Source organism: Myodes glareolus, chromosome 3 (genome assembly GCF_982192425.1).
Source record: "Myodes glareolus chromosome 3, mMyoGla1.1, whole genome shotgun sequence".
In the NCBI taxonomy this organism is placed as follows: Eukaryota; Metazoa; Chordata; class Mammalia; order Rodentia; family Cricetidae; genus Myodes; species Myodes glareolus.
The window spans coordinates 34404562-34475716 of record NC_142028.1 but is presented as its reverse complement, the minus strand read 5'-3'; the positions used below and the strand labels follow the sequence as shown (position 1 = coordinate 34475716).

General features: G+C 45.7%; 1 protein-coding gene across 1 annotated transcript; it reads right to left on the bottom strand.

Annotated features, from left to right (window-relative positions):
• Positions 1–10762: 10762 nt before the first annotated feature.
• Tmem72 (transmembrane protein 72) lies at positions 10763–38374 on the bottom strand. The gene is made up of 5 exons (XM_048444440.3): positions 38042–38374; positions 22120–22186; positions 18925–18996; positions 17364–17503; positions 10763–16128 (listed from the first exon to the last, which is right to left on the bottom strand). Exons 1-5 carry the CDS (start codon positions 38109–38111, stop codon positions 15647–15649), a joined length of 831 nt encoding a protein of 276 aa, XP_048300397.2. The 5' UTR covers positions 38112–38374; the 3' UTR covers positions 10763–15646.
• Between the last annotated feature and the right edge of the window lie 32781 nt (positions 38375–71155).

Genomic DNA, 71155 nt, shown 5'->3' with positions numbered 1-71155 from the left:
CTGACCACTGCCTGTATTTCACCCAGAGTAGGAGGGGCTGCCCTGCTGCCCAGTGTTGACTGCCTCTCACTTCTGAGGATGATCACTGTGGTTCCTGACAGCTGCCTTACTAAACACCCACTGTCTTGTTTGAAAAAGGGAGGGAAGAAGGGAAAGAGAGAGGGGGAGGGAAGAAGGGAAAGAGAGAGGGGGAGGGAAGAAGGGAAAGAGAGAGGGGGAGGGGAGGAGAGGCAGTAGAGAGAAGCCTGCTTATTAGGACCGGCTCGACCCTAATGGCTGATCATGGCTGTCTGTATTTTCCATGCTATGCTCACAACTCACAAGAGGATGGTATGCCTAGAATTTAAACAGGTAACTGATAGATTATCAGTGTACAGTACACATTGTAAACCGTATTTTGTAGAACTTTTGCTTTGCTATTTATGCTTCAGCCGTGTGTATTAGACTGTGATATAAAATGGATAAAAGTGGGAAAAAATGAAAACAGCAAGTCTCTATCCGTCTTGACAATCCTTGACATGGCTTTCTTATGGCTTTTTGAGAAGTGGCCCTCACACTCACTTCTGGGCATAGAGAGGAGAAGGAATTCATGGAAGAAGGAATTAGAGGGGAGGGATTAGAAAACTTTAGTTTTCTTAGTAGAAAGAAGAGCTGTCTCCCTCCTTGTCTCATGTGTATGTAGTATGCAATGTCTGGAACCCTGGCAGCCAATTTGAGATCTTGACACAATATGTCCACATGCTAAAGTTAGTGGATTATAAAGGAAAAAGGAGCCTTGGTCTTTATTAAACTTGGCCTTGGAGTTTCTGTACTGTCTTCAATAAGGCTTCACAGCAATGATGGTGCAGCATGTGTGACACAGGGGCCAGTGTGACAATTCTTTCCCACTCCATCTTGCTTCCTTAGTCTCCTCCTGTCCTTCCTCTGTCTGGTCAGGTCACACTGAACGTGCCTCTCAGTCTTTGCACTTGGTGTTCCTAAGTCTCTTCTCCAGACACTGCCAGGCTGACTCCTCACCGTGTCCTTTGGGTTTGAACTCAGCTCATTGTCTTTTCCAGAGCTTTCCTGCCCCTAATAAGACCCTCCCAACCCATTCATTACCCCCTCTTTGTGTTTCATGTCTTCATCTTGTGCCCCTTAACTGAGGGACACTCCTCCCTCAGCTGGTGAACACTGGGCTGTCATGCTTTGGGTTTCTCTCCCTTAGCCAGATTCAGGAAAGATACAGACTCTCAGAGGCCCTAGCCTCATTTCTAGGTGAGACATGAATAATATGGGATTGGGGTTCAATTTCTGGTGGCCCTATATTGAGGGGTGCCTTTGTGCCTCCAGGAGTGAGGCTAGAAGGACCTCTTCCAGTCTCAGGGGCTGAGGCCTCACAGAAATCTTCAGCACCACAACCAAGGGGCCTTTGAGGAGTTCCTGTAGGGAACTGAGCCCTGTTCATAATGAAAGGTCTATTCTTAGAGCATGTGGCCATCAGGATATCTTTAGGAAGTGTGAAGATTTTCTTAACAATCCAGGATGATTTGTAGGGCCTGTGAAAAGGCAAATGGCCCAGTTTTTTCACACAGGAGCCAGGAAGAAAGAACTTGATTTGCAAGTGGCACATTTAAGCCACCAGGGAAGGGTTAAAACCCACAGCATGGTATAAGGTGAGGCTGTCCCCCTCCAGGGCCTCCCCTGCTCTAGGCTGGCTGGAGACATCTTGGCAGCAGGCTCTGGGCTAAAGTCACTGGGGAATTACCTTTATCCTTTGTGCAGGAGGAGCTCATGTGCTGAGATAAAGTTTAGATAGACACATGGATTCTAAAACAGACTAATAAATCTTTCATATAATAATATTTAGATGAAAATCACTTTATCTTTTATTTTAAGCACTTAATTCTACATTAATGGTGTGTGGGGGTGTGGGTAACACCCATGGAGGTCAGAGGACAACAGAAGAGAGTTGGTTCTCTCCATCACATGGGTCTCAGAATGTAGGTCATGAGGCTTAGTGGCAGGCCCCTTCCCTTCTGAACCCTCTTGCCCACACATTCTTTGGTGAGACAAGGTCACATGTAGCCCAGGCTGGCCTGGAACTCATTTTGACCGTGTAGCATAGTACAGTCCTCTTACCTCCACCTTCCACTCTGCTTGGCTCTGAGAAGCGTTTTCAAGGCCATTCCCTTAGAAAAATAAGGTGGATTTTTGAATTAAAATTAGTGACAAATTTCCTAGGGCCCTGGGCATGGCTTTGTGTGACCCTCACCGTTTCATCATCTCCAACACGAGATCCCGAACAAAGCCTTTTCTGAGCAATTGCTCAAGCGCTCAGTGTGATTCCGAAGGGACTTCTGTGGCTGGTGACGGCGCCTGATCTGCTGGAGAACCAGTCACACGCCATTGGTGCTCTCTGCTCGGGAGTGGCCCCTCAGTAATGAGGGCATCGTAAGCTCTGAATATGCGCGCAGGAGGCTTCGTGAAGGCTTGCCCTTCGGGTTCAGGTAGTGCTCCAAAATTCTGCACACCACCTATCCACCCTTTCTGTGTCACATGGTTCTCACCAGCTCCATTTGTTAAAGTGCAAATAACAACTCTGGGCTAATATAAGAGACTCTCACCCCATATCAGAACCAGGCTGGAAATGATCATTTCTTCCCCCAATGAACATAAATTTTAATGGCATCTGCTGCACAACTGTCGTCTCGTTAAACGCCCATGTGCTTGACTTGATGATGTTTTTTTCCTTACCATAATGCTTTGGGAATGCCTTTGTACCCCAAGCTGCGTAACCCCTAAGTGCTAGCACAGGGTTTCCCAGGAGCCTTTACTAGGGCACGTGACCGGAAACGCTGCTGAGACTTGCTTTAGAGCAGAAAGAACTGTGTGGCTTGAGCCCTTCCACCATGGGGGAAGGGAGCAAGTCTGGAACTAACGGACTGGCTGGCCCGAAGTCACCTTCAGATGCCACCGTATTATCTGCTCACCTTTCTCGCCTTCTGATCTTCCTGACACTGGAAATGTAGCACATCCAGGGAGAGAGTGACTTCATGCAAGAGTACAAATTAGAAGGTTGAGGAAGGACACCATAGTTTTCTGAGGCTTCCCTGCCTTAGAAGCCCTTGCCCCAAACCATCTGAGACCTCCCCTCCTGACCCCCTCCTCACACTTGGGTTACTTCACCAGGCATCCACCCTTCCGCCCCTTCAACTCCCTGTCTGGGCTCCTGGATGGCTCAGGCAATGGGAACGACTGAGTACTATTATCTACACTGCTATTGCTGTGAACTGCTGTATCATAAAAAGAAAAGGCAATAACGCAGCCCTGCATGGCTCCCCAGCATGCTGCATTTCAGCTGAACTATCATTTGAGTGGCTGCAGAAAGAGACTTCATGTTGTTCTTTTATTCCTCCTACAAACCACAGGGCTCAGGGAGAGGCAGGAAACGGTTCGAGGGCAGGAAGGTTTATAGGAGAATGCTGCTCTTCACAGACATCTTCAGAGAGGCTTGACCAGCGCCCCACAAAGAGCCTGGGGTTGCCTGGGAACCCTAGTTCCTGAGAACAGTGAGCTGCTGCCAGGGAGACACAGGTCTTCTCTCAAATCAGGATGTGAAGCCGCCAGAGGAAGCAGAGACCTCCCAGAGGGAGAGACCCAGAGCCTCAGGGAGCACTCACACACACAAGGGCCATCTGTCCAGCTCTGAGTGTCTCTAACACAGAGCATCCTGGGGAATTCACTAAAATTGAGAGTCATCTGAGGAATGCAAAACATTCCTGGGGCCAGGGTCAGGCTGGCCTCTAGTCTGTGGCCTTGACACAAGAGCCTCGCGACTAAAGAAAGAAAAGATGCTTCAGTTGTGGCGAGCTCCCCTCGCTGGTGCTGAAGCCCACCCCACAAGTTGCCTTTTGAGTCTTAGGATTCCAAAGACGCGCGTGTTGGGAGAAGATGGGAGTCATAGACTTGCTGGACTTCTAATGCTTTATCTCTGCTTTGGAATGGGCACTGGCTTTTCATCCCAGAAGTAAAGGATAACCCTTGGCATTACAGTTGTGAGAGCAGAAACAGTACCGGTAAGACATGTATACAGCCAGGGGCCGGTGGGTGTCTGTGTCCTCCACATCTGACCATCTGGAGTTCAAACCTAACAGGAGATGCATTGCAACTGTGTGTGTTGAACTCTATAGGATTTCCTCTGTTATTAGTCCCTGTGCTTTACAGTGTGAGAATTACTCAGATCGTGTTCACACTGTTCTAGGGAATGAGACCATTCAAAGTATGTGGAAGCATGCATGTGACTTACACCGCGCCATTTCATTACGGGTCTTGAGTATCCGCATATTTGGGCATTCACAGTGGACTGGAACCAATTGCCCAAGAAGTGGCTCAGGAGATTATGAGTTGATGTGAGGCAGGACCCACAGGCTGGAGATTAAGATAAGGGTGGATGATGCAGTCTGAAGTCTGCCCTCCAGTGAGCTGAGAATTTAGCAGACTGCAGAGCAAAATGGTTGGTGGATATGTGTTTGTGCCATAACACCTCAGTCAGACTTTCCTTTGAAGGCTGCAAACTGATCAAGTGAGGCCCCACCCACGTCACAGAGGCCAGTCTCCCTATCCAAGGGTCTATTAAGTTATATGTTAATATCACTTAAAATACCTTTACTATAGCAACTAGATTGGCATTTGATCCAACAGGTGGGCCTCTAGGCCCACAGGCTAGCCAAGCTGCTACTTGAAATTCGCCATTAGCCAACATAGGCAGTGATGATCAATGCTGGCATGTGATCAATAGTCCACACTGCCTCGCCTCCTCATGAGAACAGTCTCCATGTACAGTGTGAGCTCATAACAGGCCTTCCAGGGCTCCAGGATGGAGTCAACCTCTTTTCCTTGTATGTTGGCTAGAGTCTCACTATGTAGCTCAGGCTGTCCTTGAACTCACAATCAGGTAACCACATGCAGTTGGGATTTCATGCTTTAATGTACCTGTGTTGCCTGTGACAGGCAATTCAGAAGACTTTTATTCCTCCTCGGCCTCATGAGTCTACACTAGGGGTTGCTAAATGTTTCCTGGGAAGGGGCAAGAGAACTGTGTTCACATTTTCAAGGCACCACATATTTAGTGCAACCACTCAAGCAAAGTAACCATAGATCACAAGGCAATGAATGGGTATTGCTTTGACAATAAAACTTTATAAAATAAGCAGAAAGACCGATTCCATTTTTCTTTCTGCCAACCCTTTGAAGGGATGGATAAACTGCACTGTGGCTTAAGATTCTTTAGGCATAAAGAAACAAAACAAAGAAGACTTCATTATCTCAAGTAATGAAAGGCCCAGATATTGACAATCTGGTATCTCAAAGTCATCTTAGGAGACCATAGTCTGTTGTCCGCCATCTTCAGTGTTTTGGTTCTGCGACTCCTGCTGCTTGCCAAAGGCTTCTGAACTTCTGGAAGCCGCATTCGCATTTTGTGGGGCGGGGAGACAACCAGGGGAATGCCACAGCAGTGTTCCTGTTAGTGCTCAGGACATCCTTCCAGAAAATTTCTCTCCTTGCCATTGGCCAGAGCTATGGATGATTGCTCGCCAAGGCTGGGTGAAGGCCATATCTGTCCAAGGGGCAGATAGGTGCATGGTGAAACTTGAGACTCCACAGGTAGCAAAAGCAGTTCAAGGGAAGAAGCCCAGCTGGAGACAAGGCTAGGAATCATGTTGTGCTGAGCAAGGAGGTGGTGAGGAGAGAAAGGAACTGGCCGGATGGACAGAAGTCTCGAAAGGTACTCCCTTTGCAGATCACCAGGCCAAGGGACCATGGCTCTAGAGAACCGAGAGACTCCTCACTAGAGAAAGGCAGTACGACCATGGGGCACTGAGAGCCACCCACAACCACAGCATTAGGAACTGAAAATGCCTACTGGGGAATGAGGAACAGTTACTGGGAGTAAGGGGAGGTTGTTGGAGTGGGGGTGGGGCTAGCCTGCAAGCTTTGAGGCAGGAGCATGGTGTCTTGGAGACAGTTGTTTGGGCTGGTGTGTCTGTCACTTCTGCTAGAGATCCTAGGTCTGGGAGGTTGCTTCTCATGGGCCTGGGGTTGAGAAAACCTTGCCGAGGCTAGGATCTTCTCCCAGGCTTGGAGATGGCAGGAACAAGGTTTGGGGTAGTTGGCACCACACTTTCTGCCCATCAGAGATGGGGGAAGGACACCCCAAGCATGTGAGCACAAGGAGGCTCACGATGACAGCGGGTGGAGGTCTGGTCTGCTTCTGCTCGTCTGGGTGTGGGCTCACAGGTCCTGAGCGTGGCAGAAACACAAAGGGCTGTGAACCAAGTTCTCTAAAATGCCACACCTATGATGAAGGTTCTACAGACTGACTAGACAGAACTCTAGGATTGCAGAGTGGCATTTGGATGTGGCATTACCAGAGCCAAAGTTATCCTGGGTTCCAGTTCATAGTTCATAGTCTCCAGTTCATCTCCTACCTGGCTTACCGTCATTTACTGCCTCCCTGTGAGAACTGCTTGTGTCTATAGCCCACAGAAGTGAAAATGAGATTGAAGTTAAGACCTGTTCTGAGAGCTTTTGGCATGCCTAGTTCCACCCAAGCTGGCCACCCTAACTTCTCCCTTCTCTTGTCCTCCTTATTAACCATTTCCTGTTCTCTTCTCTTTCTAGTCCTTGAGAAAAATGGGGCCACGGGCAACTTAAGTAGAAGTGAAAGTGTCTACTCTGGACTGAATATCTGTATTTTCACCCCCCAAAATTCATCTACTGAAGTCCTGGTCCCTAGGGTAATGGTGTTGTGGGGGGCATTGGAAAGTGACTGGGTTAGTTGAATGGAGTCCGCATGTATGGAAAGAGTGGTGTCACAAAGGAGAGACACAAAGAGATGGTTTCTACCTTGGAAGCTGCAGGAATTAGGAAACAGACCCTCCCCAGCTCCTTCCCTTGCTGGAGTCCTGAGCAGTCAGAACAGCAAGACACGAGTGTGTGCTGCTTAAGCCTGGTCCATACTGTTGGTTTGTCTCTGCTGCCCAAGCCAAGACAGGACATTAGATCAAACTCTCCTCTCTTGGAAACGAAGGGAAATGAGAACAAATGTCTCTCCACCCAGGTAGGATACCAATGGCGGACCACAGAAACGATTCTGCCAAGTTTGACCTAGTGAACCAGCAAATTTGTAGGGGTGACTTAATGGGGTGTGGGCTCAAAGGCAACCCCAAAGCCCGGGCCAGCACTGGTGATGACTCACAGAAGTTGCATCCCTGGGCTCATTGCACAACTTTGAGGCTGAATCTCCCACTGACCACCACTGCTTCCTCGGCACTGGGGAGGGTTCTGAGGTCCTGTAACTCAGGCTTTTTGGGTCTTCTACTTTTCCTCAGCCTCTGGGCCTTAGGAGCCCCTAGCCTCCCAGCTAGAAGTGGGTGTTTCAACTCTGAGGAGACACCATCACAGCAGAAGGGATTTCTGAGCAGGCTCTGGAGTCACTGGCAGGTGGAATCTATGGCCAGCCTTAGCCTTTGATCTCCTGCTGGTGTTAGTGCCCAGGGCCCAGAGGGGATGACACTGTGCTGTTTTCAGTGGCAGACCAATGTGCGGGTGACTAAGTTCATGCTTTGTTTTTCTGTCCACATGATGGGACTGTCACAACCCAGGACTTCTAGGGTAAGGGGACTGAAGGAGATGAAATCTTCCAAGTGGAGCACACACTGTCCGTGGTGATAGTCCTTGTGATTTGTCTTATGTTTGGCCCACTGCACAAGAAACCGTCTTTGATTTCTGTGGAAGATTAATCTGATTGCTTCAGAGTATTGCCTCTGGCCACACGTTCTGCACCTCAAGACTGGTGTATCTGACCAGAATCTCCCTCTCTTACATTGGAGGGAGGCCAAGGAAATGCATGAAGGGAACAAACCTTTACCAGGTCCAGGGAAGCTAGAGTTCAGGAGATTCTTAGGGCACCACTGCAAGGTTACAGAAGCAATTACCAGTCCCTGGGGAGCAAACAAGCCTGGCAAGCCAAACTGCCTGCATCTGTGATCGGGACCCCCCGGAGATGCAGCTTTTGCATCCATGCTAGCGTGGCTTTGGAGTGATGCAGCTCACTTCTGAATCATCGGTTCTCCTGCAAGCAACTCTCTCCTGCCCCCGTAACTAAACCCAATAAACTCACGGACTCACGAGGCTAGACCTGTGTGGGATTGCTTTGTTTGTGTTGGTGCCTTAACTGGAGCAAAGGGGCGCGAGGCACTAGTTCATGTCTCCCCCTGGCAGTCACGACGTAGGTTCAGCCCAGCTCTCCTTGTCCATTTCCAAACTCTGCCCAAACTGATCAATCAACCCCGCACCTGGGACTCATTGGGAGGCCCTATCGGCCTCCTGTTAGCCACACTTAGCATGTGTCTATGGGATCTGGCAGAGTGTTGTTAGACTTAACTCTTTTGTCTCAGTGCCTCATGGGATACCCAGTCCACACAGTAAATACTTAATGAGTCTTGCCGAGCTAAACTGACTCCTCTCTTTAACACTGTTCTCGGAGCTCACACCGACATTGGTGGAATAAAATAAGGGAACATACTTGTTCCACTCTGGAAAGAGGAACCAGCGCTTGGGGCCTGAAAATATCTTGCCCAGTTTCCCGGAAGCCGGACACTCAAGTGATAGGGCCTGGAGGTGGAGTGTAGCCTCAAACAGCAGCTGCTCAGGGACAAATGAGTCACCTTTCACTTCTCTGCTCTTTGAAGGACAGTTGGACCTGAGACTCCCAGGGGCTTCCATCTCTGCGAACTGGTGAACATTTCCTACCAAAGACTTCAGAGTCAGCCTTAGGACAGACTCTGCTCACACAGGATGTCTTAGGAGATTATCCAAGTCCCAGGAGTTCTTACTATTGAAAACAAAAATCACAGCTTATTCTAGACTCTGGATGCCACCTGGGCTTGCTCTGTTGCCCTGTCACAAGCCCCTTATTAACACCCATAGGTGGTCGCCTCAAGCATTGGAGAGGCAGGACCCTTAGGGAGGGTCTCATATGAAAAATGACCTAAGGCCTCAAATCTTGGCAGGTCTGTGCTACTCTTAGCCTTTTGCCTTTGGGTGCCCCAATCTCCCCACAGCTGTTTCTCACTTGTCAAACCTTGGAACCCAGACTATAACATCTACTTAACTGAAATTCCACTTAACTGAAACTCCGCTTCTTGTGTCCATGGGTGGCTTAGTAATCTTCCCTCTTTTCTACAATGAGAAGACATTTGGCCACTTAGGTAGCCATGAGAAACCTCATTCCAGCCATCACGGCAATCCTTTACCCTTACGATTTCACCCTTTCTTCCACTTCCAGCCAATAAAATCCCCGGCTGTCTAACAGCAGGCTAGCAGCTGGCCCAAGGCTTAGAGTGATAAGTGAAGCTGTCTACTCCGACGGCTTGCGATTCTCTGTACACAGGGTATGGGATGGAAGGTTTTTCTTCCTTTGAGAATTCAGCGATGTGCAGGGTGGGAGAGAACTCAGGAAGAGAGGCCCAGCTACTCTCAGACAAACACGCCCATGGCTGGTATAAAAGCAGTACTTGGAATTTGATAGACCTTGGAGCCTAGAGAGGGTAGCTATGGGCCAGAGAGTTGACCAACCAGCTGACCAGAAGGGAGCATATTGTTTCTGAGTAGCTGCAGGCTACATCCCAGGACAGTGACAGTCGAGGACAGAGGGATCCTGTAAAGACGTTACTGATGTCATTGCATCTAAGCCTCTGCCAGTCTCAGGGGGAGATGCTACAATTGACCCCCTCTTTACAAACAGGGAAGTGGAGGCTTAGAGAAGCCCCACAGGCTCTGGCTATGTCCCTGGGGAAGAACAGACATAGAGCTCACGTGTAGGACCTGTGCACATGGTGGGGAAATCCTCATCAACACTTTCCATGTTCTCACAGTCACAGAAGTGAGTGAGTGACTGAATGGAGCAGCTCTCCTGGACACAGAGTAGCTCAGAGCACCCTCTTCCCTGCAAAAATAACTGCTTAATATAATGTGCTTTGCTCTTGGAGAAAACCCAAAATATCAGTCATTTAAATCTCTGAGAAAGGGAAGGGTCACTGCGAATGGAGAAGTAGTCATCAAAGGTCAATGGCTGCTGAACCCTGACTCTCTCACAGTTGGAGGGGCTTCTATTGCCCCCTCCTCTTCTTTTCTGAGACAAGGTCTCATGTATCCCATATCCAGCTAGACTGGAAATCGTATACAGACAAGGATGACTTTGAACTCCCGGTTTCCTGCCTCTCTACTGCTGTATTATAAGCATGAAGCAAAGGTCCTGATTTTATGAGGCACTGGGGATAGAACCCAGAACTTCATGCATGCTAAGCAAGTAGTCTATCAATTGAACTACACCCTCAACTCCCCTGCCCCTCTCTGAGCCGTGATCCCACTCTAAGGAGAACAAGATACTGTGTCCCCCATGTTTCTTGTTTCTGTGCTTCTGAAGTTCCATTCCAGGAGGCCTAACAGGATGGGAGAACTTCCCTCATAACCCAGTGTAAGGGGCTCACATATTGGTGAGTATAAAGCCAGACAAACAGAGCCAAGACACAGAGCAGAGAAAGATTTGCTACATTCAGCAGTAAGGAGAGCATCTGAGAATTTCAAAATCAATTTCCGTCTTAAACTGAGGGAGTGCAGGACCTCACCCAGGAAACATATATCCATTTACATAGTGGTGGATTCATTCCTGAGTGTGCTCACTTAAGGTCGTGATTTAAGAAGGAAAAATAGTAGATCTATTTTTAGGGCATATTTATTTCAAGGCCATGGTAAGGTGGGATAGAAAGATAGGAAAAATCTCGGGTAACATCGGAAGGGAAAGATGGCTCTCACCTGGAGACCTAGTTGATGTTTAAAGAAACTCCAAAACAATTGATAACACTTTTAGCTTTCAGAAATGCTGGTTTCCTAAAAGTCATCCCAGACAAGAATACTATAAAGGAACAAATAAAGCATGCTTGCTTAGGGTCAAGACATTTGTGACCTTGAGTTTGGCCCCATTAGCATCCCTCTCTCATCCCTAAACCTGAATGATACACCCCATAAGTTCGCCTTGTAACTTCATCTACATAAGGAAATTCTTTAACATAAGATAAATAAGTCAACAACTTCATATGCTTTTATTTAAAATTTGAACTGCTTAATTTCTAAACTCTGCTTAACCATTAAGTGTTGCTGTAAATGATACCCTTTGAGGAATGTGTCTTCGAGAGTACGGAGTCCTGGATCCAGCCATTGCCAAGACACTCAAATGGGGAGAGCAGCTCATCCTTACCAGTTACATAATGTCCTTCTCCTAAGTCTCTCCCCCTCCCCTCCCCCTTCTCCATCAGCACTTATGTATCCATGAAGTGCGAGTGTGTGCTGTCCTTGTCTTTATATTTAATGATCTTGGTTACTTTGCTCCACTCTGATTTACCCTGAGATTCTTTACTGCAGTGGAGTCAGTGTTCTGGGTTTACCTGAATGGAAGCCCCCAAGGGAGGGAGCTATTAGGCCACCAACTAAAGCTCTGAACTGCAGCCTCCCCGCCTGCCACTGGAGCACCCACTGAAAGGGTTTAAATGATAGGAACAGAAGTACTTCAGGGTAAACTCAACTTGTATCATAAAGTTTTAGTTGGGAATAAGGAAAAAGACCTTTCTGTGCAGAGCATATATTAATATAGGAATTTTCCTCTAATGCTGCGTGTGTCAGGTCTTCTGAGCCCCCAGCCATCTCCAGGAAACTCTATTGCAAGCACAACAGGCTTACAATATGACAGCCTTGATGGCTCCACCTCATCTGACTCCACATTGGGAAGGACAAACCAAGACTATTGGGGTCTGCTTCCTCCTATGCTTACCCATCCAGGAAAGGTATCTCCCAGGGAAACAGGCAGTCAGCCATCATTCCTCTGCAGGACTGTGGAGGGGTTGCCCAGGAAGAAAGAATGAAAAGCTCAGAGCGCTGCCTGGGGGAATGACCTCATTCAGAACAGGATGTGAAGAATTCCATTCACATGGAGTTCTCAGAAACACTGTAAACACATCCTGGGGAGTATAAATACAAGGGTGTTCAGAACTCCATGGTTCCAGTAGCGATAAACAAAATGCTGAACCCTTACTTAATAGAGACCTGAAGACAAAGAGCCAAGGGCAACCCTCTTGGGTTCAGCCTGTCTTGGGAGTTGGGGACACTGCTGTTAATATGGAAGTCTGTGCCCATTCTGGAGCTGTCAGGTCAAGGATGTGTGTAGGCATCCATTTGCTTTATTATAAAATTATTCCACCTGTATGCAGATCCTTTAACAAAGGGTCCATGATCCCTGAGCTCTGGCCAAATACTGATTAGGAACAACTCCTAAAAATACAAACCTTAAACCTAAACCGAGCACTGTCTAACAGTTCAGCACACAAGGTCATGTCCTCTTAGGAGCCAGACAGAGGCTACGGAGTTATCTGTCCCTGACTAAAGGCAGGGAACCATAAACCTAATTTATTAGCTGCCTCCAAGCCCCCCTTCCCTCCCCGTTTTCAGTGACAAAGTGTATCTAATTGGTTCAAGGATTAACCATAACTATTGACCAACAAATGACTGTTGCAGACCCAGGAGAAATGCCTAGGTAGCCATGCTAAAAAAAGGGGGGGGGAATCCAAGTAGGGACACCAAAGGATGAACACTGTGGGAAAAAAATAGATTGACTTCACAGAACTAGTCCAGTCAAGTTAGTAAACAAACGGATAAAGAAACCAGAGTCCAGGTCAGGAGGGAGGCAGAACCAGACCTGAGAGCAGCAGTGTGCGTGTGTGCGTGTGTGCATGCGTGCCTGTGGTAGCCAAGAGGTCCCGGTGCTAAAAAAGAATTTCCAAGGACACAAAGAAACAAGAAAATGTGATGCAGAATCAAAAGAAGAGGGCAAGAAACACAGCTTCCAAGAAGCCCCAGATGTTGGCTATAGTTGACTAAGACTCCAAAACTACCGTTATACATTTGTCCAAGGAACCAAAATAATCATATTTAAAGACTAAACATAAAGGATGGTGCAGAGTGAGACACTGGGAAAGCAAAGTACAGTGCTGGAGGGTGTTATGTGATGTAAATTAGGAGGGTTTAGAAAGGTCAAAGTCACAAAGATACAGGCAGATTAGTGGTCTCAGAGGGCAAATTGGGAGGCGAGGAGTGGGACTCAGTGGTTTCTTGACCGAACTTCATTGCGGGGAGGGGGGGACGGGTGATGAGGATACTATGAACTAAAATAGTTTAGTAGTGCGTGTAATGAACTCAGTTTATAAATATGCTAAAACCCATTTAAGTTAAGTTGGTCAATTTAATGAGCGTGAATTACATTTTAATAAAGATGTTTTAAAAGAGTAAAACCAGCTAACCAAGCAAGTATCAAGAATTTTTAAAACTATGTAAGAGCTGATGAAATGTCACTCATAGGCTTATGTGTTTGAACACCTGTTCTTCGGTTAGTGGTGCTGTTTGGGGGGAGTTATGGAATGTTTAGGAGGTGCATCCTTGCTGGAGGAAGGACATCACTGGGGTGGGTTTTGAGGGTTCTTAGCCTCATGTGACTTCTTGTCACACACACACACACACACACACACACACACACATTTCCTGTGTGTGGATGAAGTATCACCAGTTGGCTTCTAGCTCCGACTACTTGCCAGACCTTTTCTGTTATCATGAACTCTGGCTCTCTGGAACCATAGGCCACATCCACTATTTCTTCCTTAAGTTGCTTTTGGCCGTGGTATTCTACTGCAGCAATAGAACGTAACTAAAACAGAGGCACAGAAAGAGGGCACCAAGACCCGTCTCCTCCGGGTTATGGGGTTTGTTGTTTCTGGCCTCTGTCGTGTGTCAGCTGGATGATCTGTTCCTGGGGCTCTAGCCCTGAAATCCAGAGTTGAGGATGTCTTTTGGATCTGTACTGGCCTTGCCTTAGACTAATTTAGGGTGTCATGGTGTTTCCTGGTTCTTCCCTCACCATGAGGTCTCTGTAGTAAAGGGACACACCCACCCACACCTACAGTCTGTGTATTTTATTCTTCCCTGACTGCACTAACATCCCTCATTGGTGAAAGTCGAAATAGCTTTAATGCCCTTGCAGTCAGAGCTTATAGTCCTCCATTATGTTTCCAGGTTTTGACTTGAGCAATGGGTTGAGTAGATCTCGCCTGCCTACTGCAGCCCTCCTAGCTTGCTTTCCACCTTCACTACGACAGTCCAAGCAGACACATCCTCTATTGCAAGCAAGGTCTGGAACCTCGACCATGCTAAGCACCAGGCTGATACCTCCTCATTTACACACACCCCCTCCCCGAAAGAATACTTCATAAGCGGGAAAAATTATACAATGAACATATTGCTTATCTAGACTCTAGCATGTGTGCTTCGAGGCCCATCCCTCAGAGAACCCTGGTGTGAGCCCCTTCTCTAGTCACAAACTATAGGGCTCTTCCTTCCTGTTGCTTGTACACTGTGGTCATCTATAAGGAATAACGTGTCTATTCCTCCTGGCAATCGTCCCGCAGACCAAACATACTGTTTAGAACTAAGAGATGTGTTGCAAATCTTTTTACTGAGAAATATCTAACTCAAATTCCCTGTCACCTCTGTAGCCCCTGGATGGAGAGCATGCCTGCTCGCTCTTCTCCCCCCACGTGCCCTTCTTCCCTCTTCTTCCTCCCTTCCTCCCTATTTTGAGCAAACATTTGTTAATCATTCATCCTACTCCCAGGTGCCTAAGCATGGCAGACATACTTCCCTGTACTCGGCAACTCTCTGAGAGCAGCGCCCCAGAGTCCTGGCCTGCAGTGAATACTCTATGCTACGTCCTGCTTATTCCTGTTACAGGCTCGCAGACTCTTTGTAGCCTACACCATCTTCTTGGAATCGGAACACTGCCCATAGAGTGGGGGTGGGGTGGGGTGGGGTGGCAGGAAGCCCTTAGCTATCCTTCTGGAATGAGAGATGCTCTTCTTGCCAGTTTTCCCGGCAGTCAGCACAGAGTGGCATTGTTTCCCTGGGGATTCTGAAATGTCTGATGCCCAGCCCAGGCCCAGAGAATATGCAGAGAATGCAGCCCATTGCCAGGCTAGTCTCACTTGAGATCTGAAGCGTCCCTCCAATATCTATCCTGAGCAATCTTCTCAGGATTCATGGCCACTTCATCTAATACCTTTTGCTGAGACACTCACACTGCTGATGTAACCTTGGGCCTTCAGCACTAGTAGGCTGCATCATGTGCAAAATGCAACATCGGGTCCTTGCTGAAGGCTGAACCCTTTGCTGGGTGCAAGGGAAACTGAGTTGGTATCTTTCGTTCCTTTGGGACTTAGCAAGTTGGGTCTTCAGCCTTGTGGAAAATGGAACCATGATCTATTTCCCCTCTCCTGGTCAAGAAGGAGGAGGCTGTGTTGATTCCACATGGGAAAGCCCCATTTGTGCCACCCTGGAGATCTCCACAGATCTGGCATGGTACGTTCTCTCATAGTTCCGAAACCCCAGCCACCATTGAGAAGTGTAGAACAGCTGACCAACGGATACCCTGAGTTCTCGACAGGGACCATGGCTATCAGGAGTCCTCTGGCAGGTCCATCCATCTGTAGACCTTTAGCTGAGAAGCTCAGAACAGGTCAGTGGCCATGAGAGGAGGCATAAAGTGTGGGGTCTGGGAGGGAGGGATGATGGGGGTGGTGTCAGAGGCAGTTTCCTCTGGCCCACTGTCACTGTCATCACCCAAGCCTTCAGTGAGGGACGGGATGATTCTGACCACACTGTCTTCAAAGTGAACCTGCTTCTTCTTGGCCAAGGAGTCAGTTGGCTCCAGCGCCAGTTCCATTAGGGCACCTTGGGGTTGCAGGACATGGGGCTTCTTGGTGCCCTTCAGGATGCTCTTCATGTGAATGAAGAACGAGCCAGGCCCCTCCTTGAGAGCCCCATGGAAAGTGTAAGTTTGCTCGGTGTCCCCAGAGCCTGTGGTGCTCACGGTGCTGCTGGAGGGGTCTGTGTACTGCTCTGTGGGGGCCGGCGCCTCTGGGGAAGCCTTTCTTTTCTTCCGTTTGCTCAGCAGGAAGTAGGCCAGGCCAGTGATGATTAGCATGGAGCCTGGAAGAGAACTGGGAGGTCAAGAGACTGTACAGACATGCCAGGGAGGAAAACTATATAGGCCAGGAAGCCTTTCTCTCCACAGTGCCACTGTGGTCCTGTGTTGTACAGCCATGATCAGTACCCCAGTAGGTCCAGCCTTCACACACCCACATCAGACTCGGGCTGGCATGATGGCATGGCAAGGTTAAAAGGTTAAAATAGGTCCAGGGCTTTGGGGCCAGGGTACCAAAAAGGGCTCCGTTGGCCTCTTGAGGGATCCTTCTGATCTCTGTGCCCCAAGTTCCCTTCCTATGGAGAGGTGGTCTTGATACTAACTGCCTGAATAACATCACTGCTCTCAGCTTCCCACTTGGGAATTCACTGGACAAGGCATGCAAAGACTTTGCTAGATACATATCCAGATGCTGGTGTGGATACTGAATCTGTTGGTTTTCTTCTAACTCCCAGGGATGTGGAGATTCCCCAGTTCCCACCCAGCAATCTTGGAGAGATGTGAATCTCTCATCTGCACTAGCACAGAGAATACTGGCCATGGCTCACCCGTGCTACCCTGAGGACTCTCTGCAGTAGGTCTCCTGCAAGGAGCACACCAGCCCACCTATGGGGATCCAGGAATCTGACTGCCAGCGCCCACGAGTCCCCGGAACTCCTAGAACTCCTAAGTCTGCCTCTTCAGGGAGCAGGGCTTGGGGCTCTCTCAGTGACCTCCAACGACTTTCTTCAGGGGTCATAGCACACATACTTAAGGAGAAGACAGTTCAATCTCTTCTGGTTTAGTCTAGGGAGTTTTTTGATATTTCAGATGGGCTTTGGGAGGGGGCACAGTGCTCATATAAATAAGGAGGGATGAAGAGGAGGGTTGTAGAAAAGAGGGCAAGAGACAGGTGCAGAGGTGAGGATGCCAGGTCTGGGGTAAGAAACTGAGTCACCATGCAAGGCATTAGGAGGAGGAACAGGAGATAAGGCTGACATGCTGTTTGAAAGTGGTCAGTGAGAAGAGAACCCAGGGTTCCATCGAGTATCCAACCTCAGAAGGCTGTGTATAGGAGGGCTGAACCTCAGGATGTCCCTTCTGCTTGGTCAGCACAGGGGACATCCAACAGTCGTTCTCACATCTTAGGTCAGAGAGGGCAGAGGGCCTGGTGGGGGCTCTGGGAGACAGGACCCGCTCCTCCTGCTTAGATCACCTCTGTTCAGGGCCCACCTACCTCCATTACCCTTGGAGGTCCTACCTGGAATGGTCACATGCCAGACCAGAACAGGGTGGAGGAAGCAGGCCACAGACAACAGCGTGTAGGCTAGGAACTTCTGGAAGCAGCCCAGCCAATGGGCCTTCTCCCTTGCTCTGTGTGCCAGAGACCCCGGCTGACACCTGGGGGAGGGGATCAGGGTTAGCAGTTTAGTAGAAATTATTCTAGGAAAGTCCCAGTTCCACAGAAGGCTGTGGAAGCCTGGGGTGGAGATGAGGGGGCAGGGATGCAGTCCAAACCCTGTAGAATCCAGCCCCATAGAAGGCTGTAGAAGCCTGGGACTGAGCCCTGCAGTGCCCAACCCCACAGAAGGCTGTAGAAGCCTGGGGCCGAGCCCTGCAGTGTCTACAACCTCTATGTGGCTCTTGCCTGAGTATCCAAGGGGTTGGAGTCACAGAAGCCCAGGGTCCTCACTGTGGGGTCTGTGGTTAGAGAGCTTCAGTCACTCTAGAGGGTCCATGGGGTTTCTCAAAGGCTTCCCTGGCCCTTGCTTTTAGCTGTGGTTTTGGTCAAGAGGAAAGTAAAGTTGATGGAAGTCTCAGGGCTTTTTTGAAAGTCTTCAGTGGACAGGAATGGTGTGCAGTACAAGAACTACACTCCCGGAACCACTGTGGGGATGGAACACTACACAAACAACAGGCAGGCTGGGGTTCAGCTGCACCATGCTTGCTGAACCTTGCCAGGCCCGGGACAGAACTGGCCTGGAAAAGCTTCATTTTTTTTTCTGACACCCAGGAACCACCCAGGGTGAAAGCAGAGCCCTGATAGACCGGGCAGATGTTTCAGGGGTCCTGTTCTCAGGTTTCAAAGACAATTCCTGTCTTCTCACGTGGACCATGCCTAGAACAGCTCTTTGGCGCCCTCTGGTGTCTCTCTGTGGGTATGTGTCCATGTGTTCGTTCACATACATACAAACAGGCATGTCCTTGGGTAGTGGGAGATGGTACAGAGAGGATTCTGGGACTGAAACATGCCTGCAATGTCAAGAATCCTTTGAGGCAGAAATCAGAAGGGGGCACTATCACCCATGGGCTGATAAGTCTGAGAAGCAGCTAGTGACTCCCCACCCTCCAAGGTCCTAGGTCTGGCTAGCTCTCTACCCACAGTTCAGGTTCTGAGCCCTTACCACCCTGATGCCAGTGCTACACACTGAGCACCTGCTGGACAACAGTGGGGTCTTTGTGGTGTGAGTGACGGAAAAGCCAGTTCTTACACACTGCTCTGTACCCCAGAAGCTAGGCCTCCTGCAGGACCTCAACCTGTAATGGACACCATGGACACAGGCCCAGAAACGGAATGTCCTGGAGTAGGGAAAGCTGACTTGGTCAGGGAGTCTGGTGAGAGGCAGTCTCTAACTGGATCCATCCAGCTGAACACAGCAGAAAGCCGGTGACTGGTCCGTGGGGCTTGCTGCTTCTGGAAGGACAGCCAGTTCACAGTGTCCTCAGAAGCAGGGCAACCTCAGCCGTGACTCCATAGGTGAGGTATCTGTCTGGGGTGGGGGCAGGAAGGGTTGTAAAGGTCATTTCTGGAGGCTACTTACTTAAAGCAGATGGCCAACAGCTGAGCCACAAAGTAGGTTCCTTCACACACAGAGATGGTGACTCCTGTAAACCTGTGGATAAAAACAAAACAAAACAAAACACCAGAAGATAAGTGGATTTATCAAGGTTGTCTGGTGCAGTTCCTCTGACCCCAGACATCTCCAATGACACAGTGACCGTGACCTCACTACCATATATTCATGTTTACCAAACATCCCTAGTGCTGCCAGATGGCATGTGAGCCTGTCCTGGAGTGACTGAAGCTAGGGGGCAGCGGGGAGGAAGAAGCAGAGGCTAGCAGGTAAGGTGGCTTGTGTTCAGTATTTTGTGTGGACATTGGAAGGCATATCTGCCTGATGGCCTAGCCCTGAAGTTGAGCACTGTTCTCAGTTTGTCAACTTGACTCAGGCTACAGTCATCTAGGAAGAGGGACCTCAGTTGAGAAGATGCCTCCAGATGCAAACACCGGGATGTTGTATCTTTTCTGTTTCAGAGTAGTAGACAACAACAGGCCCTTTGAAACAGCTTTCTGATCTTCTTCCTCAAGCCCTTTCAGCCCTTTCTACTGTGCTTGTTGGACGGTTGGGGACCTCCTGGGCTCTATCAGATTGGCCTGTAGGCAAGTCTGTGGGCATTTTCTAGATTAGTGATTGACGTGGGAGGGCCCAGCCCACTGTGGGTGGTGTCACTCCCAGGGCAGGTGGTCCTGGTTGTGTAAGAAAGCAAACTGAGCAAGCCATGGAGAGCAAGCCAGCAAGCAGCACCCCTCCATGGCCTCTGCTTCAGTTCCTGCCTCGACTTCCCTTCACGATGGATTTCAACGTGAAGTGTAAGCTAGATACACCCTTTCCTTCGCAAGCTCTCTTGGTTATGGCTTTTATCACAGCATGAGAAAGCAAACTAGGGTAGTCCTGACGAAGAGCCCTCTTTTCTGTCTTCTTTTTCCCCAACTACCCACCCACCAAAAGCAGCTGGGAGCCTTCCTTAAACACCTTTAGGTTGACTTCCACTTTCTCTGGCCTCATGTAGCTTCAACGGCTCTGCCCTTGGCCTTCCTGACTCACTGGTCTGCTTCTCCTCTTCCTCCACCATCACCAGGCTGCCAAGGATTCTGGGACACACTGATCTGAAGATGTTTGCCCTGCTGCAGACATTCTAAAACCAGAATCTCCTGGGGGGCATATGTGAAATCACAGGTTTCTACCTAGCTTCTTAATTTTATGTATGAGTATTCTTGTGAATAGAATTTCAATTTCTATTTGAAAGAGCACTCCTAGCCCATAGAATTAAAATGGTATATCATTTAAATTTCTTTGTAAGTAATCCCTATATTGTCCTGAGTATATAGAAAGTTATCACGTACCACAGGACGCTTGCCCTTCTTGGAAGCCCCCTCCTCCCTCTGACATCTGTTTCGTAAACTCTTATTATCACAGTGGCCAGAGTCACTAGTTTATGAATTTCTAAAGGGTTTTTCTGTATGATTACTATGCGAGACCTGGGCCCACCCCAGGCAGGACTTACAGGTAGTGCTCTGTGAATACCCACCACAGTAAAAGCTAGCGAGATAGATGTGACAGGGAGCTCAGGACCACTGTCTCCTTAGAGTCACAAGTCCTGCTTCTGTTAGTGATCAGCTGTGTGAATGTAGGTAGAAACTTGGCCTTCTCGTGACTCATTTTCTCACCCGTAAACCGGGGGTAACTATAAGGCTTCATCAATAAAAGTTATGAATTAAATGAATAGATGTCTACAAGCCCTGTGGAGTTGTGCTTGGACTGCAGCTTACTGTCCCCCCTCCCAACTCTGATCATGGTAATTGATCTCTGCTTTCTCCTGCTCTCCAAATGCTCCCAGTGTCTCCTCAATTCCTACCCCTTAATTTTGAAATGATAGGAACATAATGATAGAAATGTGCCAATCACACTCCTAGAAGCCTTATAGAAACCAGAAGTTATATTATCGTCAGTTATGGATGATGAAACTGAGGGTAAGACCCTTGTCCAGGGCTATACAGCTCATCGGTGGTAGGTGCGAGAGGGGAAACCCCCAGACTTTGGAGACCATGTGACTAAGAAGCACAGGTCAGGGAGGGGAAGGAAAGGGCAGAAGATGCAGCCTGAGACTGTGTGGGCAGAGAGGGGCTATGGATCCGTTCTACTGCTGGGACACAGATGTTTCTTCTGGCATTGGAGGGAACTGCTAGCAGCCAGGGATTGCAGAGATGCTGAGTCATATACCCAAAGACCCCCCAACTCCCTCACCACTTGTGACCACTGCACAGCCATTTCTTTCCTGCTAGGGTTATTGGTAGGCACAGCTGGTGGTGGAGAGGTAGGGTCAGCTTGGTAGGCAGAGTCTAGTGTCTGAACAAGGGACTTGCTGCTCACTAGCCCGGTGATAGGTTGACTGCTTAAACCTGAGTTTGACCACCTCTACAACTAGGCCAATATACACATCACTTATAATGCTAAATGAAGGCCTACAAATAAGACAGTGAACTGTACTTGTCATGCAGGGATATACACACACACATACATATATATATACCCTAATATATATCTATGATTAGAGAATGTATATGTATATAAGTATGTATGTATACATGCATGTATTGGTGTTTGCTGAATAAGAAAGTGATTATATAGATGCCTGGATATGTGAATTTGTGGATAGATGGATATATGATGCATAGAGTTGGTGGATAATAGATAGATGGATGGGTGTGTGGCTGGCTGGCTGGTTGGATGGATGGATGGTTAGATGGATAGATAGATGAATAGATGGGAGAATAAGTGGTTAGGTGAGTGAGTGAGTAGGCAAGCCTGTAGATGAATGAAAGGGTAGGGGGAAAGGTTGGTGAGTGGTTGGATGGATGGATAGATGGATGAGTGATTTGATGAGTGATGGGTGCATTAGTGGGTAGGCTGTATGGATGAGATAGATTCATGGGTGATGGATGGGTGGATGTGTGGTAGAGCAGGCAGATGCATGTGTGAGTGTATGGGAGGATGTTGGTTGATTTATGGAGCCTTCCCAAACCAGGACTTAGAAACTTTGGTGTCTCCATCTCTGGGCTGGGGTGGCGTTAGCGTGGGAAGTGGATTACTCTGTGTTTCTCTGAGAAGTAGACAGACATGGGGTGAGCTGGAACAGAGCACGCAGGCAGAGAGAGCACAGGTATGCATACTTACAGCAGATAGAAGGCCAGGCTCTTGAACTTCCCCTGGAGGAAGGTCTCGATGCCCACTCCGATCAACACTGCAGGGTAAGAGAGAAGGGAGAGCGGGTCTGGGTTTACTACTCCATGGCATTGTCCTTCGGGTGCTCTCGACTGAGACATGAGTTTCCTCTTGAGGTCTCAGGACCAGAGTGGTTCCCTTCCATGTGTGTTGACAGATGTGGCTAGGCAAAGAGAGCAGGACGATTTTTGGGTGATCCCTGAAAACTCCAGGAAGAGCCTGGAGAACTCTCCACCCTACACCATAGAAGTCAGGGCACCAGTCCTTCAGGTCCATGACTATTTTCTGAGATGACTTCCGATACTCTTGCCATTCTGACCCAGGCCAGGGTATGTGTTTTGTGCCTCACCATGGGTGAATGTTGTCTAAATTCCACTCTCTTGCTAGGATCACTGAGCTTGTGGTTGGTTATGTGGCATCCACAAACATAAGATTGTCATCTAAAATTCAGAAGGTGTTCAGCCTAGAGTAAAGAAAGTATTTGTTCTGACGGTGGCTCTCATAATCAAGAAAGTATACTCAGAATTTAAGAGGATGCTTACTGTGAATTTAGGGTGATATTTACTCCCATGTTGGCTTGAGCCCTCTGAACCCCTACAGAGTGACAGAGGGTAACATACAACACATATTGAGAAGGATGGGATTTTGGGGCTACTTTATACTGACAAAGCTTCAAGAAGGACCTGAGATAGGAAAATCAATGAGCAATGCCAGTGAATGGCAAAGGGCTCTTTGTCCACAGTGAGTATAAGCATTAATGAAGTAAACTATGAAAGCAGTTGCGTTCTTTCCTCTTAAGAGGGCTGATAAGGATAGACTCATAGTTCCATTAGCCACTGTCTACGTCCTCACCACACTCTGTCGGGTGTTAAAATGGAATGCCTGTCACCACCATGACACCTGCACAGGTGTTGAACCAGTTGATATACATCCATCCAGATAATAATGTTTGCTAACACAGAGGAAGTTGCAAAAGATTCCAAGCATGGTCTGAAGGCTCCCTGTGGGCTCAGGTCCTTGCAATAGACACAGGTGAGCCAGAATTGTGAAACAACATGGTTTCTGGTAGAAACTTCTGGACACTCAGTTGGAAGAGATTTCAAGGAAACCTTGGTATTTATTATTTAATTCTAGAGTTTGCATGTGCTAGGCAAACTCTTTGACACTGGCCTACATTACCAGATCCCTAATAGATTCTTTAAATATGACCCACAGGTGAAAGACACCATTTGAGGTGTCTGCTTTGACTTTGGCTCAGTAACAGTTCCTGTGAACAGATGACAGTCATGCCCCTGGCCCTGTGCACCTCTGGGTATCCACACCCCTCATTACACAATTTAGCCATCTCTTGTCTGTAGCAGAGGGTTGCCTCTCTCTGACTCTGGGCTCAACAACGGGACTTTCTTTGAGCAGTGGAATGTGAGAGACCTGGGGAACAGAACTGCCTTATCATTCCAGTCAAGACCAGTATAGATAAGCTATTGGCTGTCTGGCCTCCAGGCAGACAAGCATAGGCAGCCAATATGAACAGAGCTGCCTAGCCTACTCACCAGGATGTGAAAACACCTAAAGCTTACTATTGTATGCTGCTGAGATATTTAGATGTTTGAGGACATCATCTAAGCAGGACAACGTGTGCACTTTCAGTGACAGATCTAGTGAGACAGATTGGCCTCCAACAAACTGCACATGTTTATAGTGCAGTCTGGTAAGCGCTGACATATGTCTTCACTCATGAAAGCATTACTATATGAAGAAAATGGGCATCATTATTCCCGAAAGTCTCCAGGTATCACATCAGTGAAATCTTACCTTCTCTTTCCTTGGTCCACCCCTAAGCAGCTAGTGATCTATCACTAGAGATTCATTTATATTTCCCATGAGTTAAGATAAATAACATTGAATAGTATGTCCTCATGTTTGGCTATTGTTAGATTTCCAGAGTTATTTCCAGATTCATTTTTGTTGTAATGTGCATAGGCAGTTCGTGCCAATCTATGCCTGACTGGTATTGCAGACGAGTGGGGATAAACCTCACTTTGCTTATAATTCACATGCCAATAGATGATATGGTTGCTTCTAGTCTTTAGGTATTATGAATTGAGTTGCTATGAGCATTTCCATACAGTCTTTGTATGGCTATGTGCTTTTGCTTCTCTTGGGTAGATAGATGCGTGGGAGCAGAATAATCAGGTCATGTGGCAGCTGCATGTACAGGTTTTGAAGAAACTGTCAAACTGTTTCAAAGTAGGTGCACTGTTTGCATTCCCACTAGTGCATGAGAATTTCGCAGCCTTGCCAATGATCCAGTCTTTTTAATTCTAGTCAACCTAATATACATGCATGGTTTCTCGCTGTGATGCGGATTTACATTTCTCCAAGGACTAATGATGTGGAATGTCTTTTCATGTTTGATATCAGTTATATTTTGTGTTGGCTTCCAATACTATATTTTAAAAGGAAATGTTTTAAAATTTTGATGGGATCTAATCAGAAGAATTTTATTAATTCTTTTACTATGGACTAAACTTTTGATATTAAACTAGGCAATCTCAGCCTAACTCAACACAGAGATTTTATCCTATTGCTTAATAAGAGTTTTATTGTTTTAAGATGTGCATTTTAGTCTATGATTTTTTTTGCGCCCTTTAAAAATTAGATATAAAGTAGAGATAGGTAATTTAATAGAATGGATATTTAATTGTTTATCATGCATTAAAGAGGTACCTCTAATATACGAGTTGCCTTTGTGATTGTTCACTTTTCCTTGGCAAGCCATACATTCTGCTTCTCTTCAAGGCGTGACTGTGCTGGCTAGAGATCCGTCCCAGCACTGATTCTGTGTGGCGAGGCTGGACATCCTTGGCTTGTTCTGACCTCAGGAGAAAAGCTTCTAGTCTAAAACTTTCAGAGTGCTGCATGGTTTTTGTGTGTCTGCTTTTAGATGCTTTTATTCAGCCTTCAAGAAACATACCTTATGCTATATATAAAAAACACTTTATTTTAAAAGAACGGGAAAGGGTATTCCCAGTAAATGGAACTCAGAAACAAGCAGGCTATTATAATATCTGACAAAATGGACTTTGAACTGAAACTAATCATAAGAGATAAGGAGGAAGAGACAGTTTATACTTATTAAAGGAAAAACCCAACGACAGGATATTATGATCTGAAACATATATGCACTGAATAAACATATTTCTCAATTTCATAAAAAAGACTATTCAATTTAAAATCTCAGTTTGACTCCAACAGAATGATAGTAGGTGGTTTCAATATCTCACTTTCACAAATAGACAAGTCATCTGTGAAAAAAGCCCTAAATAAATAATAAATAGAGAATAGAGAATTTGAGGAGCAAACCAAAGGGGTATAATGACTATTTAAAGAAGATCCCATTTGAAGCCTGAATATTATAGAATTCTTTCAGTAGACCAAGGAATTTTCTACAAAATAGACTACACATTAGGCCACAAAGCAAATGTCAAAAAATACAGGAAAACTGAAATTACATCCTGATTATTACCTAACAACCATGGATGCTGGATACTAAAAACAGAAGAAATGACAGGAATGTACACAAACTCATTAAGCTAAATGACACACTACTGAATTTTGGTAAAATTCATATTTTACCAAACTGAGCAAAGTCTTTAAAAATGGATGAGTTTCTAGATAGATATGATGTACCAAAGTTTGTAGTGGCATTTCATTTGTATTTTAATAAGTAAAGTTTTTCTGGGGATCAGGAAGGTAAAACAGCCACACTGGCCAGCCTTACAGACCAGCCAGCAATGACATATACATTTAATCCCATCAGACACACTAGTTGTCATAGAAACCGGGTGGTGCATGACTTCAATCCCAGTGGTGCACACCTTTAATCCCAGCCCTAGAGAGGATTACAAAAAGCAAGGAAACATCTCTCAACTCACAAACTCATTCTGAAATTCCTGGAGGCAGAATCACCATTTCAGACTGAGGTGAGGTAAGAACCAGTGGCTTCCTGTTTTGCTTTTCATATCTTCAGGTTGAACCCCAATTTCAGTCTCTGAAGTTTTATTAATTGTGCTTCAAACATTAAACCAAGATGAAGCTAATAATCTAAGTGAATTTATAATATCCAGTGAGCTACAAGAAGTAATTGAAAGCCTTCCAAATAAAAAAAAAAATGTCCAGGGCCAAAAGGACTCAGTGTAGAATTCTACCAGACTTTCAAACACCAATATTTCTCAAACTGTCTCACAAAACATAAAAAGAAGGAAAATTTCTAAATTCTTTTTAGGAAGCCATTATTACCCTATATCAAAATTAGACAACTACCAAGAAAATTATAGGCCTGTATTTTTGATGAAATAGATGCAAAAATTCTCAACAAAATGCTTGCAAGCTGAAGTCAAGTACACATAAAAAAGATTATCCATAGTGGTCAAGTCTGACTAATCCCAAAGACTCAGGGATGGATCAATATACATAAATCAATAAATACAGACACTAAAGGATAGTAACCACATGATCTCTCCTTTGATGCAGAAAAGGACCCTGATGAAATCCAACAACTCTTCATGATAAAAGTCCTGGAGAAACCAGGGATACAAGAGACATGTCTCAACATAACAAAGGCAACATCCTGGAAGCCCACTGTCAACATCATATTAAATAAAGAAAATCTCAAGTATTTCCACAAAAATTAGGAAAGAGACATAGATGTTCACCCTCCTCACTCTGTTCAGTACAGTACTTGAAGCATTAACTAAAGCATTAAGAAGAAATAAAGGAGATGAAAGTGGTATAACTAGAAAAGAAGGAAGTTGAATAATCTTTATTTGCAAATGCCATGATTCTATAAATAAATGACCATAAATATTCCACCAGAAATCTCCTATGGTGAAAAATACACTTAGCAAAATTAATTACAAAACTTATGCAGAAAGCAGTAACCTTTCTATACACAAATGACAAACACACAGAAATAGGAATCAAGGAAACAATACCATTCACATTAGTCTCAAAAAAGTCTTGAACTAAATATAAAAAGAGAGCAGAAGATTTACATATTAAAAACTTTAAGATGCTGAAAAAAAATGAAGAAAGCATAAGAGGATTGAAAACTCTCCCACTCTCATGGATGATAGAATCAATACTGTGAAAATATCCGTCCTAAAAAAGCAATCTACAGTTCAACATAATCCCCACCAAAAACTTCAGTCTTTCAGGGAAATTGGAAAAAAGGAAACCACAGCAAATTAAACTCATGAATACATACAAAAGACCCAGTATAACTAAAACAACCCTGACAAACAACAACAGGAAACTTCTGGAAACATCACCATCCAGATTTCAAGTTATTCTATAGGGCTATAATAATAAAAAAACAACATTACATTCATATAAGAAATATTTCTTGAACAGTGGAATGGAATTGAGGACCACATATAACCCACAGTCCTGTAGCCATCTGATTTTTGACAAAGAAATCAATAATACAAATTGGAGAAGAGACAGTATCTTAAACAAATAGTGCTGGTCAAACCTGATAGCTTCATGAGGTTGTTGGTCAGTCAGATTGTACAAGTTCACAAACATTACATGCTGTTGCCAATGTTTTTGGTTACCTCTCAGAACCTAAAACTTAATGGCAAGATGCTATTGCTGAAGAGACCACTTACCTGAGTCATACATAGAATATGGAAAAATCGAGGTGATCCTTACCAGGAAAATACTATTTATGCTACCAAAGAAGAAAAGTAAACACAAATTTACCCAGGCATTATCCCTATGGTACAAAATGACAACAGGCCTGGCAAGACATGCTTACTGGTACAACAGTGCCATGAATATCATGGGAGTAACCAACCAGTTGTCTTTTATTTGATTGAAAGTCTGTTCCAAAAGGTGAAACCCATACCTGGCACCATTATCAGGCCAAAGACCTATGGATAAAGAGATCATAAATCCTAGGAAAGAACTTACAAGTATTATATCGACAAACAGATATAGCATTAAACCAATTCCAATGACCTATTACTATACATACAGATTAAAGAACCTTTCAGTCCTCATCAGGGAAGCTTCTGTTTGCAGCAGATGCTGGTCAGCACGGGGACCCACAGCTTTCAGAGTGCAGAGAATAGACTGCAGAATACCCAGTCCTAGATGTAACACATATACCACAACCCCTCCTCCAGAGGCTTGCGGATCATTGTAGGAGAACCGTCAGAAAGGGCAAAAGCCATGCTGGATGACTGTAAGAATCCAGTTTTTTCTGAACACAGCAGGATAGCTGAACGTAGGAATTCATAGCAGTTGTAGCACCATACACAGCCAAAAGCAGCCTAAATCCTGGCTTGGACAGGGGAGCTGGGCAAGGAGTTCCACTCTGAGCCTAGGAGTTCTTGACAATTCTTAGTTTCTGGTAGAGGAAGGGTCAGTTTTCTCTGAAAGTGTAGCCCCTGATAGTCAACAACGCTCCAGCTGAAGGCCATTCCCATGTGAATAGTTTAGGGAGTACAAACTGGCCTTAGCTGGGGGGGGGGGGGAAGCACACAAAGTTGCACAGGAAGGCAGGAAGGGCTAGGGCAGTAGATTTGAGAAAATGTAGGGGCAGGGAGGTGAATAAAATCAAAACACTTATGAAATTCCCCAAAGTACAATAACCATAAAAAATTTACAAGAATTAACAGGGGCGGCCCAAATAAGAGATGACCAACTATAATTTGATGAGTTAAAGGCGAAAACAATCTGCATTTCTACAGACACTTTCACTTGGTTATGACATGTTATTCTTCTCATATATTCTTATTTTGTTTGCTACAATTGTTCAGAATGGTTGTTTCTATGCTGATGCAGGGATTGGTCTCTAGTTTTCTTATAACATCTTTAATTTGGGTGTCCATTTTCTAGCTTACTTTCTGTTGCTGTTTTCAAAAGCAAGAATCAAAAGAAGCTCGAGTGTAACATGAGGGGGCCGGCTTGTTGGGGTTTCCGTCCTGCCTGGTACCCCACAGCTGGCAAATCCCAAAGAGAAATCACACACAGGACTCCATAAGGTTATAAACTGATTGGCCCATTAGGTCAGGCTTCTTGTTAACTCTTATAACTTATGTTACCCCATTATCCTTATCTACATTAGCCACATGGCTCTGTACCTTTCTCAGCTGGGCAAGTTACATGCTGCCTCTTCGGTGGTCTGCGCAGGAGTGGTAGAGGAAGCTTTCTCCTCCTTAGCCTTTTCCTATTCTCATTACTCCACCTCTACTTTCTGTCTGGTTGATCCGCCTATACTTCCTGCCTGGCCAATCAGCGTTTTATTAAAATATGATTGACAGAATACAGACAATTCTCCCACACCACTCAAGGGGAGAAAAGGGTTTATTTTACCTTACAGCTTACATCCCATCACTGAGAGAAGCTCACGCAGGAAGCGAAGCAGGGACCGAAGAAGAAGCTGTTGACTGACTTGCTTTTAGGCTCACAATCAGCTATTTTTTTATATAACCCAGACCCACCTGCCAGGGGATGGCAAAATCCCATAGTAGGTTGGATTCTCCTACATTTATTAACAATCAAGAAAATATCCCCAAAGTCAGGCAGTGGTGGTGCATACTTTTAATCCCAGCACTCGGAAGGGAGGAAGAGACAGGTGAACTGTGAATTCGAGCTAGCCTGCTTTAAAGAGTGAGTTGTAGGACAACCAAGGCTACACAGAGAAACCCTGTCTCAAAAAAGAAAGACAAACAAAAAAACAAAGCAAACAAACCAAAATGGCCCTGCAGACATGTCCACAGGCCCATCTGGTGGAGGCACTGTCTCCTCACTCCCTCTTTCCAGGTGTGCCACATTGACAGCTGACATTAGTTGTCACATTGTAAGTGACAATTCGATAACATGAGTTGGAAATCACTTCCACCTTTCAAATTTCTGTAGAAGTTTACCTGGAATCCGTATTATGTCTTTACTAAATGTTGGCAGAGTTCTCCCATGAAGGTATCTGGGCTGATGTATCAGGTTTTGGAGATGATACCGCTGTGTGAGATCCTGTAATTCCTCAATACTCCTGAGGAAACTGTCTCCCGCTCGAACACCACCTTTCTTGTGAGGACTCAGAAGCATTTTCTTCTTGGCTTTGGCTAGGAATACCCAAAGTATATATGCTTCCCATTTATTCTTAGTGTTAAAAGGAAATGTGTCTATTGGCTCTCCTGAATGACAATTCTCTTGGTGCTACAAATCGACGATCTTGGGTCCACAGTAGAGACGCCATGCTTCTTCATCTGACCTTCACCTTGTCTATCACAAGACCTTCTACACCCCCTCCTTCACCTTGGGTGTTGGCGTGTAGGTGCACACCTGTTTGGTTCATACAGATGAAAGAACCGGCAACTCAGCAAATGCAAACCCAAACCACACGAAGGTTCTCTCTCACCCCAGAGAGAATGTCCAGCATCGAGGAAATAAGTAAATGTTGATGAGGATGTGGGGAAAGAGGAGTGCTTACCTACTGCTGATGGGGACTGTCTTCGTTAGGGTGCATATTGCTGTGAAGAGACACCATACGCACAGCAGCTCTTATGAAAGAAAACATTTAATTGGAGCTGGCTTAAAGTTTCAGTGGTTTAGTCCATTATCATCATGACAGGAAACATGGCAGCGTGCAGCCAGACATGGTGCTGGAGAAGGAGTTGAGAGTTCTGCATCTTGATATGCAGGCAACAGGAAGTGACCAGTCTACCACACTGGGCATAGCTTGAGCACATGAGACCTCCAAGCCTGCCCCCACAGTGACACACTTCCTCCAACAAGACCACACCTCCTACTCGCGCCACTTCCTAGAGGCCAAGCATTCAAACACAAGAGTCCATGGGTGTCACTGCTGTTCAAACCACCACGGAGATGTAACCAAGCAGAGCCACTGTCAAGATTAGTGTGGAAGGTCTTTCAAAACCCAGAGTAGAGTACCATACGATCTATTCAGACACACCACTGCTGGGTCTACACGCAAAGACACTCAGAGAAACTAAGCTGACATATCACAGAAGTACCTGTCCACACAAGCTTATTACTGAACTACTCGCAGAAGCCAAGCTAAGAAGTCAACCTAGGTGCCCTTCATAGATGAACAAATAAAGGAAACTTGATACAAACACACAATGGATTGTTTTTTAGTCTCAAAGATGAATTACTTGTGTCATTTGTTGGTGACTATAATGTTAAGTTTAATAAGCCAGGCTTAAAAAGAGAGCTAGATTGTCTTTCATATGGGGATAATATAGACACACACACACACACACACACACACACACACACACACACATGCACTCACATGTACATGCACAGTATGAAAATAGAAGGAGGACTATATGGGAAAAGGTAAGGATCTAGGACAGAGAAGAGAAAACAAGAGAGACTAATAAGCAGATGGATATGGACAAAGTATATGATATATAAATATGTGTGTATGTATGTACATATAAATGTTGTGATGAAACCACCATTTTTTGCAATGAATATATACAAAGGAGACAAAAAGAACTGTAAGTCCATGAAAAATAGATCAGAACTACCCTCTTTTTTCCAGTGTGTGCACTGCACATGGAATAGAAACAGCTACACTTGGAGGGGGAGGGGGCAGGTGGAACATATGCCTATAATCCCAGCACTAGGGGTGGGGAGGATTGAGTCAGGTGATTGCCAGAAATTCAAGTCCAGCTCAAGCTACAGTGAGTTCCAGGACATTCCGGATTACAGAGTGAGATCCTTTCTCCAATCCAGCCACCGCCTCAGCTCAAATGCGATGGGATGGGTACAGCTGTAGTCCATCCAACCCCCTCGTCGTAGTCTCCTGGGCCCCTTGTTGTCTGTTTCTTTCCTTTGATTCGTCCTGCTCCTTCAATAGGAGCTCACTGTTCACAGACCTTGTTTCCTGAACAGGCTTCTGGAATTGGCCTGCTCTGAGTTCCAAACTACAGCAGCAGTTTTCTATCAGAGTCATGGCTTCACCAGTCTCAGGGTAGAGCCAATGACTGTCGCTCTTCTGTAGACAGGGAACTGGAGTTTAAAGAGTTTTTGTGGGAAGGGGGGTGCAGGTCACAGAAGCATGAGGTGGTGGAATGTGTTTACTAGCTGCCTCCCTGGTCAGATCACATGCAGTGCCCTGGGGTGGAGGTCTGGGCTCCTTCATGTATGGGTACGTAGTGCATAAGATGGAAAGAGCAAACGTTTGCAGAGGAAATAAATCACGAGCAGCTTACAAAGGAAGACACAAGTATGAAGAACAAAGAAAGAAACATTTGACCCAAGTCCTGTTGTGAAGCAGGAGAGAAGAAAAGAGGCAAGGAGAATATTCATCAAGATAATCAGACCAGAAAAGAAAGGGGTTCATTTGGAAAAAATCAGAAACACATTTTAACCTTACTGGGACAAAAATCCCCTGTGGACATGTTGGAGTACATGATTTCTTCAATGGCAGGAGGTGGTCATGCGGATCTGCATTTAAAGATGCTTGAAATTAGTATGCAGTGGAGGCGGGGAGGGTGGAGAGATGGCTCAGCAGCCAGGAACACTGAAGCTCTTGCAGGGGACCAGGGGTTGGATTCTCAGCATGTACACAGTGCCTTCAGCCTCTGTAATTCCTGTTTGGGGGATGTGATACCCTCTTCTGACCTCCACAGGGACCAGACACACATGTGGTGACCAGACATACATGCAAAGCAAAATATTCATACAATAAAAGTAAATAAATATGCAAAATTAGAAAAAAATACCATGCAGGACCCTAGACAGTTACTTAAAAAGCATTTACTTTTTTTGAATGCTTTGACCAAGACTGGGTAGATAGATTTCTAGCATAAACCTTGTACCCATTAAGAAATGAGAACACCTGGGACTTAAATGCTGCTTTCGTCTTGATCTATATTTGTGAGTCTTTTGTATATGTGAAGGGTATATAGTAAGGAATACTGCTGCTTAGAATGTGGTTGTGTCTATTAAATAGAGAAGCAGGTTAATGGGTCATAACAAAACAAACAAAACAAACAAACAAACGAAAGAAGCCTTAAGTGAGCCCCAGAGTGACTCATAGCACCTGATTTGGGAGAAACAGGACTTTCGTTTGACAAGCAAGTTGACCACAACAGCTTTGCTCAGGTATCAACTCATTCCTTAGACTGTTCTGCTGTGTCCAGTCCTTAGAAGGCCCTGCTTTGCTGCCGTGTGCCTGGGGAGACCGGACCTCTGACAAGCCAACAGAACAGTGAGCGTCAGTTTCCCCACTAAATTCAACACGACGGTCTTCAGGCATTCATGGGGGTAGGCAAGATAGGAACTGTGAAGTATGGATAATATGTTCCTCTGGACGTCTAAGGGGAGGCTCTACTGTGATCTGCCTTTCTGGAAAGATGTGCACACAGGGCCCAAGAATGGACTGAGCTGGAGATCTTTGGGGTAACCAGATGAATCAGGCGTGCAGGTTATTCAGAGCAGAGAACCAGCAGATAGTTAAAATACTAGGATCTTCAGCTTCAGAGAGTACTTGGTATACTTGACTGTATGATTTGCTGTAATATAGTCATGCCCGTGACACAGCCCTACCCCCAGACTGAGCCCGTGCACAGTCAGGACTGTTCCAAGGTAGATAGTGAAGTGGAGGGGGGGGCCTCTGACTGGGCCTCTCTACTGTTCTTTCTGTTTTTTTTTTTTTTTTTGTGTGTGTGTGTGTGTGTGTGTGTGTGTGTTAACCCTACATCTTAGAGTCATTAAAATACAGAGAAACATGCCCCTTTGAGATAGAAGTCTGAAATTGGCCGGGAAATAAAATCACAGTATCTTATCTAGAATGCAACTACTTGTAAAGCCCAGATCTCCCAACGAAGAGAGAAGTCAGGAACGGTGCTGCACTGCTTAGCTGTATCCCAGGCAACTGCAGCGGGACAGCTGGGCTTTCTGGGGGTCACGCCCCTGAGTCTGCCAGTCTGCACACATTCTTCTGGTTCTCCACTGCATCTCGGGTGCCTGTTCTGAGAGGTGGCACCTGGCTTTTCCCACATAACCCCCTGACCCTGGTTTAGGCAGAGGACCCTGATTAAAAGCGGGATATCAAGAATAGATTCCCATCAGATGGACTCTGCCTCCCCGCTTCCTTGAAGGAGACCTTGAGGAGAGTGCTTTAGTGGACCATGCCTCAGTTTCCCTACCTGTATGATGGTTATGGTGACGAGCCCAGTGAGGCCACAGAGGGTAGCGTGAGGTTTTGCATTGCAGACAAGAAGCACAGGGCTTGACCATGGTGAAGACCCCAGGTACCATTATCCAGAGACTGGAGAAATCAGTTAGAGTAGGAATGAGGGGACACATGCACTTTGAGGTCAGGGGTGGGGAGGGAGGAGGGGGGTGGGGAAGTGTGGGTGGGGATGGAGGTGGGGGCCAGTGGATAGAGTTTAGCATAATCCTTCTGTTCTGAGGTAGGCTGGACGGCCTTATCAAGTATTGATGATGACATCCTCTCCTCCCTCCTGTCCCCAAGGGGACAGATCACTCTTGGGTAAGCCCGTGCCTATTCGTGTGTACTGACAGTGAAGAAAAGGACTTCCTTCCCAGACAAAGGCCCAAAGACATATTCCCCCCCACTCCTTCCCTGAATCCCAGGCCCTAGGGACTGGGCAAAGCTTCTGTGTGTTGCCTTGGGAGCACTTCTCCTTCTCTGGCCCATGCAGGACTGGGAGTTAGTGAAGGGTCACTGGAGATGCCCCTGAGAATAAGTGCTGCAGAAGTTCAAAAGAGAATAGGACTGCCTTTCTGTCCAAAAGCCGGGGAATAATCGTGTGAGCCATTTTGTGTGTGTGTGGTAGAAGGGTGTCCTGCCCTGCTGAGTCCTGTCCACTTGGTATCTATTTACCAGGTCTTTTCTGATGCCCAGCTTGTATTAAAAGCAATCACGTGATGGGTGCAATGGGTCCATGTCTATATCCCAGAGACTCAGATAGGAAGGTGACAAATTGGAGGCCAGCCTGAGCTAAATATAGAGCCTGCCTCAAAACAAAAACCCACCCAAGCAAAACAACTGTTAATAGCATATCACCTCCAATGAGTCTCAGGTTCTCATACAGGAAATGTTTGCTATGTTTCAGGGGAATGTGGTGAGAGTCCACTTTTACCGATGGATACACAGATGTTCCCACATCTGCACAGGGTGGGCAGGACCTCTTGGCCTGTGCACAGATTTTTTGGTGTGTCTACTTTGTGGGCAGGGTCTCCCAACACATCTTGGCCACAGGGGCACTTAGAGGTCACACTCACACGCTGCACATATAGCCCTCATGCTTTCGAAGGCCAGGGAAGGGCTTTGTAAGATTGTGTTAGAGTGACGACCAAGAAACACGTGACTGTGCCAAAGGACAGGATTTTCTCATTTGGAAATACTCTCGGTAGGCACTGTCTGTCTACAGTGGCCTGTTTGCCCTGGCTTGGCTGAAGTGTCTGTCCTGAAAACCACTTGGAGTACGGGGCTTGAGCTCTGTGTCAGCAGCAAAACTCACGAGGCTTCATGAAGGGAGTTGGGTAGAGGAAGCCGTGTGATGAGCAGACCTCTCTGCAGGGCATGCCTCAACCACAGCCACAGGAAATTGCTGCATCAGGAGAGCACCTGGAGTCTGAGGGCCCCCGAGCCGGTCTCCAGGATCCACAGAAGAGGCTTCTGGGGCGGAGGCTGCCAACTCCCAGGATCTGCACAGTCCCTGGAGGTGACACTCCAGGAGGCTTTGCTCACACCCCTGCCCAGCAGCTGGGCAATCCAGGCTGTCTATATACAAAGGCACCCCATATGTCCCCCCACTCCCCTGGAGTTCTGCAAAATGCTGGTCTCTATTTCAGGTCTCATTTCCCCTTTAGTGGCAATGTTCCTAAAATGGAACATTTCGACAGAGGATTTCAGTGAAAGAGGCTTAAGGGAATAAAGAATTTGAAAATCTTATGTACTGGACAGAGGCCCGAAGGCCAGTGATGTCAGAAGAAGCCTGAAGTCTGCCAGAGAGCCCCAGAGCCTCTCTCTAGTGTCTCATTTGCTCCAGCACTCTGGAGAGCCCAAGGGCTATTCTTTGAAAGCATGGCCCTAAAGGCAACTGCAGCCTGTTTTTAGCCTGGATCTTGCACCAAAGCCAAGCAGAAGGTCCATCTTCAGTATTAGCAGCAGTCTCTTTGCAGAGATCAAGGCTGCGGTTAAGATGTGCAATATACCTTGGTGTGCACGTGTGCTGGGGGTGTGGGGTGAAAGACTGCCCTTAGGCTGAGATACATTAGGCTCAGCAATCCATTAGAAGGACAGATATGTGCATCTTCAGCAGCTTCCTGGAAGGATGGAGATAGCTCTGTGTGGGGTATGGCTATGTTTTAGTTGTGAGATTCCTGGTGGCCTGAAGGGTACACTGTCTGTATTTAATACTCAAGGTGCAGAGGGAGCACAGTGGAGCTGGAGCAGCAGTGGCAGATGATAACACACATTCTCATCACGGAGATGTATTTGGGGTTACCTGGGGGTCTTTGTGATCCTTGCCTATATGTAAGATGTGTTGTGGTTCTGAAGTAGGCTAGAACTGCCATTTCCACCAGGCCTATCTACACAGGTCTGGGCAGATTAATTCTTTTGCCTAAGGACTCAGGGAAGGCTTTGCCCAGTGCTGTTGGGAAAATCTAAGAACCAACGTGCAAGCTTCTTGTGTGACCTTGACAAGGTCATGGCTCCAATCTGAGTTCATTTGCTCTGTCACATAGCAGGAGGGCAGGAATTTGACCCTGCCTGCTCTGACTCATAGCTCTGGGGCCAGAAGAGCCCAGCCTAGTACCCCAAGAATGATCTGATCCCCACTGACAGTGCAACATATCGCAAGGGCATCTACCAAGAACCTCTGTCCACATGTTTCGCTAAGCACTGCATCTGCCAGAACTCAGCAGATCCATCCATCACCATAGTCAGGAAGCAGGCTTCAAAGTTCTATAGGGCTGGTCCAAGGTTGTACATGCATGAGAGGCCTGAGGCTTAACTCGTGTGGCTTTGGTTTGAACTGGAGGAGCCTTTCAATTGGGAGAGAATCTTGAGAAAGGTTTCCTCCAAATGCAAAGAAGGATTTAATGTATATCTCCTCTTTTTCCCCCAAGGGACTTGGTACACCGAGCTAAGGGCTCAGAACACTGCTACTCAGTTCCTCAGCACAAATTCTCCCCCTTCTGGATCAATGTTAGGGGCAGAAGTCAATTCTTTGCTCACCATCTGTCATCCCAGTTATCTGGGCGGCTCAGATGATTTCCGGTCCCCTGAGTTCCACACCAATGCTCCTGTAGATGGCTCATAGCAAAGGGGCTGGTTTTCAACAGTGCCTATGCCAGTAGGGTGTGGGAGGGCCCATGGAAGCCTGCCATCTTCATGCCCTGTGCATCTCCCAAGGACAGAGCTGCCTTGTCAATGCGATCCTCTCTGATTGGACAGGGACCCGGAAAGGTGAACTCAGGTGACCATTTTCATAACTACACAATGGTGCAATTCTCATAGTTTCCTATCCCTTTATACCTTCACCTCCAGTCCCTACCTCAATCTGCTATCCTTATAACCCTCTGTGGGCAGGGAGCAGACCCCTTAGCTCATTGCAGGATGTTGAAGATTCCCGAGGTCTCACAAGAGTAGGCTGCCATTGAGTCTCAGAACCAGAACCAAGGCTCACTTCTTCACCTGCCAGGGCTTACTCTGCAGCTGCTTACCCTCAGTACAGGGGGTAAAAGAGAAACTGAAGGACAGATGTGGTCAGATGTGCCCACCATCTCCTGGCTTGATACCATTTTGCCAGCAACCTCTCTGACCAAGGCGGTGGTAGACAAGGTAGGATCTTACCTGCAGCTGTGGTGATGCCCAAGAGCCGGCAGGTATATTCCAGCCCAGTCCAGAACACCTGGAGTTTCATGGTGCCTGAGGTGTGAGCAGACTCACAGAAGGGCAGACTGCAATGATTTCTCTGGGTCTGAGATGCTCCGATGCCCCCTCACAAGCAGGAGGATGTAGGGGATGGCCGGGGCCCCCTGGGCCTCTGGGTTCTGCCTTCCCGATCTAGTTCTTGCTGCCACAGCCTGGCTGAGGTGTGAACAGGGCTCACCTTCCTAGCTTAGCAGTCTGTGTCCTTGCCAAGCACTGCTCAGCTTAATCATTATCTTGGAAGAATGCTCTCCTTGCTCCACACAGCCCTGGCCTGGGCTAGGAGCTGCTTCAGCCCCAGCGCAGAAGCCTGAGATCACGCCGCCGATTAGGGTTGGGCTGGAGGCAGCCCGGAGCAGGCAATTAACTGTTTCTGGCTGGGAGGAGGGATCAGGAGAGCTAGAGCCCTAGCCCTTCCTTATCAAGTCATGCCAAGAAAGTCACACCCATGCCTCCACACCTGCTGGGGTCCTCCAGGAGACTGGGTACCTGCAGACCTGGGGTGTGAGAGAGAGATAGAATGGATATGTTTTTAATTCACCAATGGGAAGTTTTGGAATGAGTCCTAGGTTTTTTCCATCTGTGCGTAGGCTGGTAGATATGAACTCTGACAAGACCCTCTTAGCTCAGACCACAGCATGTAGAGACCCTCTTCAATTTCTTACAGGCATCTGGGATGCGAGATGTGGGAAATCACTGTGTATGCTGTGTGAATAATTAACTGGGTGTGGCCTTGGTAAATGAGGCAGAAAGTAAATAAGAAATATAACTGTACTGGTGTTCTCAAAACAGAAAGGACCCGAGAGCCCCGCTGATGCCTTCAGACTCTAAGAATGGTCCTTAGTGGCCTTCACTGGTTCTTAGTTTATAATTGATCTAGTGGGTTGAACGGTATCATATTTTGGTCTTCTTGTCAGCTGTTTTCTGAAACCTATTCCTTGTCTGCTCATGTTGGATGAAAGTCAAAAACAAACGAGCAAATTGACTGACCCTAATAATAGCAGAAACCTTGGTGTATAATCCTACATCTTTCTCTGCTGTTTAACGAATAGACATATTTTATTATTAAGATTATTATAGTTGGATCATTAACTTGTATTCCATTCCACAACCCACCCTGTCTTGTAAGAACCTCTGTGCTCGTATGATGTTTAAAATGAGGTGTAGAAAAATATTCAGTGTTCATCATGTGTGAGACCTTGGGTCCCATCTCTAGTAATACACGCACACGCACACACACACACACACACACACACACACACACACACACACGGGGGAGGGAGAGAGATGGGTGGGAGGGGGAGCACTTCCTGTGTAAGGTTTTCTTCTCCTCTGAACAGACTGTCTATTATCAGATTGTTTGTGTATTAGTTGAGTATTTTTCTATTCCAACCTTTTTGAATTGTGGCATGTCTTATCAGCCAGCACCCTCCATGTCTGACGCAGGGTAGGGTGTCTCTGTGGCACACACTGAGTTGATCTGAGGAAGTAGCTCTGTGGCTTACAGCCTTCTTTGAGAACCTCTTTGTCCCTAAGGAGACTGGAAAGCCTTCATCACACCGCAGCTGTCACTTGCCTTCCCCCCCACCATAGTGGCTTACTTTGCTGTGGGTCTCATGCCCCTATGCTCAGAAGACAAGAATTTCTTCCTGGCCTCTATTGGTGAGGACAGTTTAGTCCACTGACCATGACCATGGCCTCCCCTTCTCAGTCAATACTTTAGGAATGAGGAGGTGACCCAGTTCTGAGCCAATGACCGAGAAGGGAGGGTCACGTGCTTTGGGGCTCGGGGAAGTCACTTACTTCTAACAAGAGGCTCAAGGTCAGGCTGCACTATACCTCTATGGATCTCCTAGTTAGGACAAGGCATGGCAAGGGTGGGTCTGTCCCATGAGACAAGTAGCAGTGGGCTGGCTTTGGGGTCTGCTCTGTGATGTGGTGACAGCAGGCTTCCAGTAGTCACAGAAGGCGTCAGGTCCCCACAGAATGCACTTTGCCTGGCAGCATGGGTTATTCCTGAACCGGCTCAACTCATAGCTTTTTCCTAAGTAGGATTTTCTCTGTGCACTGATCTCACAGCGGGACAGGTAGAGAACTAAAGGTTATGAAGTTAAGGCATTCCTCAAAACCCGGAAGTGCCCTGTTCACCGAGATGCCCCCCCAGTGATCTGGACAATGGCACCCAGCTGACGGTGTGAGACAAGCAGAAGCTCTTTCAGAAACAAAATGAAGGAGGAATCCCAGTGTGAGCCTGTTAGGAGAAACCACAAAGTGGGCATAAGACCAGTAATCCATTTGTGGAGCCCCATGGGGCGGAGAGAAGACTGTCTTGGCAAAGTTCCCCAGATCGCTTTCAGTTCAGAGAAAACACTCTAAAAGTCTTTTAGAAGAAGCAGTGGAGTCCTAGGGAAGTGAAGTCTCAGGGAGGCAGTGGGTAGATCCTAAAATAGGACTTGGATGGGAAGGAAGTGAGGCCCTAGACATGCAAGTCTGACCCTGCAATACTAATGTACCCAGTGAAAAAATAGAGCAGCGCTCCCTGAGCACTTATGGAAGGCCCAGGAGTTCCACTTCCTTCCTTCCTTCCTTCCTTCCTTCCTTCCTTCCTTCCTTCCTTTCTTTTTTCTTTCTTACTAGTTCTTTTTTTTTTAATTTATAAAAGTTTCCCCTTCCGCCCCTCCCCCAATACCCTCCCACCCCCCCCCCCCCACTTCCTCTCCTCCTCCCTCTCCAGCCCTAAGCGCTGTCAGGATTTCCTGCCCTGTGGGAAGTTCAAGTTCCTCCCCCCTCCCTCCAGGTCTAGGAAGGTGAACATCCAAACGGACTAAGATCCCAAAAATCCAGTACATGCAGAGGAAACAAGGACTGAACGAGCACGTGATCAAACCGGATTCTCTGAATGGGGCCGGCATGGGGACTGTCTGAGATGCCATTGATAATGGCACTGGGACTTGTTTCCTCTGCATGTACTGGTTCTTTTTTTTTAAATTGATTTTTATTGAGCTCTACATTCTTTCTCTGCTCCCCTCCCTGCCTCTCCCCTCCCCTCTTCAACCCTTCCCCAAGGTCCCCATGCTCCCAATTTACTCAGGAGATCTTGTCTTTTTCCTACTTTCTACTTCCCATGTAGATTAGATCTATGTAAATCTCTTTTAGAGTCCTCATTGTTGTCTAAGTTCTCTGGGATTGTGATTTGTGGGCTGGTTTTCTTTGCTTTATGTTTAAAAACCACCTATGAGTGAGTACATGTGATAATTGTCTTTCTGGGTCTGGGTTACATCACTCAAAATAATGTTTTCTAGCTCCATCCATTTTCTTGCAAAATTCAAGCTGTCATTATTTTTTTCTGCTGTGTAGTACTCCATTGTGTAAATGTACCACATTTTCCTTATCCATTCTTCAGTCGAGGGGCATTTAGGTTGTTTCCAGGTTCTGGCTATGACAAGCAATGCTGCTATGAACATATCTGTTCATATGTTCATATGAACAGATCTGTTCATATGAACAATGCTGAGGCACGATTGAACATTCTTTGGATATATATACCCCAAAATGGTATTACTGGGTCTTGAGGAAGGTTGTTTCTAAATTTTCTGAGAAATCGTCACACTGACATCCAAAGGGGCTGTACCAGCTTGCATTCTTGCAAAAAAGTCCAAATGGATCAAAGACCTCAACATAAAGTCATCCACACTGAACCTTATAGAAGAGAAAGTGGGAAGTACACTTGAATGCATTGGCACAGGAGACCACTTCCTAAATAGAACCCCAGCAGCACAGACACTGAGAGAAACAATTAATAAATGGGACCTCCTGAAACTTAAAAGTTTCTATAAAGCAAAGGACACAGTCAATAAGATAAAACGACAGCCTACAGAATGGGAAAAGATCTTCACTAACCCCACATCAGACAGAGGTCTGATCTCTAAAATATACAAAGAACTCAAGAAATTGGTCATCAAAAACAAAACAAAACAAACAATCCAATAAAAAAAAATGGAGTACGGACCTAAACAGAGAACTCTCAACAGAGGAATCTAAAATGGCCGAAAGACACTTAAAGAAATGTTCAACATCCTTAAGTCATCAGAGAAATGCAAATCAAAACAACTTTGAGATTCCATCTTACACCTGTAAGAATGGCCAAGATCAAAAACACTGATGACAACTTATGCTGGAGAGGTTGTGGGGAAAAGGGAACACTTCTGCATTGCTGGTGGGAGTTTCACTTTCAATAGGTCAGTGAGAAGCAGAGGAGGGAAGGACAGAAGGAAGGCAGAGAACCTGAAGTAGAGAGGGATTCAGGAACCTGTGTGGAGCCTGAAAACGTCCTCAGGTGACAGAAAGTCTTCTTATAGCAGGAAGTCTTATAGAGTACACCAGGCAGGGACCTCATTGCCCAGGACAGTGGTGACAAGTGGATAAAAACAAAGCCCAAAGTCAAATTTGATTTTGTCCTATGGAGTGCAGTGAGTGGAAGGGGAAACGGGGAGCACCAAGCTCCCAGCAGAGAAATGTGCTCTAGTTCCAGATCAGAAGGGGGAGAACAAGCACTGGGAGGTGATGAACGGCCTGAAGCCCAAGAGCGCTGGGGTAGGGGTGTGTGGATGGTTCACATTCCCCCATCAGAGGAAGAAATCTGGGCTTCTAAGTGACTATTTCCTGAACCCAGGGGAACGCTGTGAGGGGGACTTCCAGTAGGCACTTTTTCAGGGCCCTTGGAATACTCCAAGGAAGAGACCTAGGGATGTCTGTCTTAACTAACTCCTCTTCTGACCTGCAATGGTGCCCAGATGCCAGGCCACAAAGAAGTGGTGTGGGGAAGTTGAGGGGTGGATACAGATTTAAAGTCACCCTAGTGTTGAAATCTAAACATTTAGCAAACAGCTGTTCTGCCTCCAGGGCTTGTGAGAGCAGCTGTGGGGTTGATGTTCATAGCGAGGGCTGACGCTTGCTCAACACACCTGTATTCCTGAGTCAGTGCTGTGCACATACACAGCCCCGATCTTACTCTCAGGTCCACCTAGGTGAACGGATTCAATATCACAAAGGAAAGAAACGAGGGGCCAGTGGGTCGGGTCCAGCCTCTAGCTCAGACCCTCTGCTGCTCTCTCAGGTTTTGATTTATAGACGCTTTCATCAGGAAGCTGCCCTGCGAGAGAGACTCTTCCAGGAACTGTGGAGATGATTTAGAAAGATTTCTTTTTGAAATCAGCATCGGGAGCTTCTCTGCTTCTAGATCTGAGGGGCTGGCGGCTGACTCGGCGAAGGCTCGCGTCTTCTCTGGAGGTGGTCCACGGGACTAGTGCACCGTCGCCAAGCTGGGGCTCCCTCTCAGCTTTGCCTGGAGCTTCTGTTTGTTACTGTACAGGGGTGTTTTTCAGACACCCCAGCCGTCTGGGGGCGGGTGTAAATTGAACATCACTGACAGGAACACAGACTTTCCAGATGCTAGGGACGGCTCTGGGGACCTCGAGTGAGGAGACCATGAAATGTGAGTATGTGCCGCTCTTTAGCCACTGGGCTTGAGGAAGATTCCACAGAGCAGTAGAAAGAGCAGGTACGTAACTCAAACCCAGAACTCTCCCTGGAGTGGTGTCTGGGCTGATTTAGATGACCCCTTGCTATTTTATAACCTTCCTTAGGTTTTATTTCCGTGACCCTCAGCTGGGGGTAGGTAGAAGAAAATGCCTGAGCATCACAGTCGCAAGTTCAGATGCCTTAGTCTGTGTTCATTTGGCTCCTCCCTGGAGACTCTGAGCACGGACCAGCCAGACAAGTGGCTCTCAGACACACCCAATACCCCCAAATTATGAGAGAGTAAATATTTGGTGTTCCAGTTTCTAAGTTTTAGAGTGACCTGTTACACAGCAGCTACTAATTAGTACATTGTGGGCAATCCTCCCTTCTCCCTTCGGCTCTCCACTCTGGTGGTTTACTTTCCCACAGCATGAACATTACAAAAATAAGATAATTCCAGTGAGAGCCTCAAACTTCACTTCCCTTTCCTTCTCTATGGCACTAAAATTTCACCTGCATTTTGGTCACTTCTGTGTCACCATCAGTATGTACCAAACAAGCTCAGCTGTCTCTCTCAATTCCTTTCTATTTCCTCTCCGTTCTTTGATCCCAGCCTCATTACTATCCTAGTCAGAAATCTGGAAACACAAGAATCAGGATTGCAGCTCCTCATCCTTTCCGGTCCTGTCAGTTCCATTTCTTGTTGGCCATCTTTTGTTTTCAAACGTCCGTCATCCTCTAATCTCTGATGGTGTTCCTCTCCCATCACCTGCTACCTCAAGCTACACTGGGGAATGCAGATCTTTGTAAGTTACCTCCTATCTTAACTCTTTTGAAGGATCTCCATTTCCTAAAGAATAAAGCTCAAATTTCTTAGTCTAGAATTTTCGGCCTTAGTAGCTGCCCAGGTCATTTCTTCCCTGTCTGCCCGCTCCAACCATCAGGGCTCTCGGCCTTAGGCATGGCTTCCTGCTCTTGTTCGGGTTCTCTTGGTTATATCTTTTATCTTTCATAGTCTCTTCTTGTTCTTACTTTATTCATTATTCAAAATCCAGCTTAGACTCTCTCTCTCTCTGATCATTTGTTTATGCCTGTGTTACCTCCCTCCAGCCTCCAGCATGCAGTTCATGACATGTGAATTCCCTGCATTAGTGTTAGTGTTTCCCGCCAGCTGTTGGGATTCCTAGGCCCAGGGATTGCGTATGATTGAATAAATGAAGGGAACTTGGGACCCTTTTCTATTTTGGGCCTCTAGAATGAATTTAGCTGATTTTCAGAGAGTAGGCAGGCCATATGCTCAGTGATGGGACAGGTGAAAAAGGCACATTGCCAGGCTGACTGCCTTTGTCCCTCATCACCGTATACTCTATTTCAGTTAAACTCTCTTTTCCTCCTTGCCTGAGGTAGATGCAACCCACATTTCTTCATACAGTGAAGGCTAAATCCAAGGTCTGCACAAGACTTGTGTTCCCAGAAAAAGAAGAAGGGCCATGTTATTGTATATGGCGACCACAATAACTGTACCATTAGCTCTCTCTGCTTCTCGGGGCGTTGGAATTGCCCCATGTCTCCCGGTGTTGGTCTGTATGGAGTTGGGTGTGATGAAATACAGTTTTTCAGCTGGGCCAGGAGAGCCATGGAGCAGTATTTGCCATCTTGGTCCCAGCAGAGTGATGGCACAGCAGTCATCTAGCCATGTTCTAGCTGATGCTAGCTGTCAGCATGTGATTGGACCACCACGGCTTTCAGATAGTTCTTTCTGGGTTTACAGAGGACAGTTGGACCTGTTGGATTCGTGCAAATCACAGAAGCCATGGTCTCTATCACCATATGTTAGATTTCAGTTAAGTTGCCTTGACAGAGAAGACAGACAGGGTGAGAGATGGCCAGGCAACACAGGGGCCAGCAGGACACCAGCTCTTTGCTGAGCCAGCCCCACCAGACATTCCTGCCCAGCAGCTTAGTCTCCTGCCAGGAGTGTCAAGGCACAGCTTTGCACTGTGTGCCCATGGGAGATTTTCAGCTTCCTAAAGGCCTGACCCTTGGATGAAGGTAGTCATCTAGCAATTTATGTCTGATCTTGGGCCTTCAGGAGGACAAATGAGACTAAATAGCTACACAGGTTTGTAGCACATAGGCAATTAAATCCCCAAAGCTCAGGAGTAGATTCCAGGATAGGGAGGAAGCAATGTTTCAGCGACAGATAGCAAGTCATTTTGGACCGGATGCCCCTCTGTTGTTGCTATGAATCTCTTCATTCATCAGAGCCTTGAAGGGTACAGGAGCCCGACTCAGAAAAAAACCCAGGGTGCTGCACGAGAGTCCTGGGTGGACTCCAGGAAGGCATGTGGCCCTGGACTCGAGGACTGATGGGAAGTCAGGATAGGCAGCAGGTATTCTTCGCCAATATTTCCTCGGTGGTAATTCTGATGAGTCTCAACTTTTGGTTTAAATTAACCCTCAAATAATTCTCAGGTTATATCTAAAGGAAAATGAGAATCCCATTACAAAATTTTGGAAAGAAGTCAACCTAAGGGTTAAAAACATGTTCCTCTAAGTTCATCCAGCCACCAATGTCCATTGCTAATACACATCTGAAAAACTCTACCTCCGAGCATAACTAAAAACAAAGTAAAAAATCAAGTTTCTTTTGAAACCGCAGGGCTGTCTAGATAAATGTGGCTGGTGAGTGGAAAGCGTGTTGGCCCCTCCTCAGTGGAAAGGTGTGTGAGGGTTGGAGCAGGGTCATTCTAGGGGCACTAAAGATGGAGGGGGGTAATCCTGGCAAATGAGGATGGCAGAATAATGCCAGACTATGCAAAACCCAGCAGGTTCCTTCACCTGGCCTGCAGGGGTGGTGCCTGTGAGTCGCGTGGGCTGAACATGCTGGCATGCATCCCACAGGGTTCAGCAACAGGGACACCAAGAAGTCGGGAGCAAAGATGACACTTGGGGCTAAAAAGGGAGACAGCTGAGAGTCTGGACAACCGCCCTTACTTAAGATGTTGATTTATGGTTTCCACCTCTGCAGTGGTGTGAAAAATCAGGCGCACCTTCAGTATAAGTGGCTGCGAAGTTTGACTTTTGCTTGTACACCTGGTCTGTGGTAATCCTCAGAGGACCAGCATCCCCCAGAAATCAGGCTGCTAATGCTTGTGAGGTAACAGGACCCAGAGGGCCAAGCAAGGAGAACTGAACGGCCTAGAGGCTAGCCCCACTGAGAAGCTGGTGGGGTCCCCTGGAAAGCATGGATGAAGAGAAGGCACCAAAGATAGCTGCAGTGGAGATCAAGTGGTAGATTTCTTCAGGGCAGGATACAGGACCTCTCTTCATGGGCTCCATACTGCGGGGCAGAAGTCTTGGCTGTGGGGAACGGTATGCACCACGTTAAGCTGAGCTAGCAGGCACTCGGGTCCTTTAACCTTCTGGAGGCTCACTCTTTCCTCAAATGTCACCTCAAACATGGCTCTTATTCTTTCTCACACTGGGTGACCTCTCACAAATCCTGATGTCCGGGTCCCATGGCATACAATTCAATCAGTGTTGTGGTGGGGCCCAGCTAAGGACTGATTTTCACTCTCTCTAGGTGTTTTGGAATACACACAATGCCAAGGCAACATCACAAATGATTTGTCTAACAATGGCTCCTAATCCTGACTGCATGTTAAAATCAACAGGGAACCCTGAAAAAGAAAATCAAATGAGGAGCTTTCCCAGTCCATGAGTCAGAGTCGAGAGGAGGGAGGCCTGAAACTTACAACCCTGCCCCTAGGTGCTTCTACTGAGGCCAAGACAGCCTTGAAACTCCCCAGGCTAATAGGATAAGAGACTGTCTCACGTGACTGGGTAGACCCCCCACCCCCACCATGCAGAGTGGACCAGTCAGCTTTAAATTCCAATACCTGGCAATACTTGCCTTATCCCTCTACAAATGGAATCTTAAATTGTGTCCAGCAACAAAGCCTGAAACAGAAGGGTTGGCGCCAGTATAATCCCCATGAGTCACCCCACAGGTGGCCTGGTTGCTGAGCTTGCCTCTGGACATTTAATTTGAGACAGATTTCATTATACAGCTTCACCCAGAACTTACTGTGAAGTTTAGGCTGGCCTTACACTTAGGGTTTCCTGGTATCAGAATCCCATATGCTAGTATCCTAGATCTGGGCCACCACATTCCACAAGAAGGTTTTGTTTTTCTGTTTTATTTTTCTTGTGATGCTGGAGGTCAAGCCCCAGGACCTTGTATACTCTAGGAAAGTGCTCTGTCCTACTGAGCTGCGGTGTGTGCTCCGCATTCCTGGAGAGCTTCCGAAGAGGAAAGTCTAGCACTCTTATTTTAATAGCTTGCAAAATGATTGGCCCAGTGTCCTTCTCTCTTTCCACTCAGGTTGCTCTGTATGGCCCACACAGAGGAAATGATGACCAGAGGTCTAGAGAGGAGCTGAGGCATATTGATTGACATATTAAAGGCTGGTGCGGGAGAATTATCTATATTCTGTCAATCATATTTTAATAAAACGCTGATTGGCCAGGCAGGCAGTATAGGCAGGAAAGCCAGACAGGAAGCAGAGGTGGAGCAAAGAGACTGGGAGTATTCTAAAAAGCTCCCTCCGCCACTCCTGCATAGATCACCAAAGAGGCAGCATGTAACTTGCCCAGCTGAGAAAGGTACGGAGCCATGTGGCTAATGTAGATAAGGATAATGGGGTAACATAAATTATAAGGACTAACAAGAAGCCTGACCTAATGGGCCAATCAGTTTATAACCTTATGGAGTCCTGTGTGTGATTTCTCTTTGGGATTTGCCGGCTGTGGGGTACTGGGCGGGACAGATACCCCAACAAGCCGGCCCTCGTGTTACAAAAGGCTCTGAGTGAACAGCGACTTAGGAATTGGGCAAGCACCAAACTGAAAGTAGCCAGGGGTCCTGATAAGGGAGGAGGAAGAGAAGGTCTTTATTACTGGGCCTGGTAAAGAAATGACATTGTTGTTTGAAGTGAACCAGTAGTTTCATTTAGAACATCCCAGCAGAAAATCCCTACTTTCAGGTTTCTGGTTAATTATGCTTAAATAGTAGAATGTCTTTCCTGATGGATTGTTAGTCTTTGGCTGGCCTAAAAGATGACTTTTTCTTCTGAGTAGGTTTGTTAGTCTTCCTTCTATCACTGCGGCGATAGAATCTGATAGAATTAACACCAAAAGCCTTTGTTTTTGTTCACAGTTCTAGAGGCTTTATTCTGCTCTGGAGTCATTGCTCGTGGGCCCGTGACAAGGCCACACATTGTGGACAACTTCTCCGCATTGCACATCCAATGGGGCATTCATCCCTGGGAGATGCTATTTCTTCTCTCTCAGAAATCATTAGATACCTGTCTTTCTTTGTCTAGGGGTGGAACCCCAAGAGATTTCCCTCCTCTGACCTTACCATGTCTACTTATATAGCCAGGGTTCGGTTCTTAATTATGCAGCCATTTCTATGATACTAGCAGACACCCTGGTATCTGGCTGTCAGAATCTTTCTGCTCCATCTTCCCCATGCTCCTGAGCCTTGGATACAGGAGCTGTGATGTAGATGTATCCACTGGGCCTTAGATCCTCATGATCTGCTGATCTCTGCTTTGTGTCCAGTTGTGTTTTTCTGTCATGGTCTTCACTTCCCATAAAGACAGGCTTCTTTGATGAGGGATGAGAGATACACTTATCCATGGACATAAAGATACAGTTTAGAACGTAGTAAGGAATGATGCTGGTGTAGCAAAGTGGCCCCTTGTTCTCTTGTAAGCTGATGGAAGATACCTGGCGCTTTCTTTCTCTCAAGCCTCACCCAGCAGCTACTGCAGTAAATCAAAGCTGCTTGAGGAAATATCCTTTTATCACTGCAACAAAATAAATGAGATAGCAACTTAAAGGGAAGGAAGGTTTATTTTGGCTCACAACTGTAAAATTTCAGTTATGACCACTCAACCCCTGTTTTGGTCCTGTGGCAACACAGAGCATCATCGTGGAGATGTATGGTGGAGAAAGTCTGTTTGCCCCACAGCATCCAGGAAACAAAATGAGAGTGGAGGAAGCCAGAGTTTCAAGATCTCTTCTAAAGATATAACCCAAATGCATCAACTTTCCCCCAGTAGCTCCTGCCTCTGAAGTGTGCCACTGCTTCCCAAACTTACATAGCATAGGAACCAAGCCTTCAAACCTGTGGGATTTGGTAGGCTTATTTAATATGCAAAATGTAGCATAAGAGGAAGCCATGACCCATTTCATCTGTGAGCTTATCCAAGACTCTCTAGGCTTCTACCCATGCTGATACAGCAGCAGATATTCAGGAGCCATTGAATAGCTGAGCCCAGCTGAGGTCATCAATTGCAGAATTGTGAACAAAATTGTCCCTTGGTTTCTGTGGGGAACTGGTTCTAAAACTCAGAATGTCCGACAGTCTCCAAACCTCTGGAGACTAATGTGCTATATAGCACGGTGACATGTTTGTCACTCACATCCGCCTGTGTCTTTACAACATGTCTAGGTTATTTGCAATACACAGATGATGTAGTCTTATACTTCACCATTTAGGGAGTAACAGCTAGGAAAGTTACGTGCTCAGTATACACTGCTGTCCTCTGAAGGGACACATACTTCTGTTTAGTGTGAAAATGTGGAACCTGAGGATACAGACCATTAATTACAACTGTGTTTCAAGTCATTTCGCTTTACATTGCTTGTTATTCAGACCAGACGGGCACAAGGACTTCTGCCTCTCCAGTCTCTGCATAGGAAAGATTCCTAGTTTTTAGAGAGAAATTCCATCTCCCTGCAGAAACAGGAGTACACCCTATTCTCTCCTTCCCAGGGCCCCTTGTTAACTCTCAGCCTTGGCTGCTGTTACCCTACCAGAGCCGAGAGGAACTGTCTTTGTTCTGGATTTAATGGAAGTTTGCTGTTCCATTGTCAGGGTACCTCTCAGGGTAAGGGACATTAATTGCTCAAGCTCTATAGTCCCCACCGTGTGAGATAATACCCAACTGGCACAGATAAAGCAAGACAGGTGCCTGCCTGGGAGTGGTGAGTGCACAGTGATTCTGCCGGTGGCGGGTGACTGGGCTTTTGTCCTCCTTGCAATTGCTCTGTCACACAATATTTCCCAGGTCCCCTGCCTAATGCCTCCATGGCAGAGACTGATGCAGAATGAGCAGGACTCAAGGACTCCTGCCCACCTGGGGAATGAAGCTAGCTCCACATTTACCCCCTACAGGAGGGTCCCTAGATTCTTCAGGAGTTAAGTGCTCAGAAAATTCTCTATCACCTCTAGATAAACTGGTGTGTACCCCTTCTCATTGGGGGTGGAGGGACTATCAAGACCCCAGCTTATCTCTCAACCTTCAGACAGTACTGACTCCAATGCATGCTATGTTTTTTCATATACACATACATATTTATATATATTTAATTTACAATTATTATAAACAGTGAAAAACAAAACATTAATCACAATACACTGTACAAAAATTGCTAGCACAGCATCTTTTTTTGTAATCTGGAAGTATTAGTAGGCAAAATTGCTTGAACAAAAATACTAATACCACGAAGTCAATGTGATCACTGAGATGGCTGCTAAATGATTCATGGGCAGTAGTGTATAAATGTGTCCACACAGGGCAAGAGGTTGAGCTTCATGTCCTCAGGGGGACTGAGAAGGATGGCTATGACTTTAGGATGTTACTCAGAATAGCACACGATTTACTGGCCAGGAGCTATTCATTTCTGGAATCTTCCATTTACTATTTTGGGCTGTGATTGATTATCAGTTACTGAAACCACAGAAAGTAGAGCTGCCTCTAGGAGTCCACAGCTTGGCAAAGGGAGATCATAGGGTCTAAGTGGCCCTGTTTTGGGGTGATGGTGAGTTAGCCCCACCTGGCTTCCTCGTATATGCAGAGCTTCATGGAGTGACAGACCTGGTTCCCCAGGACCATGGCCTCAACAGCAGCTCTCTTCAGACTTTACTAATCTGAGTGGAACGGAGTGGACTCGGAGCAGAGACAGAATGTTTGTGTGGCTGTGGACCTCCTCAGGGACCATTCCACTTCCCACGTGAAACAAGCTCATGTGTGCATATGCGTGTGCGTGGGTGAGCAGGGGTTGTATGCTCTGGCTGGGCGGACTTTTGCAAAAGTTCTTTCTCATGCCTTGCTAATCCTGCCCGCCTTTCTGTTGAGTTCATCGTCTTTGGTTTCCCTCTTTGAGACTTCTGGGACACAACGGTATATTTCCTATTTCTGTTGCAGGGCTATCACATACGAGCCCCTGTATTGGCAGGCTGCTGTTTTGTTTCTGCCAAGTCAATAATCTGGGATTCAGGATAGCAGGCTATGAGCAGACTTGTCAATCGAAATCCCCAAATAAAGTCCCACATTTGAGAAGGGCAGGTACAGTCCTGAGCACGGAAAGGTGAGATCCATGGGCCCTGAGATCACTCTGCAGTGGAGCTTCCAAGCGTCCTGCAGCCCTGACCCCTCTCAGTTATAAAATTAAGGTGAGCACACTGGGAAGGACAAATAACCCACTAGCAAAGCTCTAGAAACTTCCCAGAGTCCCCTCTGAGCCTCTGCTGGAGTCCCTCTGAACCTTATTCACAATGTTTTGAGATCCGTTGGCATGTAACTCATTAGCCAAGGAAAACACCTTCTTGCTTATTCTCCTCAGATGGTAGGCTGTCAACAAAAGAACAAGCTTGGAATTTATGTCCACAGCGTTGACCGCTGTTTGGCCCTTGCTTGGATTTCACGTTGTAAATTACACTTTTGAGTATGTCCTGCTCCAGGAGTTGGGTAATTTATGGTTTGAGGTTATGCTACATGGAGGATCAGATGTGGGGGACTATGAGTCTGGTTGGGGACATTTTACAGAACCCAGCGTTCTTGGCCTTGCTATCCTCCTTTGTTCTGGTTAGAGCATTCTGGTCTGGGTGCATGGGTATAATAGGTTGGGATAGGCAGGGATGTAGTAGTTGGCATAGTGCTGCAACTCACTGTTGGACTTTACTGGTAAATAATAATGAAGGTCTGTAGTTGGGCTGGCAGCTCCCTACATCCTGTTTCTGTGGAAGGAGCCATAAACAATTAAAACAGATTTGTTGAGACTCTATTTGGCAACGTCTACAATTTTCCATAAAGTCTAGAGGATACAATCTGGTGTACAGTATAGAAATATGCAAGCACACAGTGTGTATTATACCTAGGCAACAGAGACAGTGTTATGGTTTGGATATGATTGTCCCCTAGAGGTCCATTTGCTAGAGAAGCTGAGGTGGTGGAACTTTAGTATGTGAGTAACACTAGCCAACAGTCAACTCATGGGGCTCTACCCCTTAAAGCACCTGATATGGTCTTATAAGAGCTAGTTATCAGCCAGGCAGTTGTGGTGCATGCCTTTAATCCTAGCACTTAGGAGGCAGAAGCAGGTGAGGCCAGCCTGGCCTACAGGGCGAGTTCCAGGACAGCCAGGGAGCTACAAAGAGAAACCCTGTCTTGAAAACAAACAAAAAGAGAGTAAGTCATCAAACTGCAAGGCCTTGTCTCTCCTGTATGTGCATTTTCGCCAATGCATCTCTATGATACAGCCAGGGACTCTCAACAGGAGGACAGTGCTGTATTGTTGGACATTCCAGCCACCTGAATAGTGAGACAGGCCTTCATGACAAGTCTCAAGTATGACAATGACGTGGGACACTTCTCCTAGTTGTTCTTTATGGCTGTGATGAAACACCATGGCCAAAAGCAACTTGGGCAAGAAGGGGTTGTTTGGCTGCTGTTTGGATTATATTTCCATGTCACGGTCCATCATTGAAGGAAGTCAGGACAGGAACTGAAGCAGGAACCTGGAGGCAGGAACTGATGCAGAGACGTGGAGGAACACTGGGCCTTTTTTTTCTATGAACAAGGGCCACCTTTCCAGAGGTGGCATCACCCATAGATGATGCGGGAGAATTGTCTGTATTCTGTCAATCATATCTTAATAAAACGCTGATTGGCCAGGCAGGCAGTATAGTTGGGAAAACCAGACAGGAAGTAGAGGTGATGCAATAAGAACAGGAGAATTCTGGGAAGCAGTGAGATTCCTCAGCCACTCCTGCGCAGACCACTGGAGAGGAAACATGTAAGCTGCCCAGCTGGAAAAGGTACTGAGCCATTATGGCTAACATAGATAATGATAATGGATTAATATAAGTTACAAGGACCAATAATAAGCCTGACCTATTGGGCCAATCAGTTTATAATCTTATGGAGTCTTGTGTGTGATTTTCTTTGGGGTTTGCCGGCTGTGGAGTACCGGGCGGGACAGATACCCCAACAAGCCGGCCCTCATGTTACACATAGAAAGTTGGGCCCTCTCATATCACTCAATATTCAAGAAAATGCCCCACAAATTTGCCTTCAGACCAACCCAGTGAAGGTATTTTTCTCAGTTGAGATTCCCTCCTCCTGATGAGTCAAGCTTGTGTCAAAGTTGTTGTCAAGTTGTGTCAAACTTGTTGTCAAGTTGACAAAAAAATAAGAAAAAAAGAAAAAAAACTAACCATCACAGCGAAGTAGGAATTAAAAGAATACATGTGTAAGATGTAATCCAGCAATGTTTTAAATTGCATTAAAAAGAATAAAAGACAGCTTCACACCTGTTAATACGGTTACTATCAGAAAAATGGGAAATAATTGTGAATGAGAATGTGGAGAAGTCAGGGCTCTTATAAATTGTGGGTAGGATTGGAAAATGGCATAGTCACTATGGAGGAATATAGTTGATCCCCAAAAAACTAACCAGCAGCCTTACTTCCAGGGGAAGCTAGGTGGGAAATGCTGTGGATACAGAGAGGTAAGCACTGCACAATGCCACTGGAGAGATCTAAATGGGGACATCCACAGAAACAGGAAGTGAAGGAGTGCTGGAAATTTGGGAGTTAGTGTTCAGTGGGCAGAGATCCTCTGTGAGGAGTCTTGGAGACAGGTGGTGTGATGGCTGCACACAGTGTGAACAGTACAATGCCACACAACTGTACGTGTTGAAATGCTGCTTGACTGTGTAGTTAAGATGACACATCTTATGCTAGTTTGCCACTGTATTTACACAGGAGAAGTCAAAGTACATAGGATCATTCACCCGGCCTTCTTTCTAGCTCATTTCATTTGGGCTTCCCCATGATATTTTTGGGTAGATAATGCTTGGTGATATCATTGGCTACATTTTAGAGATAGGTAAATAAAGGTACAGTCTTTTACGCCCATTTACTTTCTTTGTGTCATACATAAGAATTGTCTTTAATTGGTCTGCCATCACTTGTCTTCCATTGATATACACAGTTTTCTCAAGGCAAAGACTTGTGGGGCCCAATTCCTGTCAGTATTCCTAAGGAGTGGCGCACACGAAATATTTGTACTGATTGAGAGCAGGTGACCTTCTTCACCCAGTTTGCCTTTGAGCTGGCAAAGAGCAGACACTGCTCTGAGTCATCCTTCTGCTCTGTGTCTTCATCCGTGCTCAGAGGGGTGGGTAGTCCCATGAATGCCAGGGTCCTTCATGCTCCTAGAGGTTACCCTATGTTCTTGGCCAGAACTCCTCCGAGCATCTCACCTGCATCTCACCTTACCCTGTCTTAGCCTTTACCAGAGAGACAGCAGGTGAACCTGGGCAGGTAGGATTTCTCCAAAAGTGTTGGTGCCCACAAGACTATACAGTAAATGGACAGATGACAGATTTTTGAAAGTGGACCCACAGTGTACAACTTATGGGGCTCCCCATTTTGCAGAGCTGAGGAAACACTTGTCTTTTGGAAAAGTCACTGTCATATCTGTGCAAACCTTGTGAGGTCATGATTCTACTTTCAAGATGGGATTCATTCCCAAAATACCTCAGCAGTGTGACTTCTGCACAGGCAACAAAATGACCTTTCCATTCCCCCCCCCCCCACCATGAGGCCTTAGAGCAACAGCATTCACTCTTTGTTCTAACAGTCAAATTTACAGAGAGTCAGTCCCACAAAATTACCTGCTAATAGATCACATAGAAATGCCTAAAGAAAACAGGCACTGAGCAAGAAGGTAGCATGCCCCACCTTTGCTAACAAACAAATCTAGGTGTCCCCCCAAACTGGCTGTCACAAAAGAGATCGGATGAGGAGAATGGGTGAATTCAGGACTCAGGGATGTTTAGTAACTTTGTCTAATGGTTTGGAATGTCAGGTATTTCCCTTTGGATGCTGGCTCTTTCCTGGGTTTTGTCACCTGTTCTGGAGTACTGATTTATCAGGTTCTACCTGCCCTTTCTGTGATTTTGATGTGCATATTAACTATTATGGTAAAAATAAAATGCTACAGGTCCCCAAGGAGTGGCAGTGTGCAGCACAGCTGCCCACGAGGGACAGCGGGTCCCAGGCAGGGAGCCAAGCAGTGGGTGAGAGACAGAGATGGATAGGCACACCATGAAGAATGAGGCTGGATATTTATTTAGTGGGTTATGGAAGGGAAGGGGGAAGGGGAGAGAGAGGGAGAAGGATGAGAAGAAAGAGGCAGAGAGAGAGACAGAGAAACAGGGAGAGAGAGAGAGAGAGAGAGAGAGAGAGAGAGAGAGAGGAGTGGGGAGAGGAGAGGAGCCATGGCAGCACCTACTTATTCAGAAAACAAATGGGAAGGAAAAAGGTCTCAGGATGAAAGCAGAAGCAAGATGTGCTTGCCTCAGTGGACACGGTGGGGGGATGGGGTAGGGTGTGTGGGGCTTGTATCTTAAAGGGACAGGGCAGACCATTACATTCCCATCTCTTTTTTATAATAAAAAAGTGGGAGGTTAGGCACAACAGGTTAAAGGACTTGGGGCAGCAGATTCTCAAGACTGCTTCCTGCTTATTTGTGGGTGTTGAAGCCTGACTGGCTCCAGTCTGGGTGACTCAGAAGCTGGAGAGGCTAAAGGCTACTCTGAGCAGTCTCTCATGGTGGGGACCACTTATGAGTGGTGGGGGAAAAAAGAAAAGGAGAAAGAAAAATCCGAGGGACCCCAGGCCCCAAAATGAATGCATTGCTCAATGTGTGCAGTGCTAACACGGGTGGACTACCCTGGGTTGTTCAATCATATTTTTAGCTATGGGAAGCAACAAGAGATGAATGCCAGCGATGGGCTCAAGTGTAGCCATAACCATTAAGCTCCCGGTAGTCTTCTGATGTTCCTTAAAATGGGGAGATCACCCCAAACCACAGCCTGTCACAGTCATTCTGACATAAATATGCTAAAATTTATGTTTTCACAAGCCCAAAAAATTCTTGTGAGTTGCAGGGAGCCTTATTGAAGGATCCATCTTAAACGTCACATACACCCCTCTCAATTCCCTGGCCCTTTTTCCCCCCAAACTTAACTTTGTCCTCTGTTCTGCCTATACCTTAAACAGGTATAAGAGACATCAGACATTCCTATACAAAAACACAAGACAGGAGCAAAGAGACCAGCTACCCCAGGATGTGACCAGCACCCTGCCAGAAACCTGCTGTCTATTATGGCCCATGGGCACCTCAGGCTGGTGCCGTTTTATTTTTACCATAACATTATCATTGTCCTTACCTATGGAATTTTCGAACCATGACTGTAAAAACTAGAAACCTCATGGAGATCACTCCTTCTTTCTTTCTTTCTTCTTCTTCTTCTTCTTCTTCTTCTTCTTCTTCTTCTTCTTCTTCTTCTTCTTCTTCTTCTTCTTCTTCTTCTTCTTCTTCTGCTCCTTCTTCTTCTCCTCCTCCTCCTCTCCTCCTCCTCCTCTTCCTTCTTCTCCTTCTCCTCTGATCCCCTTTACTACACTTTTCACACCTCACCTGAAAAATAAAGAACATACAAAAGGTAATGTGCTTGAGTTAATTTTTTTACCCTCAGATCTTCTCTTGCCATAGACATCTTACTCTGAAACCTGAGGGGATACTGAAGCTGGTACTCAAGGCCCCAGATACAAAATATATTGTGCCCTGGACTATGTTCCACCTCCTCTTCTCCCTCACTTTCCCCGTACAAGGTGTTGTCGTGAGGCAGTTTCTGCAAGGAGTGCTGTGTACGTACACATCCAGGGCTCTGTCCTACCCGACCTAGCATCTCTTCTGCTCTCTGCTCCTTCAGAGTTGGAAGGCAGGAGCTCTTTGCTGTATCCAGCAGCATGGAGTAGTCAGGAAAACTGGGGCCTGCACTCAGTATCTCAAGGCATCCTGCAGCATGGCACACGTAAAACCTGACCTCACTTAACTTATTTCTCAGAAGAAACAGGAAAAGGACACCCGAAACAAAACCCAACCTACCCAAACAATAGAAGCACTGAGTTTGGCACATCAGCACAGGATGCCATCCAGGAAGCTGGGAAGTTGAACGACTGGAGAAGGGAAGAAGGAAGGAGAGGTCCATTCCCACCACTGCACCTGTTTATACTGTTAGTTTCTTAGAAGAAAGCTGTACTTATTTGTGGAATCAGGATGGATGGGTTCTAGTGACACCCATCCTGTTTAAGTCAAGTGGTTTAAAGTCTCTAAACGTGTGGCTTCTTGATCTACGTTATGCTTGTGCACAAGCGGGAAAGTCACATTCTAATGTGGATTAAGGATACAGAGAGAGCGGGGGAACATCCCAGAGTCTGAGAATCCACAAGAGATCATCTCCTAACAGCAGAGTGAAGATAGCTATCCATGGAGTTGAAATTCAGAGCATCACACACTCAGCATTGAGCCTTGGACTCTGGCATCTTTTTTCATTTATGGAAACCAGAGCACAGATGACTTTAGAGAGCTCCTGGAGTCTGATAAAATGCCACCCAATGATCGTTCTTTGGTTTCCCATTATGAGAAATCCAAGGAATTACCAGGATTTATGGTAAGCAATATGAAGATCATTGCCAAAGAATTTTTCTATGTAATCAGTTGACTATCTCTGTTACTCAATTCAAAGATAGAGTTGAAATGGGAACAGAGTATTTTTCTGGAGGAAAAAGCAAAGTTCTTTTTTGTTTTTTGTTTTGTTTTATTTTTTAAGAATGAGGATGCGAGTTTAAGCCAGTGACTTGGCTTGACCTTGGGGCCAGGTTTGAGTCCTTGTGCATACCCTCAGTGCTCCAGAATGGTTCTGACCTTGGGAGACTTTGAAGGCTCTTTGCATTAGTACACATTTCCCTACTGTCTATGTATTTTGTATCTTTGCCCACTAACTTACATATCCCCACACTTCTGAAGCCCTCCCAGAGCACTGTAGAGGCAAGGATGTTTATCTTCTGTGTTGCCAGAGGACCTTGTTCAGAGTCATGTGATTATGTTATCTCATGGCAGGTGTGTTGGTTAGCTTTTTGGGTCAACTTGGCACAAACTAGGTCTACCTAGGAGGAGGGGATCTCAGTGGAAGAAATGTCTATTTGATTGGCCTTAAGCAAGTCTCTATGGCATTTTCTAGAATGTTGATTGATGTGGGAGGCCCAGTTCCCTGTGGGTGATGCCACTTCTTGGTTGTTATAAGAAAGGTATCTGAGCATGGTCTGGGAGTAAACCAATAAGCAGTGTTTCTCCATGGCTCCTGCTCCTGCTTCAGTTCCTGCACTGACTTCGCTCAGTGATCAACTGTGGCTGTAGCATGTAAGCCAAATAAAGCCTTTCTTCCACAGGTTTCTTCTAGTTATGGTATTTAGCACAGCAATAGAAAACAAACTAGCACTGTAGCCTATGTCTCCCATAGGACAGTAGTAGTAGAGACACTAATATTTCTAGACACAAAAAGCACAGGTCCAGACTTTGGAGTGTCTTCCTTTTGTTCTCTGAGCACGTGGTAGGTCGTAACCCTGCTGAATACAGATTAATGTCATTGTTTGTTGTGTCCAGGTAAACAGAAGTTTGATTTGTAATTAGAGCCCTGAAAATGCTTGTTAGAAGTTGCATGAATTAATCTGTTACCAAGATATTTACAAAAATCAACTTCATTTTTATTACTATTTGATTAAGAAGCTTTAGTTCTTTATCTTTTGCATACTTATCTTTCTGCTGGAGTTCTACTCTCCCAGAAAAAATGAAAAACACCCACAAGACACTTGCTAGGTCTTCAACTCAGCTTCTTCTGCTTTTCTGTTGGGCTAAGATTAGAAGACACACTGAACAGTTGTGACCAGAGCTCCTTTGTGTGTAGCGACCTTCCTGGCCCAGGGAACTGTCTTTGAGTATTTCTCCTGTTCCTATGGGTTCTTCTTTAAGAAGCCCAGAGATTACCCTTCTATAATCATGATGTTAAGTGGTCATCTGATCTATTCCTATTGCCATAACAAAATATCTTGGATCGGGTATTTAATAGAAAACACAACTTCATTTCTCATAGTCCCACATGCTGTGAAGTACAATATCAAGATGCCGGCAGGTTCAGTGTCTGGAAAAGGCTGCTTCCAAATGATGCCTTTTGGCTTCATCCTCACATGGAAGAAGGAAGGGCTGCACCATGTCTCCTGACATGGTAAAGTTAACAAAGAGCACACACAAATATCTCGATAATATTTTTAATCTCATTCATGAGGACGGCAATCTCATGATTCTATTACCCCCAAAATCCCCCGTTTTATTCTATTGCCTTCAACATTAAGTCCCAACCTGATATTTGGAAAGATAAAAGTGTTCGTATCATACTGTTGGATGTCATAAGTAGGTACCCAAACTGCAGAGACTAAGATTAAATCCAAAATTTTTTTAAAAATTACTTCCATATTTCCTTACAGTTCATGTAGAAGAAATAATCTTTTCCTTGCTGGCTGAAAATGCACTCCTGTCACTACCCCTCCAGCTCTAAGTTACTCTACCATGTTTTCAAAGTTCTCGTGTATGTTTCCAATTCTCAGAGAGCTGGAGCCACTTTGTACTGCTATTATAGATTACTCCGGACTGTTATCAAGAGCAGAACTTTATTTCTCATACATACGGAGATTGAGAAGTCCAAGATAAATATGACAGCAAGTTAAAACACAGTCTCTGCTTGCACAGTGGTGCCTTGCGTCTGAGTTTTCTGGAGGAGGGATGCCATGTGCTCATGGCAGAGTAGAGTCCAGTCCCATAAGCTCTTCATGGGGGTGGAACACTGATGATCTAAGCTCCTCCTCAAAGGCCCCGCCTCCCAGTACATTTTGCCTTGTTTCCAACATAATAATTTTGGAAGGAACAAATTCAAACCATAGAAAAAACTGGAGGACACCTATCATTGGTGCTTTGCTTGCCCCCAAAGGGTCGCCTTCAAGTTGTTAAAAGAGCTGAGAACCCTGCAGGCGCTTTCTGCTCTGCCCTATAGCAGAGGCTTTCCAGGGTCTGCTGAGCAAGTCTTTGGACCCATGCCTTTGAAGCAGGAGTTACAACCATCCCATGCTTCGCTCTTCCCTGGGCTTCACTATGAAAGAAGTTTTGGAGAAATTTGGATAAAGCAGAAGAATGATGGATGAAAGAGACCTTTATGTGGGTTTTTAAGTAAGTAATTTCACATAATTTTATACATAATTGTAATTTCTCACAGAAGGACAAGGGGGAAATAAATGAGAAGGATGAAGAGATGGAGGGGAGAGAGAGAGAAAAAGAGAGAGAGAGAGAGCGAGAGAGAGAGAGAAAGAGAGAGGGGGGGAGAGAGAAGTCAGAATTGATCATTCTGCCATATTACCCATTTCTATAATTGTCACATCCTCTGAATGGGCTTTAGGTGTGTTTTCTCTTTGGTGTGTCATAAGAGAAATCCATTTCTCTCACACCACCATCATATAATAATGTGCTCCATGTAGTTGACGCATGCTAACTAACCACGGTGGCGCCTTGCTGCTTATTGGGTCTTCTGGGTCATCTTCAGCTGCCTTTAGTGTTCTCAGTAGAACTTCTTTGTAGAGTGCTCACAGTATGTCTGTCATGGCCAGATGTGGTGGGGCTTGCTCTGTCTGGGAAGTGTTCATTTGTGAATCTGAACTAAGGAGAGGCAGGGGAGAGTGATGCTTAGAGGAGGCAGTCCATAGACATAGGCTTCAGAGCTCCCTGAACAAGTAACAGGCAACTAACTCAACTCAGGAGTTCTGGATTAGCCTATAGGGTTGGGACACGGGTTGTATTCAGTTTGTTTTAGCTCAGGAATGTGCTTACACCCTCTCTGTAGGTCTAAGGTCTATGATCTTCACTGACCAGAAGTTTGAACTGACTGATTAAATTAAGATACTTCTGCTACTGGCAAAATCAAAGAGTTAAGCTATCCATTTGGAGAATCTAGCTAATCACTTTTATCTGTAGAAACTCTATTAGAAACAAAGCATAAAACATCTTATAGCTTTAGGAGAGATGCAGAGCCCTCTTTCATCTCCTTCTAGCGAGGTGTCAGATAGTCATCTTACTCCTGTACCCACAGATCAGTCATAGACTCATAGCTGATACAGACTGTGTACTCATTAGGTGTCTGGATGGGGATGAACTTCTGTGTCTGGCTCATTTTAGTAGTTATTTATTTATTTATTTTGGCATAAAAATTTGTTCTTCCATTTCAGGGTCATTTTCAGAATATTTTGTTGTTTACTAATATGAAAAAAGGTACTATGGGTATTCAACTATAGTGTTATTTATGATGGAAAGGTTTTAGCTCCATGGAGACCTGAGTGCAGACTTACACAATATGACTACATATTGTGTAAGACGGTGGCTTTGAGGCTGTGTGCTGTCTTTGGTAACTCCATTTCACAAAGTATCACTTGGCTCCATTTTGAGTGTAAATTTGGAGAAAGGATGGTGTTGTATTTTATTGTGTATGTTAACATCACTCCCTGGGGAGTACCAGCCACTAGACACCGGCTGATAACAACCAATTCCCCAAAGGAAACAAAAGAAAACACACCTGTAAACCTATCAGTAAATGTTAGGGCATATTATAAACATGTCAGAAAACAAATGGACAGGTGTAGGAAGCCTGGGAGCATTGCAAACTGAGGCATACCAGCATCCTCACAGTGACCTGTCACCTGACTGCCTGGGATACAGTCGAGAGAAGGACAGTCAGAGGACTTCTCGCTTCCCTCAGGGCTTCGGGACAGCCTCCTCTCTGCTGCTGATGTAACCTACTTCTGTGTTGGATTCAACTGTTCCTGTCCTGGGTTTCACCCTCAGTGGTCCTGTTCCTTGTGTTATGGCTCCAGCTTAATCCTGTAGCCCTGCAGCTGCTCCAGATTCCCCTAGAAGCTCTCTAGGTGGTTCTTCAATATCTCATCCACCCCACCCTCTCCTCACATCTGCAACAGCATCTGTCTGGACCTTCAGTCAGGCATCTGTTACTCCTTGAACTCTCGGGGGGGGGACCCTGTCTTGAACTTTTGTGCAGCCCTCATGTATGTGCCTAAAGACAAACACACACACACACACACACACACACACACACACACACACACACACGTTGCTGGACAAATGTATGCTCAACTTTATAGAAGTTAACCTCCACTACTCTGAAATGGGAAAACCATGGAACTGGGAGCTGAGTCCTACCTTGAGTGTGAATGAGTGTCTGTTCTGAGGACAGTTTGCTCAGCCAATTTAAACTCACACTTGTTTAGCACCTCACAAGTGCCTTTCACATATGTGGGACTTGCTGATGCCGTGGGCTGTTTACTTTACAGAGCAATAGCCGCGGATCTGGGTCAGGTGGGCAGCATAGTTCGTAAGTGTGCACCTGGCTATAGCTGTGCTATAAAGAAGGTGTGCACTTGGTCTTTGTCTTTTTGGTGACACCTGTGGAATTTCCTGGGGCTCTGGACTGTCCTAATCATGCATAAGGAACTCCATTTCACCTTTCCAGGTATGCTAATGAGTTGTATCTAGACTCCAGAAAACATCAAGATGGGAACTGGTCACATTGTCCAACCACTGACCTTTCAGGTAGGTACATAACCAAAGGGGTTAAAAATTTTTTAAATGATAAATTCAAATGTTTACAATGTTATATGTGTATACAAGTATTTGAGCATGGTCATCCTCCATTTTCTCTTATTTTCTCCCCATTTCTGCTGACTCCCTTCTTCTTCCCCAATTATCCATTTTTACTTTTATATCTTCTTCTTTCTCCCCCTCCTCCTTTTTCTTCATGACCCATCTGAGCTTAAATGTGGCGCTTACATGAGTATGAGTGAAGGGCCATTTATTAGGGTATGGACAACTTACCTGTGATGACAAAATGACTCCTCTTGCAGGTAACCATTTACTGTCAAAAACTCCTTAGAGAAGTGTGGTGTGGTCTCATGATTCCCCTCCCCTATATAGGATGGAATGTTAGGGGCCCAGTCTTGTGCAGGTATCCATAGCTGCTATGTGTTCATATCTAAAGAACAGCATTTCACAACATTCCTTTCTTTCCTTGGTCTCTTACTATATTCTTTTCAAATCCTTCTTGCCCTGTAATCCCTGGACCTTGGAAGGTATGCTATATATGTCCTATTTAGAACTGAGCATTCAGCAGTCACGTGTTTTTTAGTGCTTTGACCAGTTATGAGTCTCTGTGTTAACCACTGCCCACTACAAAATGAAGTTTATTGGATAAAGGCTGAGGGTGGCACTAGTCTATGTATATAAACATAAACATTAAAGACAGGTTGGCTGACTAAATGTCCATTTAGCAATGCATCTGATGTGGGATTCCGCTCTGTATGCTATCAATATGTTTTATTACCATTGGTTACTAAAGAAGCTGCTTTGGCCTATAGCAGGGCAGAATATAGCCAGACTGGAAGAGATTTTATAGAAAGAGAAGGGAGAGTCAGGGAGATGCCATGTAGCTGCTGAAGGGGACAGATGCCAGAACCTTACCCGATAAGCCACAGCCTCTGACGATGCACAGATTAATAGAAATAGTTTAGTTTAAGATGTAAGAGTTAGTTAATAGGAAGCCTGAGCTAATAGGTCAAACAGTGTTACAATGAATACAGTTTCTGAGTGACTTTTTTGAGGTCTGGGTGGCCGGGAAATGAAATAGCAGTCTCAGCTTACACGCATCAGTAGCACATTCCCTCCATGATTGGTGACATCTCCAGATGTAGGCTTTTGATCAGGTTTATTATACCAAGGAATTCTCTTAGAAAGTGGGCCTCAAATTCAATAAGAAAATGGTTGTTATTTCCCCAAGCGGTCTTGTGATGATTGTAGCAAAGAGTACATCTTATCCTGCAGTTCTAAGTGGTAGCATGCAGGGGTCAGAGCTAGGCAGAACCACTGATGGTTTCTTACTTCCAGCTGCTTGTATAGCATTTTCAGACACTAAGAACACTAGCCAACACTTTCAGCTTAGTTACGGCTCCACTGCTTTGTGTCCTATTACCAACATCTGTAGTGTCTTAAACAATGGCATTTAGCATCTAGTTCTAGTGGGTAGTGGATAGCCATGGCAATAACATGTACCTGGCACCTTTGAGGCTTCCCCATAACTAGAGTTATCAAGGCAAAAGCTTGTACTCTGGCAGTTCCCAAGAGTTAGGCTCAGCCACTCATCCCCAGTATGCTAATTACAGAAACAAATAATGGTGAAAAGCAGAGAGGTTTACTCAATGTGGCCATGTTGGGAAGAGGAACCAATAAAACAGTCTAGTGCCCCAAGTCCATCACTGTGGCACGAACATGGACTTAAGGGAGAATTGGGGCAAAGGGGCAAGAGATGATCCATAATTGCAGTCCTGACCTGCCTTGTGTCTGTTGATGGCTGTACAATATCTGGGTCCTGTAAGGTTTTGAAGATGGTCCGAAAAAGTTCTTGTTGCTTTAAGAGACAAAACAGTTCTCAGGGATTATCATTTCTCTTCTAGGGTGCAGCTTTACCCTTATGGATAATTGCCTTTACCTGGAAAATAAGATATGTCTTTGCAGTTGTACTCTTCCAAGAATTCAAAGTGACCCAACAGGGTAGGTTAAGGACAATAACTAATGTCTGTGCCTTTAGCCGAAAATAAAGGAGGCAGAAAGATACAAAACAAATGCAATAATTTCAGGCTCAAGCAAGGAGTCAATGCATTTTAGAAAAAGCAACTGCGAAACGCATATTTCCAGCATATGAGATAGTGATCTCACCCATCATAGTGATTGCATCAATCACAGTGATCTCATCAGCCATGTCTATGCCATAAAACTCTGAGAGAATGGAGCATATGGGTTGGTGAACACTCCCATGTGTAGAGGGCCCTTCCTGGAGAGGCTGTGCTGCCTATAGAGGGCATTAAAGCACTTTCTCATAACTCGTTATGTGGATATAAACTGAAGGTATTTATTGACGCTATGGGAAAGCTAGAATAGCCAGACATGTCTGGAAGGGTCCAGAGCTGAGAGAGGAAGAAGTACCCTGAACATGACCAGGGTTATCTGAGAGAGAGGGGGGAATGGCAGGAGACAGAGAATGAAGAAAGCATAGCGAGAGGAGCAGGAGTAGAGCAGAGTGCTGGGGGGGGAACAAACATAGAATACCAGGGTTTTAAGGGGAATGAGGAGCAGCAGGAGGAAAGTCCATGAACTGGAGGGATGTTGAATTAACATGGGCTGAAAAATATCAGGCTAACTACAAGATAAACCAACTATACTTTTCTTTATTATAAAGGGCAAACTCATGAAACAGAAGCAAGAGGTATAAGCTCAGCTGTGTAGCATGGGGATGAGAGAGGGAGAGAGAAGGAGAGAGAGAGAGAGAGAGAGAGAGAGAGAAAGAGAGAGAGAGAGAGAGAGAGAGAGAGAGAGAGAGAGAGAGAGTCAGTCCTAGGTGGCCTGGTGTTTTTCTCTGGGTACCCAAAAGTCACACCCTAACCTGATCCCATCTCTTAAAAATCATTGGCTGACAAAGATTCCCCATCAGAGGGAGTTAAGGGTAGGGAAGGTGGTGAGCAGGGCTAAGATGCTAGTGTGGACTTTGAATGTGTAACATTGAGGGTGACTGGAGACCAGAATGAACTTTGATATGCTAATAGTCACCACAAGTAGCCTACTTCTGTAGCCAAAAGTAAAGGAAATTACTTCTTTTGGTAGAGGGGAACCAGCCTCACAAGTTCCCGGGAAATGCTAGCTTTTATTTAACCACCAGAAATCCTCATATAGTCCAGGTTGAGCTCTTTCCTGGATCATATTTGGATTGCCTATTGGAACTTTGTCTGGGCCTGGCTAAGTGCCCTCTTCCAATTGTTTGTTCATTTGCATCCTCAAAAGTAAAACTATTATGATTAATTGTAGTTATTGTATTGAATAATTTTAGCAGTCATTCTAGCAAATTGTCAAACTTAATAACAATGGGAACACCTAAATTTGTAGTCAGCTGAGCAGAAGAGCCAGTAGCTTGGGAACAGTCTTTGTGTCTAAAGTGGGGGTAGTCTTGCCTGTTCATCTCATGGTTTCTGTTCAGTCCCTGGGCAAATAGTGTCAGCATGCAATTGTAAAGACACTCATGTGGTGTCAGAGAACTGGTGTTTGTGTCAAGAAAAACCACACGAACTGACTCTGAGCTATAGGTTCCTCTCCCATTTTGTTCCTGTGGGACCATAACTAAGTTGTCCTTTACATAGCCAAACCAACCGGCATTAGGACTTTAGAGACTACATGAAATGTGCTGGTGCTTGCGTGAAAGTAACAGCCTCAGGATATGAGCCAGGAGTCTGTGGGTTTGCCAAAACTTCTATAAATCTTCTTAGGACACGTACAGAGTCTAAATTCCAAAATGTGTCACAGAGTCAATGAGCCAAAGCAGAAGATACATGTTGCCAACTATGAGCAGAAAGATATAACATCAGAGAAGTCCTGAACAAAGACTTCAGTGGATATGTAAATATCATAAATGAGCAATACTGAATGTTCATGGAGCAATAATTGATGACATTTAATGAGTTTTGTTTGTACATTCTAAATATGACTAATGAGAGCAGAGTCTCTATTTTGGTTTAATTATTTAGGCAGGATAAACATATCCATTGAAGTCATGTGGAAATTTTGCATATGTTTTCTAGGGATATGTCAGTTTCCCTCCACCATGCTGAGTTGCTGGGCCTGAGGTCTATGAATGACAGAACTTCAAGCTGACTTTATCAGGGACAGAGCTATCAAGCCTTTCTTTCCCCTTTGCTCTGCCCCAGAAAGCAATAGTGAGGACTCTGGTGCATTGAGTCTGCTCAGAAATACCAGTATATATTGGAAAGTGCTAGAGGTTGGGCATCCAGTTCCACAGAATTTGTAAGAAGTATCTCTCCACACCATCTGTCTCACCTCTTGGCAGATGAGAAGTTGACTTTTTAGCTTAAGTCTGGTAAGGGACAATTCTGTACTGTGTCAATTATGTTTTAAATAAATGCTGATTGGCCAGTAGCTAGGCAGGAAGTAGAGGTAGAACAACAAGGCAGGAAGTAGAGGTGGGGCAATGAGAACAGGAGTATTCTGGAAAGAAGGAAGCTCTTCCTGCAGTCCTGTACAGACACTGAAGAAGCAGGATGTCACCTGCCCTGCTGAAAAAGGTACTGAGCCATGTGGCTAACATATATACGAATAATGAGCTAATATATGTTATAAGAGCTAATATAAAGCCTGAGATAATGGGCCAATCAGTTTATAACTTATATAGATTCTCTGTATGATTTTCTTTGGGGCAAAATGGCTATGGGAACTGGACAGGACAAGAACCCCAACAAGCTTGGTCCTCATGTTACAGAATGGCACCCACATGGACAACTGCATCCACATAAAACCTGAGAGAGCTTGAGAAGTAACTCAGGCATAAAGAACAGAGTAAAGCATGGTGGGTTTGCTCTGCTTGCTAGAGGCAAGCATGTCTCATTTAAGAGAGGCTTCCTTACTCAGCTTTAGCTGCAAAACCCTACAGCTCTTTAAGAGGTCCTGCCATGAAACACTTAAATTGTGTTGATAAAAACTGACCTCATGCTTGTTGGTTTTCAGCAATAGCAGTGAAAAAGCTACACCATTTTAAAATGTCAGCTTTATGGGCCATCCTGCCAGTGCAAACTCTTACTCTCTGAGGCAGGAGGTCTGGCTACAGAGAGAGCATTTGAGTGTTGTTTGTGGACACACTGTTGCAGCTTGCTTACTGGCAAGGACCTTGAAATACCATAGAGTTGTGGCAATAAACATGGCTAGAGCTGGTACCTCCACCATGAGGCTGGATTCACAGAAAGCTAAGGAATGGGCTGGATCCAGCCATCAAAGCCATGGCTTTAATTCTACCCATATTGCTTATCAAATTAAAGACTCATGTGGTCAGAAAAAGAGAGATATACAGTAAAGAGAGATTCAAAGATCAAGAGAACCTCTAAATGATTTACTGTGTGTTTAAAAGTATATGCTGGCTTGGGAGAGAAAAGAAAAAGGTTAAAGTCCTTAAAAAAAGAAAGAGAGTAGTTGGGTGTGGTGGTACACATCTTTTTTTTGATGTACATATAATTTTACTCTTCATTAGAGACAAAAGAAAATTTTCATACTAATGAAATGGATGTGCTTGTTCCTCTAATACAAAGATATACTGATGTAGTCAGATTTTATTTGGACTGCCAGCTCAGAAATGACATGGAGATTTATTATTAATTATGAAAGATCAGCCTTAGCTTAACCTTGTCCCACTAGCCCTCCTGTACACAGATGATAAAATGGCTGGGGTGGCACACACCTTTAATCCCAACACTTGGGAGGCAGAGGTAGATGGACCTCCATTAGTTCAATGTGTGGTAGCACACACCTTTAATCACAGCACTGGGGAGGCAGAGATGGGCGGATCTCTGTGAGTTCAAGGACAGCCTTGTCTACAGAGTGAGTTCCAGGACAAAGATACGCAGAAACCCTGCCCCCAATAGCCAAAAATAAAAATAAAAGACATAGAGGTGAAAATAAAGCCATGTAAAGATGAAAAATACACAGAGAATCTTAATACTACATGTCATTATGCTTTCTTTGAATTGTTTGAATGCTGAGGAAGAAGCAACAGCTGTTAAAAGATATTTGTTTATAAATGTTGCTAGATTAATCCAAGATAGGTAATTTAAAAATATCTTGACTTCAAAAATTGAAGTCAAAAGGTATGCTACTTTGGAGAAGAGATTTTGCTTTTGTTTCCAGATGAAATGAGAGGCTGTGGATTTGTTCTGAGTTAAGAAAAATCGGGTTTGCTCAAGGAAGACCACCTGAGAAATCTCTGGTAGGAACAGATGGCCTGAATGTCTGAGTTCTACATCCAGAACAGATTTAAGACTGCTGCCTGAGATGATCAAGGCTCACAGTATACTTCAGCCAGGACTTGATCATAATTCTAAATTTTCTTTAGGTCCCCATAAGATTATCAGCACCCCCAACCAGCAGGAAGTAGCCTGGAATACTATGCCCACATTACCAAAAATGGACTATGGATATTTTCCTTTGTTTAAAAAGAAGAGGGGGAAATGGTATGGGACAATTCTGTATTCTGTCAATTATGTTTTAAATAAACGCTGATTGGTCACTAGCCAGGCAGGAGGTATAGGCAGAACAACCAGATAGGAAGTAGAGGTGGGGCAATGAGAACAGGAGTATTCTGGGAAGAAGGAAGTTCTTCCTGCAGTCCTATCCAGATACTGAAGAAGCAGGATGTGATCTGCCCCGCTGAAAAAGGTACTGAGCCATGTGGCTAGCATATATACGAATAATGGGCTAATATATGTTATAAGAGCTAATATGAAGCCTTAGCTAATGGGCCAATCGTTTATATCTAATGTAGACTCTCTGTGTGATTTTCTCTGGGATTAAATGGCTGGGGAACTGGGCAGACAGAAACCCCAACAAGCAGGCCCACATGTTACATACGTCTTTGCACATATCAAGCTGATCTCCAGTAGAAGTGTGATTCCCACATCTCCTTGAGTATTTGCTGCTATCTGGGACTAAAGCTGTAGGGTAAACATCACCAACTGACCAACGAAACCAACCAATCCCTGAACAGGAAAGAAACCAATCACTGAGTACCTTGACTCTGAGCTCAGAACCAGTGAAAGAAAAATATCCTGGATCTGAGACCTGAGCCAGGGAAAGAAAAACTTTATCCATGAACCCAAAACCAAAGAACCATGCCTTGACTCTGAAACCAGTGCCAAAGAAACACACTTTGTCTCTAGAATCAGAGTCAGTGAAAGAATTATGACCTGGCCCTAAGATTAGAGCCAAAAGGTTAAAAGGGACCTGTGAAAGGAATACAGTTTGGCCCTGAAATCAGAGTCATCTCTGCCCCTGACCAGTTATACTCACCAGTCCTTGAGCAGGAAAACTAACCAATCCCTGAACAGAAAAACATCTTCCTGGGAAAACTCTGCCCCTAAAAAGCCCTATATAAGACCCTCTGCCTGTTCAGTTGGGGACATCACTACCCTGGCAGAGGCAGCCACTCTCCTGGACTCTTCCCTTCCCAAATAAACCTCTTTCCCAAAAGAGGCTTGGGTGCAGAATAGAAGAACCTTGCTGGGATGTCCCTTAGGGGACTGAGAAGAAAAGCCTTGCTGAG

Bases quoted from the DNA above. Each gene is read 5' to 3' on its own strand.
- Tmem72 (XM_048444440.3), bottom strand. From the start codon at position 38,111: ATGAAACTCCAGGTGTTCTGGACTGGGCTGGAATATACCTGCCGGCTC. The intron at 17,504-18,924 runs GTAAGTAGCCTC...CCCCTCCCCCAG, and splicing joins CTGTTGGCCATCTGCTTTAA to GTGTCAGCCGGGGTCTCTGG. The intron at 16,129-17,363 runs GTAGGACCTCCA...GTTCTCTTCCAG, and splicing joins CTGGCATGTGACCATTCCAG to GCTCCATGCTAATCATCACT.